Source organism: Saimiri boliviensis, chromosome 6 (assembly GCF_048565385.1).
Source record: "Saimiri boliviensis isolate mSaiBol1 chromosome 6, mSaiBol1.pri, whole genome shotgun sequence".
NCBI classification, from domain to species: Eukaryota; Metazoa; Chordata; class Mammalia; order Primates; family Cebidae; genus Saimiri; species Saimiri boliviensis.
The window spans coordinates 75116397-75188485 of NC_133454.1; the positions used below are offsets into that span (position 1 = coordinate 75116397).

General features: G+C 33.9%; 7 protein-coding genes and 1 pseudogene across 7 annotated transcripts; 2 read left to right on the plus strand and 6 right to left on the minus strand.

The window, feature by feature from the left end:
* Positions 1–1660: 1660 nt before the first annotated feature.
* On the minus strand, positions 1661–2608 carry LOC101046587 (olfactory receptor 51V1-like). The gene has a single exon (XM_003923828.2). It carries the CDS (start codon positions 2606–2608, stop codon positions 1661–1663), a length of 948 nt encoding a protein of 315 aa, XP_003923877.2.
* Positions 2609–15358: 12750 nt separating this feature from the next.
* On the plus strand, positions 15359–15903 carry LOC101046276 (palmitoyltransferase ZDHHC6 pseudogene; annotated as a pseudogene).
* Positions 15904–17165: 1262 nt separating this feature from the next.
* On the plus strand, positions 17166–18116 carry LOC101045953 (olfactory receptor 52A5-like). The gene has a single exon (XM_003923827.1). It carries the CDS (start codon positions 17166–17168, stop codon positions 18114–18116), a length of 951 nt encoding a protein of 316 aa, XP_003923876.1.
* Positions 18117–20293: 2177 nt separating this feature from the next.
* On the minus strand, positions 20294–21244 carry LOC101045647 (olfactory receptor 52P1-like). The gene has a single exon (XM_003923826.1). It carries the CDS (start codon positions 21242–21244, stop codon positions 20294–20296), a length of 951 nt encoding a protein of 316 aa, XP_003923875.1.
* Positions 21245–33201: 11957 nt separating this feature from the next.
* LOC101045323 (olfactory receptor 52A4-like) lies at positions 33202–34158 on the minus strand. The gene has a single exon (XM_003923825.2). The coding sequence runs from the start codon at positions 34156–34158 to the stop codon at positions 33202–33204; it is 957 nt and encodes a 318-aa protein (XP_003923874.1).
* Positions 34159–40514: 6356 nt separating this feature from the next.
* On the minus strand, positions 40515–48586 carry LOC101037447 (olfactory receptor 52A5). The gene is made up of 2 exons (XM_039471319.2): positions 48542–48586; positions 40515–43582 (listed from the first exon to the last, which is right to left on the minus strand). The coding sequence occupies exon 2, from the start codon at positions 43520–43522 to the stop codon at positions 42572–42574; it is 951 nt and encodes a 316-aa protein (XP_039327253.1). The 5' UTR covers positions 43523–43582; positions 48542–48586; the 3' UTR covers positions 40515–42571.
* Positions 48587–52313: 3727 nt separating this feature from the next.
* OR52A1 (olfactory receptor family 52 subfamily A member 1) lies at positions 52314–58451 on the minus strand. The gene is made up of 2 exons (XM_039471285.1): positions 58149–58451; positions 52314–56331 (listed from the first exon to the last, which is right to left on the minus strand). The coding sequence occupies exon 2, from the start codon at positions 56012–56014 to the stop codon at positions 55076–55078; it is 939 nt and encodes a 312-aa protein (XP_039327219.1). The 5' UTR covers positions 56015–56331; positions 58149–58451; the 3' UTR covers positions 52314–55075.
* Positions 58452–68013: 9562 nt separating this feature from the next.
* Positions 68014–70252, minus strand: LOC101045012 (olfactory receptor 51I2-like). The gene is given in 3 exon segments (XM_010334644.3): positions 68014–68199; positions 68201–69007; positions 70196–70252. Coding segments are annotated over 3 exon segments (1050 nt in total).
* Positions 70253–72089: the final 1837 nt, after the last annotated feature.

Here is a 72089-nt window from a genome sequence, read left to right on the forward strand (position 1 = left end):
TAATAGCTTTATTCAAATTCAAACTTCAAAACAGTAAAATGTTAATCAGTTGATGATTAAATAAACAGTTTTGTGAATATAATACAATGAAAAAGTAGTCAACAATAAAAATAAATTAACTCTGGATACAGGTAACAACACAACTAATCTCAAAGACATGGTTATAAGTGGTAGCATTCAGACAGAAAATAAGACATTGGTTAAAATTTAATTGACAACGCCCTTTTCTTAAAAAAAAAACAAAAAACTACATGACAGAAATCAGATTAGTGGTGCCAGGAGGTTGGGGTTGTGGGAGAATATTAACAAAAGCAAGGATAAAGGCATAAAGGCAATTTTCAGAGCAATTAAAATACCCTATATCTTGATTGTTGTAGTCGTTACATAACTATAAATATTTTTGAAAGCTCATTGAACAGTAAATATACATATAATAAAACTGAATAAACCTAACTTGAAAAATGAATTGAATTATATACATTTCCTTTCAAAAATAACATTTTGAGAAAATTTACAAATATCAACAAGAGTCCAAATACGTACCATTTATCATTATTCATAATTTACTTTGGTGAATTTTTCTACTTTTATTTATCATATAATCATCTTATGATGGCTGTATAATTTTGTAAAAATATTATACTAAAAAGAAGTACAGAAGGGTGATAGAAAAGAAAGCTGTCATGGAATTTGAAATTAACTCAAACAGAAAATATACCCAAATCTATCACTTATTACCTTTTAACACTTGACATATTATTTAGCCTTTCTAAGCTTAAAAAATCAATTTGTGTAATAGAAAATAATATTTTTATCAGAATCTTGATGGGGAGATTAAATTAGGAACATTTACATTACTTGGTGATAGTAAAAGTCTAGTTCTATTTTTATTATCTGGGGCAGGGAATTTAAATAAGGTAAGACAAATAAAGAATGCATATTCAAAGTAAATTTTAAAAATGATTCAAATAATTTTCAAATGGTAATTGCAATTGGCATTACTATTTGTATAAACAAACTAATCAGATGCTCTATTTTTTTCTCTGACAATTACTAGTTGTCTATATGTCCTATAAAATTATTGTTTATAGGAGAGAGATTTTTTGGTTGGTGGGAAACCTAGCATCAAGATTATATCAAGATTGTGGTTTGTTTCACTACTTTTTGACTGAGCTAAATAGTCTAGTTACTTCATGATGTTTACTCCACTTCATGGTCATTTGGAAAAACTAGTAAGAACCACAAACAATGAATAAATAAGAATGCTGTAGAATTAAACATGAACTAGAATCAGGGTTGATCTCTTAGTAATTACTTGAAGGAGGTTAGCAAAATTTACTTTTGCCATAATTGGTAGAACCAAAAATATCTGCAATCAACTGGCCATAATAAGGTATAGATTATAAATAATATCTCATCTGTCTCACCCATTGATATGATTCCGATTCCAGTGTATACACATTTTCAGATTTGTAAAATGGACCACAATATTAAACATGTCAATGTTACTAAAAGGATGATTGGGAGAAATGAAAAGAAAGGTATTTGTAACATGTAAATTATAATTAAAATAGTAGTTATTAAATTTATGTTTAAATACTTACTGACTTTGACATTTTAAAATTCCACGTGTTGACTTTTAAATACATAAACTTTTGATTTAAACATAGGCTCTTTTCAAGCAGAACAATCTCTGTAGCCTTCTTCGTATCTGTTGGGTCTTGATACTATAAATAATAGGGTTCATCATGGGAGGGAAAAGGATATAGGTATTGCCCATGAGGACGTGAACCAATGGTGAGAGGTGTTTCCCAAAGCGGTGCACCATGGTCAGACCAATGATTGGGATGTAGAAAACCAAAACAGCACAGATGTGAGATACACAGGTCTGCAAAGTCTTGAATCTCTCTTCCCGGGATGCAATGGCTAAGACTGTATGCAAAATCCTAATGTAGGAGATGAGTATGAGCACTGCATCTAACAACAGGTTGCTGATCACAAGAGCCAGACCATAGACGTTGTTGAAGCAGATGTCTGAACAGGCCATTCTAATTAAGTCTTGGTGCAGGCAAAAAGAGTGAGAAAGGATGTGAGGACGGCAATAATTTAAGAACTTCAGACGGATGATGACTGGAGGTATTAGTAAAGAACTCCTACATAACATTGCCACTCCAATTTTCACGATTTTGTCATTAGTTAGGATGGATGAGTAGCGCAATGGGTAGCAAATGGCGAGGTAGCGGTCAAAGGCCATAGCGAGGAGGACAGAGGACTCCGTGAAGGACAGACCATGGATAAAATAAGACTGGGCAATGCAGGAATCCAGGCTGATCTCTTGAATTAACCCCAGCAGGATCCCCAGCACCGTGTACACAGTGGAAAACCCCATGCACAGGTCAGTGAGGGCCAGCATGGCCAGAAAATAGAACATAGGCTGGTGTAGGCTTGACTCAGTCCGGATCACATGGAGCACCATGCAGTTTCCCAGGAACACCAGAGCATAGATGGAGGAGAAAGGAATGCAGAGCCAGGGATAGTGAACTTCTAGGCCAGGAAAACCAGTGAGAACAAATCTGGAACTATTGAAGTGTGAGTTAGAGATAGACATTAATAGAGGATTGAAAATACTTCTAGAAAAATGCAAATTACATAGGTTTGTGATTCCCTGATTTTTAGTAATGTTTTTCTGCTTTTAGGAAGAAAATAAAATATAATACAATTTCTGTAATTGTCATAAACTCAGCAAAATAGTGGCCTTATTCTTTACCTCTTAGGGCAAAACCCTGTTGTCTAGACATGGAATCTTCACTTATTCTTTACCTCTTAGGGCAAAACCCTGTTGTCTAGACATGAAATCTTCAGTGCTAGTGATTAGATGATGGAAGATTAGGGAGTTCTATGCAGAAACAGTAATATTACTGGACCCATGGGATTTAGATTCTAGATTAGACTTCTGGGAGTCTCCGTTCATTGCTAAAGGAAGAGAGTATATGATCACTGGTACTGCTGTCATAGCTGGCATCAACCTCAGGAGCATGTGAAATACTTTTGTCTCTTGGGTACTACCCTCAAAGCATCATAAGTTTTCAACAGATGTTAACTAGCTAAGGTAACCTAACTTTGCAGAATATAAAGATTATTAAAAAAAAAAACTATACAAAGTGAAATTAGAACATTTTTACACATTCCACGTTAGTCCCTCTCCAAATTATTTACTTTTTAAAATTTGACTTTTTTTTTCCTCTATTTTTGTGCACCTTTTAATCTTGTGCAAGATTTTTGTTTTTTTCTGGTGTCTCCCAATATTATCTTATGTCTTTCACATATGAGATACCATAATTTAAATATTTATTTTTTTAATTTTTCATTTTCATTTTAGCCATTTATATTTATATATTTATATTTTAATTTTAGCCATCTGGTTGTGTGCAGTGATTTCTCAGTGTGGTTTTAATTTGCACTTTCTTAATGGATAATAGTAATTGGAAAATAATGCATTCCAATGCAATGTGTCATTAAAAGTAAATTAGTAAACAATTTGATGTCATAACACTGTAGTTATTGATCTTGCCAGACATCATAAGTGTGAGCAGTAATACAGACCTTAGGAGAAAATACAGATTTTAACAGAATGTCTGATAGTTTAATAGATGCTTCTCTTGACTTACTTCATTTTTACACCTTGTAAGATCTTTCATGTATCAGAAAAAAAAAATGATATGGGAGACTGACATGCCTTTTAAACTAAATACTAAAATATTTGATAGTATCTATTTTATCTATGACTGTGTTAGCTTTTTACAGGTAACATAAAATCAGTTATTTAAGCATACCACAATTTTTGTGATAACCAAATAGTCATAAATATGTCCTATCTTGGCCAAGCCTCTTATAGCTGTATGTACTACCCAATACATTCAGCACTTCTTCCACTTGAAGTACATAAGACAACATGATGTGAGCTTCTTTGGTTAGCAGAATCTGTGAATTATTAGAGCTTACAAAATAATCCTAAGATTTCAATTATAAATAGAGCTCTATGGAAGACTAACAAAATGATTTGTATATTTGGGTAATTAAAAACTATTTTTTAACCTGGAATGATTTAATATTTTAAGAAAAGTATAATTTTTTAAAATATTTAATTTATATGTGTACCTAGGCATTGCATTGTTCTCATAATATAACTAAGCATCTGAACAGTATCCTTGGAAAAGGGGAGTTAATAAATCTAATAAGGATAAAAAATGAGCTTGAAGCATAATTACATTTAAGGTATGCTTTTTTGTTTTAAATAAGGATTCAGTCAAAGTAAACAACAGTGACTAATGTAATGAGCATTAATTTACCCATGCTAAGAGAATACAGTGGGTATATATGAACAAAAGGTTGGATAGTACAGGGTACAAGAGAAAATAAATGTGACTATTTTTTTGTAAAGATTAAGCTCTTTATTTTTAGATAATTATAGATTCATATGCAGTTGTTAGAAATGCTTCAGAGAGATCCTGTGTACCATTTACCTAGTTAGGTTATATTTGCTTTTTTATTCCAATTTGAATTTACTGAAATGGATCCCTTCACTCTTCATGCACATGATTATGTTCATGTAACATCATGCTGTACAGCTTCCAAAGAACCAGAAAATTACATGGGTGATAGCTGTCAAAGATATCCCATTCCAGACAACAAAACAGAAAGCCTTCACTTGAATTTCATGCAGTCATCACAGATCGTTACTCACCTGCCTTAATGACAAATTATACCTTTCTCTGCCTAGAGATTTTAAAAATTGTTATAAATCAGAGTAAAGGAAATATCAAATATGGAAATATATTTGTACTGTGGACTGATAGTATAGCTCAAGCTGTGTGGGTCACAGGCACATCATGCTACGTATCTCTCACAGGGAAAGGAAGTCATCTGGAGATGAAGCCTAGAGAAAAGAACAAATGGAGGCTTAACAAAGAGAAGAGATGAAAGAAGGCAGCAGGAAGTGGCCCCAAAGTTAAGGCTCTGCCACAAAAAATAACACATAGTGAAGGATGCTCTGTAAAGTGGCTGAGATGCATGGAGATGAATTAAGAATCCGAGTATGAAATGTTTATTTTTGGAACTCCTATGTAAATATGGATTAGCATGCAAGGGGCCAACCCAAGGACAAAATAGGAACTCCTGCATCTTCTCCTGTGTTCTTTTTGTCTTTGTTTCCTTAGAAACAAAACCATGAATATCGGAAATTCCCATTCGAGTGAGAACTGCTCAGAAGATGTTCAATTCCAAAGTGTTGTTTTAAAAGCAGATGCCAGCTATACTGAATGAGTTTTTTAAAACAAATGTTTAGTTTTAAATTTACTTATAATAATCATATATACTTATGGGGTAAGCAGTGAGATATATATATATAATGTATATTGTGCTTAGATCAGAGTATCGATCTTCTCAAACATTTATCTTTGTTTTGGAAACATTCAGTATTCTTCTTCTAGCCATTTGAAATGAGTAACACGTTATTATTAACTATAGTTATTCTAAATGGTGTAGAATAATAGAACTGATTCCTCCTATCCAGCTGTAATTTTGTATTTCTTAAAAAAAATCTCTGCTTGTTTCCCTCTTCCTTTATTAGTCCCAGCCTCTAGTATTCTCTGCTATACTTTTGCTTCTAAGAAATCAGTTTTTTTCAGATTCCACATATGATTGAGAACATGTCATATTTGTGAAGTCGTTCCTAACCTCCAAGAACATAGTAAATCATTTCCTGCCACGATGCTTTACTTATCCTCCTAAAAGATTAATTATGTAGGGGTACAACTATTTTTCAATGTGTGCCTCTTCACTATTTTGTAAACACCTTGTGGTTGAGAGAAATTTTGTGTTTTTATGAATCTAAATACAGTACATGATGTAAGTAGATCCTTAATATCTGTTTATTGAACACACGTATAAAGTATTCATAGTAAATTCTTTGGTCGCTTCAATAATACTGTCTTTTAAAGTCATGTTGCACATTCTGGGTTAGAAGTCTTCATTAACGTGTAAATCACTACACATCACTTCCATTTTAGAATAATTGAGAGTCTTCACATGTCACTGGAATCAAGTATGGAGGTTTCTCAAAATACTGAAAATGGAAGTACCACATGATCCAGCAATTCTACTGCTGGATTTATATCTAACATAAATGACATATAAATTTCAAAGATGTTTGCACTCTCATGTTCATTGTAGCATTATTTGCAATAGCCAAGATGTAAATAAACAGCCTAAGTGTCTACTGACAGATGAATAGATGAATAAATTATAGTATGAATTATTATTCATACTATAATTTATAGTATAATTTATAATAAATTATAGCAATGAATTATTATTCAGCCTTTAAAAAGAAAGAAATCTTTCCATTTGTGGCAATGTGAATAAAACTGCAGGACAATATGCTAAGTTAAAGTGGCCAGACAAAGAAAGACAAATGTTGTATGATATCACCTAAGTAAAATGTAAAATGTCAAACTTAGAGAAACAAAGGGTAGAACAGTAGTTTCCAGGGACTAAGGGGTGAAGGAAATGGGAGATGTTGGTCAAAGTGTAAGGCTTTCAATTATAAGATGAATACATTCTAAATATGTAAGGTACAGTGAGGAAAGTATAGTTAATAATTATACATTATATACTAGAAATTTTCAAATTGAGTAGACCTAAAAATTCTCTCTCTCTCTCTCTCACACACACACACACAGACACACAGACACACACACACACACACACACAAACTGTACTACATGGGACGAAGGATATGTTCATTAGCATAATTCTTGAAATCATTATGCACAGTAAGCTTTGACAAAATATCAATGTGTATGCCTTAAACATATAATTGTTTTAATTGCCAAGCCTCAATCAAGATTTAAAAAATGCCATAACACAGCAACACTGCTTCGCTCCAGCGTGTAGGAACACACCTGTATTTGGTTCTCAGCACTGACAGGAGGCAGGTGGGAAAGTTGCGGGAAAACCTTAGTCTTCCATCCTCCAACCCGTGGTAGAAATTCACACCATGGATTTTTAATGGATCTTTTGTTCTAGGCAGCTGGGAGTAGACATGGTACTTAGAGTTTTCCAATCTCTCTCGATTTTATATGGCTTGTGATTCATTTTCTTAACCCAAATATATATAAACGTGTGTGGTCTTAAAAAAAATGCCATAACAATTGGACATCCATATGCAAAAAAAAAATGTTAATCTAGATAGAGACCACATACTATTTCCAAAGTGTATCATAAATCTATATACAAATCTGTACGACAGAAAACAAGGGAAACAATATGCACAAGTTTCAGCTTGGGTGTTGAATTCAGTTAGGTATATTTTTCTGCAGCAACCAAAAGACTGCTATAGTATGTGTGTGTGTGTGTGTGTGTGTGTGTGTGTGTGTGTGTGTGTGTGTTATATGTGCATGTGTGTAGTTTTAGTTTCTCTGTATGGTATGTTACATTGACTGACATTTGAATGTTAAAAATAACTGGATTATATTTAATAAACTTTTTGGTATATATATGCACTAAATATATATGTGTGTATATACACTATATATTTTTGTTTCATATGTAAATATCTATATGTGTGTATACACCATATATATGTGTATATACGCTAAATATACATATTGTGTGTGTGTGTATATATAGATACATGTATGTGTATACACACATACATATATATACGCTAAAATGTTCAACAAATATAATCCAGTTATTTTTAACACTCAGATGTTGGTCAATGTAATATGTCATACAGAGAAAGCCATGCACATTCTGCACATGTGTCTCAGAACTTAAAGTCATATATATATATATATATATATACACACACATACATACATATACACACACACACGGTATTCTGTGTATATATATAATGTATATAGTATATGTATAGCATTTTGTGTGTGTGTGTGTGTGTGTGTGTGTGTGTGTGTGTGTAATACTTAAAGTTCTGAGATACATGTGCACAATGTGCAGGTTTGTTACATAAGTATACATGTCTCATGGTGATTTGCTGCACCCAACAGTCCATCATCTACATTAGGTATTTTTGCTAATGCTGTCACTTCCCCAAACCCCCAGCCCCTGACAGGCCCCAATGTATGATGTTCCCCTCCCTGTACCCATATGTTCTTGTTGTTCAACTCCCACTTATAAGTGAGAACATGCAGTGTTTGGTTTTCTGTTTCTGTGTTAGTTTGCTGAGAATGATGGTTTCCAGCTTCATCGATGTCCCTGCAAAGGATGACCTTTTGTTTAATTGATTTTTTCCATTTTCAGTGTTTCATTTAATTTATAACTGCTCTGAATTCATTCTTTTTTATGGCTGCATACTATTCCATGGTGTATATGTGCCACATTTTCTTTATCCAGTCTATCATTGATGGGCATTTGAGTTGGTTCCAAGTCTTTGCTATTGTGAATAGTGCTGCAGTAAACACATGTGTGCATCTGTCTTTATAATAGAATGATTTATAATCCTTTGGGTATAGACCCAGTATTGGGATTGCTGGGTCAAATGGTATTTTGTGGTTATGGGTCCTTGAGGAATCGCCACACTGTCTTCAACAATGATTGAACTATTTACACTCCCACCAACAGTGTAAAAGTGTTCCTGTTTCTCCACATCTTCTCCAGTATCTGTCATTTTCTAACTTTTTAATGATTGCCATTCTAACTTTCATAAGATGGTATCTCACCGTGGTTTTGATTGGCATTTATCCAATGACCAGTGATGATGAGGTTTTTGTCATATGTTTCTTGGCTGCATAAATATCTTCAATTGAAAGTGTCTTCTTGAGGAATATTTGTGTATAAATTTTATTTTAATGCATTTGTCTGGCTTTGATACTGATGGAATGAGTTGCAAAGTTTTCCATATACATTATTTTTCTGAAACAGTCTATGTAGAATTGGTATTACTTCATCCTGCAATTTTTGTCAGAATCACAAAAGAAACATCTGCACTTGGAGTGTTTTTTGTATAAAGTTCATAACTCAAAATGTGATGATTTTAATAGATTAGTTATTCTCAGACTATCTTTTTCTTCTTGAGTAAAAAAGCAGTTAGTGTCTTTCATAAAATTTATCTGTTTTAAGAGTTTTTAAAATTTATTGGTAGAAGATTGCTCAAAATATTCTATTGTTATCTTTTTAACATTAGTGCAGTCTATAATAGTGTTACCTATCTAATTTTTATTACATAAAATTTGTATATTTTACCTTTTTCCATGATCAATCTTGCAAGGCAAGATCATTTTGACATTTTCAAAATTATTACCTTTTGTTTAATTGATTTTTTCTCTTTTCTGTGTTTCATTTAATTTATAACTGCTCTGATACTTGCTATTAACTTTTCTTCTGTTTATTAAGTGTTTAGGTTACTCATTTTATCTCTCTGTGTTTCAATTTGGTTCATTTCTATTGTTATGTCTTCAGGTCGACTTATCTTTTCTTCAATATTCTAATCTGTTTTGAATCTTGTTTAGTTGTATTTCACCTAAGGCATTTCAGTTTTTATTTCTAAAAGTATAAATTAAATTTCTTAATATCTTACAGACCTTATTCAAATATTTAAGTACATAAAATATCATCATCATTACTATTTAAACTTTTTTGGTATTTCTAACATTAGTGACAATTCTTGATTGGGCTCAACTGATTGATGTTTTGTCATTAAGTATCATATTTACTGCTTCATTACATTCCTGCTCATCTTTTTATTGGATGTCAGACACTGTGAAATTTGCTTTCGTAGGTGATGGATGGTTAATTTTACATCCCTGTACACATTTTTGGGGATTGTTCTGGAAGAAAGCCATGTTACACAGACATAAATTGATCATTTCTGGTGTTGAATTCAAGGCTTTTTAGATAGGTCTGGATATTTTTTAGACCAGGGCTAATATGCCTCAAGTAATAAACCTTCGATTATTCCACCAAATGCTCTTTGAGTTTTAATGGTTTCTATTCTGACATACAGAAATATCCTCTATTCATATTCATGAGAGTATTAGCCAAAGTTATTTATGAAAGTCTAGGGTAATATTTTCCCACCCTCAAGTGGTTTTGTCACATGCACATACCAACCAGTACTATGCTGAATAGTTAAGGACTCTCTGCATGTCTTTAAAGGTCTCCTAATATGGAGCTCTCTCTTTTTTGGTATTTTTTTTTCAAAGTATAAAATACTTTGGTCTCCTCAACATGCAGCTCTTTCTCATTATTCAGCCAGTTCATGATCAATCAGTTCGCTTGTTCTTTAAATTTCATGAAATTAAATTATAAGTCTCTGAATGTAATGGAAATGCTTTCCTGGAATTGGTGATTGGTTCTGACTTCTTCCCACCATGAATGCAATCAGTTTTCTCTTTCTCTATCGTGTGTGATATGATAGGAGGGCATCCCTTGACCTGTTAGTTATTAACTCAAGCATGAAGAAAAACAGAAGACTGAAATTCCTTCTGTGAAAATTCTGTAGGATAGGAATAGGAATCACTAATATTCAGTCAGTAGAGACCAAGAAGTTTTAGATTTATTTTTATACATCTTATTTTCATACCGACATTTATTAAAAGGCAGATGGATTAAATAGTGTTCACCATAGGGAATAAAATTTATCAGTCTTTCATTCCTCAAGAGAATTGGCTCATACTCTTGCACAACTGCTGATGGTATATTTGTCTCTTCAAAATTTCATTAGTTATAACTGCATGTATTGTTACATCAGCATGAGTAGGTGCAAGCACATGAGAAGTCTGGAAAATTAAACTTGTGAGTATGCGTACTTCTCAGTGCCTCTGAGATACAGGTAGAAAAATTATTATAAAGAATCTAAGGAGAGTACGGTAACTGAATCTTCAATTCTGCTTAAAAAGTTACTCTGAGTAGAAATTTTTAAAGGAAAATAATAATCCAGTCATCAGGATTTCACCTAGGACACCGGTTTCTCTTTGCTTAGTGAACATTTTCAGTTTTTATTTCTTTTCTTGTTTATGGTGTATCTTTTCAGATTTTTTTTTTCACTAAAGCAGGTATATGTTCTGACTCTAACTCAGGAAAATATATGAACATAATGCCAAAATGGAAACAAAGAAAGCTTAAATATCAAGATACTAAGATTCTTAGCATGTTTCTTAGATTGATTCCTTACATTTTTCTAATTCCTCACAATCCCTTCTTTGTTCTGATATATTCCAGGCAATAGAATAAATGAATTTGCAACCATATTATATTTTACACAAAATAGATCCAGGAAACATAACAGGTTAAATTAATTTCTACTAGGATGTACTGAGTAGTCATCTTCTTATATTTAAGATCCAAAGGAAGAATTTTTAGCTCTGTTTAAGAATGTTAGGAATGTTTTCATAGAGGAGGTGATTCTTGAACTGAGAGTTGAATGATAAATTGTTATTGGTCAGATGACAAGGCCAAGAAAATCTAAAGAAAAAAGGATTACAGAGTAAAATCTAAAAAAATTGTACAACTTAAAAATAGTATTTAAAATTCTAAGATACAGTTTGGTTAATACTGAAAATAAGTTTGTTAGCAATGTTAATATAAAGTAAAAACAAATATGTTAATAGTACATACTAAATTGGGTCTCCTATATGCTAAGCATTTAATCACTGAGTGTAGACTGGGTTTAAATGAACAGTAGTTATCCAGTTCTATTTTAGACAAATAAGATTTTTTCCACATGCAATTACACAAAATCAAGAATCTCTTTTAGGAATCTTAAGTCTACTGAGCTATGTTGGCTACATGATTAGTGAAGCCATATTAAATCATAATACTTGAAAATCATGTCCAAATCAGCTATTTCACTACCTTCTGAAGTAGAGTGAGTTCTCCACCCAGCCATAACCATTCCAAAATGAAGTTATGTACGATGTGACAGCAGAAACAGAAAGACATACTGGTCTTGAGTGAATTGGAGAGGTAGAGATAGAGATAGAGATAGATAAAGATGGTGGGTAGAGTTAGAGATATGACAGAGAGAGCATGAAGAAGAGAGAGAGAAAGCGAGAACTTAGAGCTAGACCATCAAAAGTAATAAAGTGGCTCTCATGAAATGAACACCTTTCCCAATCTCAACAACCATATGAGTCACTATTCATCTTCACCTCATTGGAAAAATGAGTAATTAAGTGAAATTAAGAGTAGATTACCTTCCCAAATTTTTGAACGGAGGCATTTCCTACTTTATCGATCAGAAGGAATTAGGGATAAAAAGGAGAAAAGTTCTGCCAACAACGTGAAGAATGAGTTTAATTCAAAGAAACTTTAAATCTGAGATATTTATTTTTCGTTCATATTTGAACTTTCTAGCTATAAATAAAGTGTAAAACAGAATATTAGAAGGAGGAGATCACCACTTATAGTATAAAATAATGTGCATGAACATGAATATTTTGTTAGCAGAAGAAAAACAAATATATTTTAAACGCTTATATTACAAGGCTTTAGCAAAAAGATAATAAGCAAGCAAACAGAGAACATAGATAGGAAGACTAGCCTAGAAGTGGAGGAGAGATGTTCTTCCTGCTGGGATTGGGAATAGGAAGAGGAAAATTTGTATACTTGTAACTAACATTTTATAATGGAGAGAAGAATTATTACAGGCAATTTGAAGAGGGAGGTGAAGTTTAACAGTAGAATTTCTAGCCAGAGTATTCAGAGCTGCATAAATTTAAGTAGCAACTTTTCAGAATTGTAGTTTTCTCTGTATCACTGAGCTTCTTTGTTAGAAAAGCTGAATGTACTAATAAAATGTGAGATTTTCAGGCATAGAGGGAGCACAGATATTGTGTCAGGTGTCAAAGAAGTAACCAATGTGTTTTACCATGAACAAAATGTAAAAGAAGGTGAATTATTAATATGGAGTAGTGGAATAAAAGAAAGAAAAAAAATGACATGTGACAATATACTGCATACAAAAATGAAAGCTTTGTCAGGATACAAGACTATAAATAACATGGAATGTCTAATAGGTAGTTTTCCAAGGTAGGGTGCAAGTTTGTGTTGCAGTTCGGTGAAGCTAATGTGAAGCATGAATGGAAACTTTTGTTTATTTTGTTGGAGGGAGACATGGCTATTGTCCTCATATTAATGCATAAAGCAAAGTTAGTGTACTAGTGTGTCCACCAAGGAAAAAAATAAGATCCAGACACAAAAATATTTCTCTCTCTTACCTTTTTGTGCCCTAATTATAACACGCGATGTGCTTTTTTATTTCTTTACATTTTTAATTATGAAAATTTGCATGTATATGACTTTGAAACCAGGGGATCTCATTCCCCAAGTTAATTCTACACACTGCCAGAAAATAAAAATTCTGAAGGAATTTGTTGGGTGATATATCAACACAAATACAAAGGGAGCAAAATATTAAAATAAATGAATTGTATAGAAAAACAATGGTTTAGGAACTGCACTGAGCAGTGGGTTTCTCTGGGAGAAATATAAAATAGGCTGTTTTTAGGCATTTATTGGCAGAAGGTAACTTATCTGGATGTTATTATGCAAAGGAGGTTTTGTCTGATTGAATAGGCAACGATGAAAAAGTAACAGAATAACGACTTCATATTAAGGACCCTCATGAGGGTATGGAGAGTTGATCATGAGAATTAATAACAGATGGATACAGGATCAAGGAGACTGGTATATTCCTTAGTCAGCAAGAATAAGTGGTGAATTGAAAAGGCAAATCAAAACAAACAAACAAAAAATCCTTTGGGGTTATAGTCCTTAAGAGACTAAGGGAGTTAGTAGGTGGCATTTTTGGCTCACTTGTAATTCTGACTCCGTGATGTCTCTGAAAAATATTTTGTACAGCCTACTGAAGGAAAAAAAATCTGTCATCACCCAATATGAATAAAAAGTAAATCTTCACCCTGGGTAATTTAGAGTTCTACTGTCGTTCTAGAAAAATAGTCCTTTAATAGAATTATCTATAAAATACTTTGTATAAATATAAATTGGATCCACAGATGTTTACCTCTTGGTGGAATTAGTAGCACACATAGTAGCTAAGAGATTAAATTGAAGTTTCTTATAACGAAACATATAAAGTGTTTCTAGTGTTTGAGTCTTTTCCATGTAAGGATTCTTTGATATTAGGATGGAAGAAATACCCATCAAATTTGACATCAGCTTTCTCCTAGTTATTAAACAATCTTCAGAGAAAAGCTCCTTCATGTGGTTCTGAATTTTGTACAATGTGGTCACAAGTCACATTGTGGCTCCACCACAGCTAATAGAAAATATCACAGAAAGTGATCAGGAAGTATTAAAAACTGGAGATGATGCAAATGGCAGTTTCCTTGGAGAGTAAAACTTTTTCATCTCACATCTCACACTGGAGAGAGAAAAGTATCTATACATACCTATACATATTGTCCTACCTTTAATTAAAATGGATCTGATGGGGAATATGACATGTGTTTTCTCTCTTTCTCTCTCTCTCTCTCTCTCTCTCTCTCTCTCTCTCTGTGTGTGTGTGTGTGTGTGTGTGTGTGTGTGTGTATATGTGTATGTGTGTGTATGAAAAAGAGAGAGAGAGAGAGAGAATGCTAATGGGATAGTTGTATTAAGGGAGGTAAGATTATGTAGAAAGAACTTAAAGAGCCAGGCAAAGAATAATTAGATCAGCCCAGAAAGTCCACAAGTGGCTTCCAGTCATGCACTCAGGAAATATCTGAGAGCTAAACCGATGGGAAGGCTGTTTACCAATATTACAGATTCATCTAAGTCCTAGATTATCCAGCAATCAACTAAACACATGCTTAAGGCATCAGAAGAGGCAGGGTTTTAATTAACTGAGTCTTTTTCTAACCCAGAGATATTATTGGTGGAAACCATGTAATGTGCATATATGCCTAACTCAGGTATTTTCGAAAGGGAGTCAATAAAGAACAACTCCAGGAAAAAAAAAATAAATTTTCTATTCAAATTTTGTAACCAGTTCAGAGCAACTTTACTTTCTTCTTCTGCAAGGTTAGACACCCATCTTGACCTAAAGACATTTTATCCTACCCATTCAGCCAAAGAACGATTAGACTTTACATAAGATATACAAATATTCCAATGAGAAATAAATATCCATACTGCTTTCATTTTTGTGATGACTATGTACATAAAGCTTTATAATCAGCTCTCCTCTGGATGGAACACAGTGAAGATTGACATGAGTGAAGCCAGGAGAGGTCCTCTTCCAATTGTTCCATTTGGATTAACTGTAAACCACCTTGCTTGCCTTGAAATTAGCTTTAGAAACAACCACAGCTTTTGGGATTTTTTTTTTATCCAGATGAAATTAATTCTCAGAAACAAAACTTCTACTGAATTATGGATTGAAGAGAAGACTAAAGCTCTAATTCAATATTATCAACTAAATGAAGTCTATGTTTTTCCTTATAATATGGTAAGTAAATGGCAGAACTTTAAACAGGTATTTACATTGGTCAGGGATCCTTGAAGAAGGTGGACTTGAGTGTCCAGTAAGAGAAGGCTGTGACCAGTCAGCTTAGCAATAGAACAGTTGAAACAAAAAGCAGATAAGAGAGTCAGAAGTAATAGAGATTGTAGTGGTACCTGCTGTCCATTGAATAAAAGAATCAAAACCATCTTCACAAACCCTGCACAGAAGACCCCCAAATACAGCTACAAAAAGGGGAATTCATTTTAGCCACTAAAGGTTTACAATACTGGTTGTATGGAGACAATATTCTTGATGATTCCTTTATAGAAGATATTTCAAGAATGAGGGGATGGTTCCCTAGAAAATGTGTGGAAAAGTATCTCTGTGATGCTGAAACAGATCAAGCCTCAGAGGACCAGAAGAAAAATAGATAGCTGCTGTTAAAACAAAATTATCCTTTAAGTCTGCTTAATTACTTGAAAATTGTACATATTAGTAAAGCAGTATGCAATGAGCCTACTCTGGTTAAAATATTATTTTCCTCAAATGTGCCCTAATGCGATGATTTAAATATTTTTATTACCATTTTGAAATGGAGAAGCCATTCTGCATTTACCTTTGAACCCCTGCCCTTCTTTACCACCTCCTCTTCCACCTCAAAAGAAAAACATTTCACGCAGGTAAGTTAACGGTATTTTCTCTAGGATTGCTTTTATGCACAGTACATTCTGGACCTCACCTGCAGATACAGTAAATATCTGTATTGCCAGGAGCATCTGCATGTGGTACTTCTCTTTTCCCTCAGTTGATACTTCTTATATGATATTCAAGATACTATAGAACTCAATTTATCAGATTCAGTATAAGCTCAAATTTTGTTATCTGTCTTTTAATAATGCAAATTTTGTCAAATAAAATAAAGATCAATGGATGTTCTGTATATAAAAAATAAATATATAAAAATTGATTATTCTTGTTAACAAATAACATCACAATTAAATTCCATTGAACAAATACATTTATCTTTTCAATGTTTTCTAGATCATTTGAAATACTTGTTTATTTGTTTGATGCTTTCAGATTTATTTTACTGAAGTTTTGTAATTGCCTTATATGTTTTTAAAAGATACTACTTATTGATATGATATTAGCATGAGAAAATGTTTTAAGATAAATAAAATATGTTATGATTTAGGCTAGTATTCTTTTAGACTATTATTTTATCAAGTACAATTTTGTCATTACAACATTTTCAGATCTAAAATTTGATAAGTTTTTTTTGTTTATCAAGTTTTAGGTATTTCCATCTGGCTTGTTTACCATTTAACATATAATCAATTTTATTCTGTATTGTTTATTTCTAAGCCTATTGGAAAACCAAACTGATATTCTTCAACTGATAAATACATGGAAATACATTGTGAGAGGTCTTCTTTGTATATTGAATCATGTGCGGTATTCTATGCTTTTGTGTTGAAATAGAGACAATATGAGAGAAAAAGTAAGGGAGAGAGGCTTTAGGAGGTATTCCTGGATCTATTTAACCAGTACACGAGTGTGCTCAACAAAACACCCTTAAAGCCATATTTAATTTCTGATTATATAAATTTCTATAAATCCAGGTGAGAACCGATAGCACAAGAAAGAAAACAAACTTACTAAACCGGAAGGCTTTCTAAAGCAGCTGTAAGCCAACATGCTCAAGCTCAATGGCTCAGTGTTTATGCCTTCAGTGCTGACACTGATTGGGATCCCTGGCTTGGAGACTGTGCAGTTTTGGATTGGGATTCCTTTCTCTGCCATGTACATCATTGCTGTGTTTGGGAATTCCCTGCTCTTGATCATCATCAAAGCTGAGCGCAGCCTCCATGAGCCCATGTATATCTTCCTGGCAATGCTTGGGGCAACAGACATTGCTCTCAGTACCTGCATCCTACCCAAAATGCTAGGAATATTCTGGTTTCACCTGCCACAAATATATTTTGATGCTTGTCTCTTGCAGATGTGGCTCATCCACTCATTGCAGTGTATTGAGTCAGGTATTTTGCTGGCCATGGCCCTGGACCGTTATGTGGCAATCTGTGATCCTCTGAGACATACAGTCATTTTTACCCACCAGTTTCTCACTCAGATTGGGGTTGGGGTGACACTCAGAGCAGCCCTGTTTGTAGCTCCATGTGTCATTCTCCTCAAATGCTGGCTGAAATTCTACAGGACCACTGTGGTCTTACATTCATATTGTGAGCACATGGCCATCGTGAAGTTGGCAGCAGGTGATGTTCAAATTAGTAAGATCTATGGTCTGTTTGTGGCTTTCAGTATACTTGGACTTGATGTAATCTTCATCACACTTTCCTACATTCGAATATTTATAACTGTTTTCAATCTGCCTCAAAAAGAAGCAAGATTCAAGGCCTTTAACACCTGCATTGCCCACATTTGTGTCTTCCTTGAGTTTTATCTCCTGGGTTTCTTTTCCTTCTTTACACACAGGTTTGGGTTCTATATTCCATCCTATATTCATATTCTTCTGTCCAACCTTTACCTACTTGTCCCTCCTTTGCTCAACCCTATTGTTTATGGGGTAAAGACCAAACAAATTCGAAATGGAGTGTTCAAGATCTTCTACTCTAAAAATCCTTCCTAATTTCTCATTTATCTCATTTTAAATAACAAAAAGTCACTTTGAAGCGGTCTCGTTCTTAATGAGAACCTGTGTTTTCTCAAGTTTTTTGTGAGCTGAAATAGCTTTACTTTTGCATTCAAAACAGTAAGATTTTGACTCCTACTTAAACAATTTCACGTGTTTTGGTTACAAAACTGATTCAAGAACACAGAGTTAATGACTTTTAATTAATAGATGGCATAAATGCACAAATTATAAAGTTTGCCCAGCTCTTAATAATGGATATTTTTAAAAAACAACACTAAACACTTAATATTTTAATCTATTTTTAAAATTTGTTACATTGTCATCACTGCATAAAAAATTCAGTCTAATGTATTATAATTCTAATAAATATGAACAAAATCATTTGTACTGTTTTTATGGTCACACTAATCTATACTAATCACTATATTAATGTGCTGATATATAAAGTTGCAGTTTTGCATTTAAGACAGTAAGGTTCGGATTTTTAGTTAAATAGATTCAGTAGATAGGAATACAGAATCTGTCAATAGATGTCATAAAATAACAGAAATCATGAAGATTATTTGTAGTCCAATTAACTCAAGATATTTCTTCAATTGTTCAGTGTAAAATTGTCTTAAAAATATCTCAATAAATCTTAAATCAAAAAAACCCTTAAATTGCAGTGTTATTCTCTGGTTAAAAATGTTAAGTGCATGAAGTTATTTAACACCAGAATAAATGGAGTGTTAAAGCTGATAATTCCAATGACAATGAACCAATTCTTCTCCTCAAATTTTGTCATCATCATTATTACCACTCAAGTCTTAAGTTATTTTGTGTCTTATGACAATCTGCACACTAGAAAGTATCAAATATTTAGTTATGCATTGGAATGCATTATTACTGAATTTATTCTCAGGGCTGATTGTTATTTCCAGAAATCTGAGTACATACATAGTATAAATTATTCCCACTTATTCTACACCTAGTTTGTTCTATTGTTAGCATTGTACATTACATTGGCATACCTTTTGCAATTAATAAATGAATACTCATATGTTATAATTAACTAAAATCTATAGTGTTTTTCACATTTTCTTATTTTTTGACTAATTTCCCTTTTTTCCCAAGGTTTCCTTCAGGATGCCACACTACATTTAGTTGTCATGTCTGCTCAGGCTCCTTTTGGCTGTGAAAATTTTTGAAACTTTTCTTGATTCTGATGGCCTTGATATTATTCAGGTATTATGCCCTCCTGCTGGAATTTATCTGATGTCATTCTTAGAACTAAGTTTGCTTCTAGTTCTAAGAACTAGATTTTGGAAGTAAGAACAGAGTTAAAGTGACATTTTGATCATAATATATCAAGGGAATCTATTGTCAACATAATTTATCACTGTGTATGTTGACCTTGATGACTTGGTTGAGATAATGTTTCCAGGTTTCTCCATTTTAAGCTTCTTTTTTGAAAAACATTCCCATACTGTACTCTTTAAAGTAACCATCTGCAATATGCATTTAAGGGGTACAGATATAAACTGCCCTTTTATAAAGATCCTGGGACTCTTGTACACAAGTGATCCTCCTACTTCAGCCTCTAGAGTAGCTGGAAATACAGATGTGAACCACAACATCAAATTCATTTTGTATTATTGTTGTATAAATGAGGTCTAATTATGGTGCTCAGGATGGTCTCAAACTTCTCTCCTCAAGCAGTTTTCCTGCCTCAGCTTCCCAAAGTGTTGAGATTACAGACATAAGCAACCATGCCCAGCTGGTAACTTCATTTTTCAAGAAGAAATCTGACCAAACCAACTGAAATTCTTCAATTTTTACAATACTTATATAGTTATTTCACATTAGTGGATGAAATATAAATTAATAAAAGTATCAATATAAAACCATATATAAAATAAAAATAATTATTAAAATATATTAAATGTCTCCCATGTGGCAAGCTTTGATAATTTCTGATTTGTTTTCATTTCAAACAGATATAGACTGAAAACATAAAACATTGACAAAAGGTAATATTAAGTGAAGTGAATGTACAACGTCAGTTATTTCACCTGCAAGGCATGCAAGAAGCAAGAAAGAACAGTTTGGAGACCTGATTTGAGTTATTCAGCAGGGTAACCATGTCTTTAAGAGTCACAATACCAATTAGAGTTGGCATTTACATGTTTTAGTTAGTAGCAATCTTTTTTCTTTGAGCAAAGCAGACCCACCACTTGGTCTCTAATCTGCTTGGTCTTGACACCATATACCAGGGGATTTACTGTGGGGGGAACTAGAAGGTACAGACTTGCAAAAATTATGTAGATACTTGGAGGTACCTTCTTGCCAATGCGGTGAGTTAGGAAGCTAAATAGTGCTGGTGTGTAGGAGACAAGAATAGTGCAGACATGAGCAGCACAGGTGCCCAGTGCTTTGGAGCGGGCATTCTGGGAAGAGAGACGAAAGACTGCCTGAAGGATTTTGATATAGGATGTGGCTATGAGCCCTAGATCCAATATCATGACTGAAAGGGCCACAGAGATTCCATATACTCTGTTAATGAAGGTGTTGGCACTGGCCAACTTCACCACAGCCATGTGCTCGCAATAGGCATGATCGATGACACATTTAGTATAATATGGTAGTCTCTTAATAAGAAGAGGACAGGGCAAAACCATTAGGATAGCTCGAATTACACCAACTGCACCCATTTTAACAACCACTGGTGTTGTCAGGATGGTTGTATAACGTAGTGGGATGCAAATAGCTACATAGCGGTCAAAGGCCATGGCAACAAGGAGGGCTGACTCAATAATGCAAAACGTGTGAATGAAATACATTTGTGCCAGGCAGATGTTAAAGACAACCCTGTGAGCATTAAACCAGAAGATGCCAAGCATTTTGGGTGCTGTGGAAGAGGCAAGTGCCATGTCATTCGCTGCCAGCATGCAAAGGAAAAAATACATAGGCTGATGGAGGCTTGGTTCTAGCTTGACAGTAGCAGTGATTACACTGTTCCCCAGCAGGGTCAGGATGAACAGGATGAAGACAGGGATGCCAATCCAGCAGTGAAAATCTTGCAAACCAGGTATACCAATCAGGAAGAAGGATGAGATGTGGTGATGTGTAGCGTTGTCTCCCATGTTAAAACTTGAGAGGTTGTATGGTTAGTTCAAAGTACCCAGGCAAAGCAAGATTTCAGGACGATTTTTCCATGATTCTGCATGTGGGAGAATCCAGACATACTGTGTAACAGCCTACCTGAGGAAATGACTTTATTCCTCAGTATCTATACATTTCCTGGTAAACCATGTCACCATTCTGAGCTCCAGCATCTTCTTCTGTAAATGAGAAGATTTAGTGTATTTATTTTTTATTTTTTCTGAGTTTTACAAGTTTGTTTAATTCTATGACATAATTTTTATTTCCTCTAAGAAAAGCAGTTAGTAACAATGTAACTTCATCCTTGTGCCAAAGCAAGTGTTGAATTCTGTGACACAGTCTTAAAATGTGTTTTCTAGGAAATTGACATAATATATGAAACAAAGACACACACATGCACACACTCTCATGCACAAAATAATTAATGGATGTTTCAACATGGAACTACTTTTAAATAATACTGTCATCCTTAGGAAGTACAGCTTAATCAGGATTTCAGAATAAGATTTCTTAATTCTAAAGTATAAGAAAAAAATCAAAATTAAAGACAATAAATGCTTTATTATCCATCAAAAGTAAATTTATGCATATTTTAGGCTAACTCCTTAAGAAGATTGAAAGATGAACAGAGTAACACAGCGATGTAAAAAAATGAGATATTTTATTTCCTAATTCTAGCAAATCATTTCAAATTGCAATAAATAAAAACATCAGTAAGTCCAGTCCATTTTCTGTAAATTCATAGATTTCATCTATTGACTCAGCTCTGGCTCTGGCTTTTGGATCCATCTGCATAATGACAGTGACGAGCATAGCATCTGTAAATCATCCTTTTAAAACAGATACACAGCAAGAACAGCTTCTTATGACTCTTGCTCTGACCATATCCTTTAATTTTGATAACAGCTCTCTATCCTTCTTCCTAGAATCCAACATCTACCTCCCACCAAGAATGTAGAATATTTGCTCCACACGTACTTATATTTTCTCGAATTATGGCAATTTCTGTTCCTGAACCTTTTTGATGTAAAAGCTTAAGATATATTGATAAATATGTCCTTATCATATATTTTTATAAATATTAATAGATACTTCTAATGACAATGCTTCCTTGCCTGGATGTCCAAATAATACCTGCATGGGAGAATGTTTTCCTGTTTATGGTATCTGCATTTTACCATTTAAGATACTCTACACTGGCCCTATGTGAGTGAATGTTTGAGGTGTTTCATAGTAAAGAATTTAAAAAAGTTGATGTGTCATAAAATACGTTAGAAACAGTAAGAGCTTAAACTCCTATTAGAATATAGAGACATAGAACAGATGAAGCCTGTAACCCCACAGATAGGAACTTAAGAAAAAATCAACAAGTATTTAACTTTCAAAGCATGAAAGATTTAAAAGTATTTATTAAACTTGTCCTCTATGCAGCTCCTTAAATGACTGTTTTTCATTTGTAAATGTGGTTACCAAGTTCCATTCATATATCTGCTTCTGGGAGAATCAGACACACAAAAGATCAGTAGAAAATAATAGTATATAATGTTAAGCATAGAGATGTACTTATAAGAAACAACTTAACCCACCTAGAAATATATGGATTTAAGTGAAGAAACATTGCTTAAGATTACAAACAAGCATAATTGTGCTTGGCAAATACATATAAACATTTTAAAACCATTATCATTTAGTTTCTAATAAATTTACTTATAAGATGGCAACATTTCTAATCTACATCAAGAGAAAAGAAGTAAAACGACTTCCTACTAACCCAGAGAAGCTTTCTGTTAAGGCACCAGAAGTGAGACACCAAGAAATTTATGGAGAATACCCCCAAAGTATGATCTGATTATGCAGTCACCCCTCCCTCCTAGAAAGCCTTCTCTGTTTTCTCTCAAGCTTAATTTGAATGAAACTCTGGAGACATCCATTTATTTCAGTAAGTCCATTCTTGACCTTATCTTCAACAGACAATCTGCGAAGGTAATAGGAATACCTGCCCAAACCTCTGTAACTACATGTTAGCACCATTATTCTGTCTGTTTCTGAAACAAATAAATACCTGATTTTTTCTGAGAGCCTGGGTTTTAACGTTTTGCTTGTTTCTGGATCAGTCCAGAAAGTCCCTTGCTGGAAATTGCTATTTCAGAGTAGATGGCTTTATTTGAATATCAGGGTATTTTCTATGCAGTCTTTTTTGAAGGCACCACATATTATATCTATCTATCTATCTATCTATCTATCTATCTATCTATCTATCTAAATATATATATATATACACACATATACATATACATATATATGTGTATATATATATATATATATATATATAGTCAATACTTTTTAGCAACATCACATAAATATAACCCAACTAAATTCAGTAAGTTCTTTCATTCTTCTCTACCTGATTGTATTTTATTGGTGGGAACAACAGCCACCCAGCCATTATCTCACTTATTTAACTTTAATACTTCAGTCAAGTAGTCATTAAGTGTCTCATAGAACTCTTACCATATTCTTTGCATTTGTTTATTTTTATGTCAGCCTCCTTCATCAGGCTGTGAGCACCAAAAAGAAGGTACAGAATTCCAGCAAACTCCCAATAAATTTCCAGTGGAGATCAGATGTTCCTGTATATCTTCTCCAGTCTTTTAATAATTTCACAGAAGTTTAATCTTATTACTGAAGCTTCTAACTTTAGAGATGGTCAGCCTATTTACAGTTTTTTCCTGCCTTGCATTCACTTCAACTGCCTTCTTAGACTATCTTCCTTTAAAATAGTTTTGACCATGCGTTACATAGCCAGAAACCTTGATTTAAAATTTTCGATGTTTTTCCTTTAAAAAGTAGCATATTGAATATAGGTATTTGAGTGCGTCTATGTGTGTGTTTTTGTGTTTTGTGTGTGTGCATGTATGTGTGTGTCCTCTAGGATTATTTACTCTTCTCTACTAGAAATTCACATTAATTCAAATGTCCATGTCTTTTAGAAATGTATAACATTATTTACATGTTAACAAATCTTCCTTTCTCATTTACTTTCACCTGCTTTATCTTGAAAACCACATTACAGTATATAATATGTTGCAGATTAGAATTAAATAACTGTTGTAACTTATCCTCTGCAAATCCACAAATGATCATTTTTCACTGCAGCATCTAGAAAAAATGCATATGTGGTAATGGTTAAAAACTATGACAGCATTTATCATTGAAGCAGAAAGTCTCTCTGTCAAGTTGGTAGTTATAGTTGCTTTGTAACCGGCTACATAAATACTCGGGAGGCCCTTCAAGTCTGGAAGAAATGACTATTATGTCCCTTAGGAGACAGAAAATCAAAAGGAAAAGGAAAACAAACGTACAGCAAAGTCCCTCTGGCACAGACATGTTAACATTGCTTGCTCTCGGAGCTTATATGTGCTTAGTGTTCGTGTGTTTCTCCTATGAAGAATGGAGTCTCCAGAGACTGTCTCATGGTGGCGAGTCAAATGAGAGGCCTGAGGTGCCAATCAAATGTATAATTAACTGGAGAAATCTAAAAGAAAACAAAGAATGATGGTTTCCAGGTTCATCCATGTCCCTACAAAGGACGTGAACTCATCGTTTTTGATGGCTACGTAATATTCCATGGTGTATATGTACCACATTTTCCCTATCCAGTCTATCATCGTTGGGCATTTGGGTTGGTTCCAGGTCTTTGCTATTGTAAACAGTGCTGCAATGAACATTTGTGTGCACGTGTCCTTGTAGTAGAATGATTTATAATCCTTTGGATATATACCCAGTAATGGGATTGCTGGGTCAAATGGGATTTCTATTTTTAGGTCCTTGAGGAATCGCCACACTGTCTTCCACAATGGTTGAATTAATTTACATTCCCACCAACAGTGTAAAAGTGTTCCTATTTCTCCACATCCTCTCCAGCATCTGTTGTTTCCCGATTTTTTAATGATCACCATTCTAATTGGTGTGAGATGGTATCTCAATGTGGTTTTGATTTGCATTTCTCTGATGACCAGTGATGATGAGCATTTTTTCATATGTTTGTTGGCCTCCTGTATGTCTTCTTTTGTAAAGTATCTGTTCATATCCTTCGCCCATTTTTGAATAGGCTTGTTTGTTTTTTTCTTGTAGATCTGCTTTAGTTCATCAAACACCGTATATTCTCACTCATAGGTGGGTGTTGAACAATGAGAACACATGGACACAGGGAGGGGAGCACTAAACACTGGGGTCCGTTGGGGGGAAATGGGGGAGGGGCAGGGGGTGGGGAGGTGGGAAGAGATAGCATGGGGAGAAATGACAGATACAGGTGAGGGGACGGAAGGCAGCAAACCACACTGCCAAGTGTGTACCTATGCAACAATCTTGCATGTTCATCACATGTACCCCAAAACCTAAAAAGCAATAAAATAAATAAATAAATAAATAAATAAATAAATAAATAAAAGAAAACAAAGAAGAGCAAATAAACTTAGTGCAGGCAAGCTACCTGAAAATTAAGAAAAACACATTGCAAATTTTTTTTTAGTTTTTGTTTTGTTTTGTTTTGTTTCGTTTTTTGAGATGGGGTCTTGCTCTGTCACTCAAGCTGGAGTGCTGTGGTGCGATCTTGGCTCACTGCAACCTCCACCTCCCAGGTTCAAGCAATTCTCCTGCCTCAGCCTCCAGAGTAGCTGGGAGAGTAGGCACCCACCATCATGCCTGGCTAATTTTTGTATTTTCAGTAGAGACAGGGTTTCACCGTCTTGGCCTGTCGTGATCCACCTGCCTCCACCTTCCAAAATGCTGAGATTACAGGGCAAATTCTTTCTTAAGGCAATTTTTCTTTATTCTTTCTTTCCGTCCCTCCCAGAGGATAATTTCATTTGACTTATGTTGATATTTATTACTTCTTACTTCTGCTAGCTCAGATCTGCTGTTGAGTCCGATGTAGTCATTTTTAACTTTATTTTTTTATAAGTTTAGATTTTGTTTTTAATAATTTAATTCTTTCTTGAATTATTGTTGCCATACTTTTAAAAAGATTCCTTAGTTATCATTTCCCTTATTCCTTTATGTTTGAAATGATTAAGATGAATTTTTTTCCTTCCTTAGTCAAACATCTGGTACCCCCGGGGAATGTTTCTATTGACATTTTCACCCTCGGTATGTGAATTATACTATCTTATGTTCCTGTGTGTCTTCTATGTTTCTGAATATTGAAAACTTTTATGTAACATAGTGCAAAGTTGTAAAAATTGACTTTGTGTCTCTCTGAAGTAATATTTTAGTTGTTGTTGTTTTCTTTTGCTACTTTTTGTTGTTGTTGCTATTAGTGACCTTCTTAGATTAATTCTGTGAGTCATATAAAGTATTTATTCCTTGTATTGTGTGTCCTCACAGTCCATGCTTTGATACTTTAGTGATCCATTAGTGATTATTCTGAGATCTCCTTAAATACCTTGAACCAGTGATTTTTCTACTCTTTGCCAAGGGAATCTCTCTATGTGGTATGGCACTCCTTTACCATTTTGGCAGCTTACAACTCTATCTTAGACTTCATGTCCCCATGTGCAGGTCCTCAATATGACCCAGACATGAGAGGTGGAAATAATTGCAGGTCCTTGGCTATCTGCACAGTCCTGAACATATCCATTGCCTTGTACATTACAAGAAATATGTCAGAGCTTTTCAGAATTTTCTATGGAGATCTCATTTCTAAAGCCTTCCTTTTATGTTTTTAATGAGGCTCTTGTTTGCCACAAATAGTATTATAACATCAGCAAATGTGATGTTAAACAATCAGGCAACTGTGACATTCAGCAACAGCCTCTGATCATTTTCAATAAATGCACTGGGAATAGGCTCTCCTGCACATAGTGAGCTGAGAGTCAAGTCAAAGGACAATGCATTATGATTGTTTTTTCATTTGTTTATGGAGCTAAGAGAGGCCAAGTAGTAATAATGCTTGAGATGAGGAGCCCCTTTGTGGAGTAACTACACTGCTCTGTCCCTTTTGGTGACCACATGCCTACAAGGTTTCTCAGCTACAATGGTTCTGAAAGTGATAGTTTTCAAGAGAATTGCAGTGCTTGCTAGAGGGAATTGAAGTAAGCAAAATTAAAATGATTCAAATACTTCAATTTTTATAAAAATTTGGCAGTTTTCTTTTGAATAAATGGTCCTCAAATTTTTGCTGGTTTTTGGTTAATTCCCAGGATTCTGAAAATGTTGGTTTTGGAATTATTAGTTATTTTTAAATTTTATTTTATGATTAGTGGATTTACTGATATATAACTGCTTTTCCAGAAGTCCCTTTTCTCTCACCTTAATTTGTGAGGATTTTTCTTTTAAAAATATAAAATTATAAGCTGAATTTTCATACAAAATCTAAAAGCATGTAACTAATATTTATTGGTTTAAAATGTCTCTAATGAAAAATAATCAGTAATCCTTATTACTAACCCATGATTATAATTTGCCTTTTTTTCCCTCAGTACATTGAGTGTATTTAGCAATTACTTATTTCATTGTTTTGTTATATTCAGTGATTTCTGATTTCATTTTCATATATGGAAGTGTTGTATTTTTTGTTTGTTTATCCTTGTTTTCATTTATTGAGTTTCTTGAACATATGGTCATTATTTATCTAAAATATCAGAAACATAATCATCCTCAAAATAATATTCTACTCAATCTTATTCTTCTTTTACTGGTTGTCCAATTATTTTGTTGACAGGTTATTATTGTCCCAGAGATTCCTGAGGCTTCATTAATTTAAACAATCTTTTATTACATTTTAATTTGGTAGAAAAATTTCTAATTTTTAATCTTCATATCATGATCACATCATCAGCAAACAGTGACAGTTTGATTTCCTCTTTGCTGATTTGGATGCTATTTATTACTTTCTCTTGTCTGATTGCTCTGGCTAGGACTTTCGGTCCTGAAGTATGTTTTCCTTTTCTCTTTCTCTCTCTCTCTCTCTTTTTTTTTTTTTTTTTTTTTTTTTTTTTTTTTGCATTATACTTTAAGTCCTGGAGTACATGTGCAGATCTTGCAGGAGTGTTGCATAGGTACACGCATGCAATGGTGGTTTGCTGCCTCCATCCCCCCATCACCTGCATCAGTCATTTCTCCCAGTGTTATCCCTCAGCTTGGTTCCATTTTCTCCGTCTCTTCAAAGGGTTTGTTCATTCCTTTTCCTTCAATTTTTTCTAATCTTGTTTGCCTGTCTTATTTCAGCAAGATAGTCTTCAGGCTCTGAAATTCTTCCCTCTGCTTGGTCTATTCTGTTATTGGTCCCTGTGATTGCATTGCAAAGTTGTTGTGTTGTGTTTTTCAGCTCCATTAGGTCATTTATTTTTCCTCTCTATACTGGTTATTCTAGTTAGTCACTCATGTAGTGTTTTATCATGGTTCTTAGCTTCTTTGCATTGGGTTAGAACATGCTGCTTTAGCTCAGCAAAGTTTGTTATTACCAACCTTTTGAGGCCTACTTCTGTCAGTTCAGCCATCTCAGCCTCTGCCCAGTTCTGTGCCCTTGCAAAAGAGATGTTGCAATCATTTGGAGAAGAGGCACTCTGGTTTTTGAGTTTTCAGCATTTTTTTTCATTGATTCATCTAGCTTCAATTGTTAAGGCTGCTGACATTTGGATGGAGTCTTTTTGTGGTTGTTCGTATTGGTGCTCTTGTTGTTGTTTCTGTTTGTTTGTTTTTCTTTTAACAGTCCGACCCATCTTCCATAGGGCTGCTGCACTTTGCTGGGAGTCCACTCCAGACATTATTCATCTGAGTGGTCTTTTAATACTTAGTAAAAGGTTATTGAGTCTAGACAGTATATCCAATCATCTGTATATCTTCATCAGAACTTATTACAGATCCCACAGCATTATAGTTATTTTTCATTATTTATTGAAAATTTGCTGGTGCAAAAATGTTACTATTAATGAATGAGAACAATATAAATAATAAATTCAACTAGCTCATGAAACATTGTCTATGATGGTAGGGCATAAATTGTGCCAGCATAATATACAGATCTCTCCTTACTTTTGTTCTTGGAATCTCTACTTTGGTACATTAAATGAATAAATTAACAAAATAAGAAATTTCCTGTGGACCCCAGAATTTTAAGAATGCAAAGAGACAGGAAAAAAGGACTGACAAAAACATAACATTTATTACCAACCTCTGCTAAATGCTTCATTTCCCATTCATTTGATTTAATTGCCTCAAATGTCCACTGCAGAAATAGAGATTCATGGAAATTAGTAACTTTCACAGCATCAAACTAGTCTATGAAAGTGCTGACAGTCAAACCTGGCTGTGCTTGACTTCAAAGCTGGTTTGCTTTCCACTGCAATGTGTCCTTTTAGCCAAATATTCTACATGGACGTAGAAACCTCTTTGTTTCTACATCAATATATATTCTCTTACTCATCCTGAGTTCTAAACTTTGTTGCTTTTCATTGAACAACAGGAATCCTTTTTTTCTTATTCTTGGATGCCTTTGCTTGAGTTATTTCAGAAATGTCCTTTAGAGAAATATCTTCACTTAAACACACACACACACACACAATCTATTTTCCAAAAATGTCTCAAATACTTTATCATTAACCACGTTTCCCCAAAAACCTTGATCTTAGCATTGAATATGACCTTTCTCTCCTTTTAAACTTCTTTGTATTTTGTACATATGGTTCTGATAACATCTATCAAAGTCATACTTACACTCTTGTTATTTTGATGTGTGGTACATTTTCAAAAGTACCAACATTCCTTTGTAATGAATAGTATGTATTGCTCTTTTTATATTTTATATCAAATAAATATAAAGTCTCTTGCACACTGCAATGCGCAAAAGACTTTAACAATTCCCCAGTATAAATTTTGTCTGTCCCAGTAACAGAGTCCTCTCAACCTCCAGCAGCCTATAGCTTAAGCTCATCTCACAGCCACTCATCTAGAAACTGCATGTTTCTTTCACTCCCATCCCTGGTTATAACTGTGTGGTTGGGTTTAGGCCAAAAGAATGTGAGAAATTATATATATGACTTCTTTGACATAAATAAAAGCATTTGAATTAAATTCACAATGTGATGCTACTGTACACATGCAAGAAAATAAAAGATTGATAATACAAAATACTAGCAAGGATATGAAGCAACTAGAACACTTAAAAATTGCTGTTCTATCAATTTTTAATTGAAGTTAGTTGTATGTCATTCTCATTACCCAACCTTTCTTTATCTTGGCACCTTAAGTTCTTATGTTCAGTATCACAGTAGGTTGACAATAGTTAATATATTGCACACTTAATGGAATATGTTGCATACTTAAAAAACAGCCAGAAGGTAATATTTGAAATCTTCTCAACATAAAGAAATGATAAATGTTTTAGGTTGTGAATATCCCAAATACCCTTATTTGATTATTACATGTTGCATCTATGCACCAAGATATCTCTACCACATAAATATCTACAAAGATAATTATCAATAACAATGCAAAAAAATCCACTTATAATCTTACAAATTGATACAATCGCTTTTTTGCAAAGTCAGTATTCAGAAAAAAGTTTATTGATATCTTCATATCAAGCTTAGGAACATGATATGATCTGGCAATTCTTATTCTATATGCATACTTCTACAAATACAGCCATATATTATCAATACAATGTAAAGTAATGCTCACAGCAACACTACTTTTGAAGCAAGTTGTTGGATATTACCTGCCCCCCCCCATAAAAAAGCATATAGTGTGTAAAGAAATTATAGTGTATTCATAAAATTGAATATCATAACACAATGAGAAGAAATAGCACATTTTTATGTGCAACCATATAGATAAATCTTACAAACATAAAGTTGAGCCAAACAAATGAGTATTTTCTGCAATATTTCATTTATGTACATTTCTAAAGAAGTCAAAGTTCTCTTGGTATTAGAAATCAGGATAGTGGTTATCCAAGGTGGGTAGAAACAAGAAAACAAGTGAAGAAGAATTTCTGCTCTGCTGGTCATGTTATGAAAGTTTCTTGGTCTAGATGCTTTTTTGCCTCGGTCTGCCCATTATATGAAAATTCATGGCCAGGTGCAGTGGTTCACGCCTGTAATACAAGCAGTTTGCAAGGTGGAGGCAGGAGGGTGGCTTCAGCCCAGAAACTCTATACAAGCCTGAGCAACATAGAGGGAACTCCTCTACACAAATAATAAAAAGAAAATTAGGTGGGCATAGTGGCATGCATCTGTAGTTCCAGCTACACCAGAGGCTGAGGTGGGAAAATTGCTTGAGCTTGGACAGTTCAGGTTTCTGTGAGCCATGACTGCACCACTACACTCTAGCCTGGGCAATACAGAGAGATCTGAGCTCAACAAAAAGAAAAAGAAAAGAAAGAAAAGAAAAAAGAAAAATGTGCTCTTAGGATTGGTGCACTTTTCTAATTGTATAATATACTTCAATGAAAAGCTTAAAAATAATAATTTGAAATAAGTTGAAAATGAAAGAAAAGGGGATAAAAGAGATACAGAGAAATTAGAAGTCAGTAATTACATGGAAGATTTAAATATTGACATATTATAAAACACTACTTCGTTTGGTATGCAATACTTATTTGTTTTATTATTATAGACCCTAAGCATTCAAACGGAAGCTGGTTTGATTGAATAACGGGTTTAGATAGGAGACATCTTTGAATCATAGTTTGTAGGTTGTAATGTGCTTTCACTTAACCTCTTTTGCCAGCATCCCCTACACTATTGTAGGTGGCTGTGTCTAATGGTGGATGTTTGTGGAAGGCAAGCAGAAAGAAAAGGTGCAATTTCTATTTTAAGAAAAGAAATGAAAGACTCAAAATAAATTATTAATTTCTGATAGGTAAATGATAATGACAGCCTAAATTTACATCTTTTATTCCAATTGAGTGATTTTTGTGTGTTGTGCTGCTGGATAACTTTGAACTGAGTAAAACAAAGTCACATCATGATGGTGTAAGGGCGTCATTAAAGAAAAGTTTAAAAAGGAGGATAGGTTTTCCTTAACAGAAGCTTGTTGCAGGAAATTTCACTAAAGTTGTCTGATATGGTTTAAAGTGAGTACTTAAGTGTCCCATACATTTGTTTATAAACATTACAAGAGCTTAAGAAACATCTCAGGGAGTACTAATTCCTGAGTTTTTCTTCAGAGAAAATTCCAGAAAAATAAGCTATTGGTAAACAAACAATTAGTTTGGCTCCAGAATTAATATCTGAAATCAAAAATGTCAGAAAGATGTGTAACACTTGTTCTTTAGGAGGTCAAATTATTCTATGACTCTTTAATAATCAAACTAGTAAATCATGGTGGTATAAGAATAGACAGAAAATAGGGACAGGAATAAATACACAAAGCTATGGCAATATACTAAATGCAAAATAAACAGGATAATATGGAAAGATAATAAATTGCTTAATCAAACTCTAGCAAAATAAAACTTTCTCTATTAAGTTTCCTCCATTAAGCTGTGTGATTCACTTTTTGCACAAAAACGAAATCCAGTATGAATTAAAAATAAAATAAAAGCATGTGACTTTAAGTAATTAAACTGAGGACTCATGTATTTTTTATACTTTTGGGTTAAATTTTAATAATGTAACATGGGGAAACACATACTTGAATTTTGCTTATGGAAGTTTAAGCTACTGAAATTTTCTAAAATGAAATGACAATACTTACCAAAAAATTAATATAACAAACTTTTTACACTGCAATTTAATCTCTATAAATGTATCCAGAAAATGTATGTGTGTGTATATGTGTGTGTGTGTGTATGTGTGTGTGTGTGTGTGTGTGTGTGTGTGTACAGACACTTAATTTATTCATCAATCATGATACCACAAACCATTGACTGGAACTCATAGGTCTAATAATAGATGAACCATTATATTTATGAAGAAATAATTTCAATCATATTTCAAGTCTTGTCTTTGGAGCAGAACATTTTTACCACCTTATCCCTAATGTGCTTGGTTTTTACCCCATAGATAAAGGGATTGAGGAATGGTGGGACCAGTAGGTAAAGACTGGACAAGGTGATGTGTACATATGATGGGATATAAGATCCAAATCTGTGACTAAAAAATGAAAAAAAGGCAAGAAGATAGAATTGGAAGAAGACACATATGTGGGGAATACATGTATTAAATGCCTTATGTCGTGCCTCTTTCAGGGGCAAGTGAAAGACAGTGATAAATATTTGAATATAGGAGAGGGTGATGAAAATGAAGTCAAGCCCACCAATAATAAAAGCTCCGAGGATACCATAGAACTTATTAATGTAAATGTCTTCAGTGGCAAGCTTCACAAGGGCCATGTGTTCACAGTAAGTGTGGGATATTAACTTGGTTTGGTAAAGTTTCAGACGACATTTTATAAGCAGTAGGCATGGAATTACCAGAATGGCAGGCCGCAATGTCACTCCAACTACAATATATGTGACTATTTGTTGAGTGAATACTATAGCATGCCTCAGAGGATAACAGATTGCTACATAGCGGTCCACAGCCATGGCCAGCAGGACTCCTGATTCAATACCTTGAAATGTGTGGATGAGCCACATCTGAAAGAGGCAAGCATCAAAATATATCTCTGGCAAATGGAACCAAAAAATACCAAGCATCTTGGGCACAATGCTGGTGCTAAGTGAAATGTCTGTGGCTCCTAACATGGCCAGGAAGATATACATGGGCTCACGGAGGCTTGGCTCAGAATTGATGATGATCAAAAGTAGAGAATTTCCAATCAAAGCAATGATGTACATAGCACAGAGTGGAATCCCAATCCAGCACTGTACAGATTCCAAACCAGGGATCCCAATAAATGTCAGTATAGAGGGCATGAACAAGGTACCATTTGTAATAGGCAGGGCCATTCAGGGGTCTTCTTAGAAAGGGAAGAAAGTTTGCCAAGCTGTGATTCTCTGTACTTTTATACATTTTATGCTTATCTAATCACAAAGTCATTGAATAGCAGAACTTAGGAGAGTCAACTCCATCAGCTTATTTATCTTTTTTAAAAGAATGAAAAAATGCCAATATAGAGACCCACAGAAAGGTTCACCAGTGTGCACTTTAGCAAATCATCCACCCACACTCAGCGTGAAGACTTTTGGACGTCAGATCTGTGAAGAGACCAATATTATCAACCTGCTTAGTGCTGCTTTCCTTCTTCCCCAACTCCATTTTCTCTTTCATTTTCCAACCTGTTCATGGAAAGCAGAAATATAAATATGTATAGTTGGAATTATATTTTAGATAGAGAAATACAAACATTTATTCTAGCTTTAGCCACAAGTTCAGACTCCATTCAGTAGACAGTGGCAGTCACATAATTTTGGTGTATTATCATACCAATTCTGGTACAGGAGACAAGTCATATACACAAATTCTTGAGTTCATATAAGCACCCTAAACCTCTCACACAAGAATCTTTTTCACACAGTGGAGGGTAAAGACAGATTTAAACTATTTATATGTATATATAAATTTAAAATTAAGGAGATTTAAGAGTACTGGTTTAGGAGAAGAGGGACCTGAGGTTGTGTCACCAGGAGAACCATAAAGATGTTGAAGTAGTTAGAAGTCAGGTTAAGTAAGTGAGTTTGGAAGCCTGGATCTCCATATGAAGGCAGTATTAACAGATATATCCCTTATATAGAAATCAGGATACTTACTGCTGAAGGAAAATAGAAAGCTGTATTTTTTTTTAATCTTCTGGGAACGTTGACACAAGAAAAATATAATTGGATGAGACTATTTGAGAATTCTCCGTGAAATTCCATGGGAAATAATTGGAAAACAAGTTGAGGTGGAAATGCCTTGGGAAGCAGCAGAAATAGAGAAGCATCCAAAACAAAATTCTGATTGCAATACAAAGGCTGTGGCTGGGACACTTAACAATTTCTAGTAACCATATACCAGCAAATAACTGTGGTTTGATTGCAGGGCTGATAATACAATATTATGCATCAATTTTTTTCTTTTATGTGAATGCAGAGAGGTTATGCAAATGATTATCGTCTAGGTCTTAATGAAGGTGATCTATAAGTTTTATAAGTGGTGTGCTAAGCATTTCTAATATTTCTCCATAACGCAAGTCATCACATCCAAATACTATTCTATGTTCTTTCCTGGCTCCCAGTCACCATAATAATCACAGATTTTAACTCTGGAATGTTTTGGAGATCATTATATTCTTAGAGCCCAGAAAACCAATATCCCTGAATATAGCACTTTAACACTGTGAACTAAAGAAGCAACCTCAGGGTTTCTCTGATATCCCCCAAACTTTCCTATCTTTCACTTATTTGTCTTTCCCAAAGCATGGGATGAGTTTATTCTCTTAAGTTACCTTATTTGCCTAGAAACTAGACCCCTAAAGAGGAACATAATTGCCTTCAATCCTTTCCCTGAAATTCATTAACCAGCAAAGATTAAAACTCACATTACAGAGGTAGACATTGAAAATTAAACACCACACTTGGAGCCCAGATGAACTTCATCTCAATCTATTATCTCTTCTCAGGTTCTATTCAATGTCTCCTCTCCTCTGTAAAGATGGATATATAAGCATCTGTACTTAATTGAGTTGTTAGGTAATCATTCTTCTTAGATTTCTCCATGCTTATGCATGTTGATAAAAATTCGATGTCTTTTTCCTATTGATTTGTCTTCTGTCAATTCATTTTAACAGACATAGACTTGAACCTTCAGAGGGATAGTTTGAACTTCCCTACACACTCATGATCCTTCTCTTTTTCAAGTAAAACATCTGTGGATCTAAATTAATTCTCCAGTAGTGGGATCCTAACTGCCCTTAACATTTCAGTCTTCCAAAGCAGATTCTTCAATTTATCATTATTATTCTTTAATTGTACTTCATAGAATTTCAAAGTCAGATTCTAACAAAAATATACTTATACTCTTCATGTTTATGATTTGGATTTTTTTCTGAAGTCTACATTCATTAACTGTACTTGTACTTCAAGATGTACTATTTACCTCCACTTGAACTGTACACATTCCTAACTATAACTTACTCAATTTCCAGAAGCAGCTGTAAGAAGTGACTGGCACAGAGGAAGGTTGCTCTTTGCTGGTTCCAGCTATGGAATATTTGTGGCGTGTAACATAATTTTTCCTGATTACCAAAGTTTCATTAACCTCTCTCTAATCCTGAGAGATATTGTCATTTCCCTGGGGCAAAGATGGAAGTTTAAATCCAGAGGAATAGATGCCATTTCTAAGGGTTATCTTCTTGCTCAATCCCCTGGGGGCCTGGCATATGGCCAGGAGAGGGCAGCATTGAAGCATCTTCTGGTAGTAAAAGGTGTTCCTGTCTCTCAGAGCAGCAGAGATGGGGTTTATATTGTTCTCACCTATATGACAGAGAAAAGGGACACTTAAAATAAGGCAATGCATTGATTGGGATTCCATTTCATCTCTGAACAAATTGAACAGCCTTATTGTGTGCTTCCTAAGGAAAGGGAGTTGAAAACAAAACAAACACTGTACCTTAGATTTACTCTTGGCAATCAAAGGACTTCCAGAAGGCATTTCAGTGATCCAAGGAAGAAGGTGTGTGTTTGGAAGTGGTAGGCAGAACAGGGTTTAGAGTACAGTAATCCCTGTAAGGAGTAAGACTTGCTAAGAGAAAGAGAAGAAAATCAATTATGCACAGATGATTTTTGTCCAATTTTAAAAGACAGAAAATTAGGAAGACAGTTCTTCCTAGAAAAATATATCATAGACTTTAACAATCTCGATCCCAAGAAGTTCCCTACTTTTAAGTATCTTTAATACAGAGTTTAATTTAAAATACATATATTTTTTCACTTAAAGTTTTTTTCTTATGTAAAATAAATTGATGCAGAAAAACACAAACTAGTGAACCTAAATGAAATGAATTAATTCCTGGAAACATACAAGCTCTCAGTATTAATCCAGGAAGAAATTAAATTCTAAGCAGACCAATAACAAGTTCCAAAACTGAATCACTAATAAAAAACCTACTGACCAGTAAAAGCCCTAGGAGATAGATTAACAGCCAAACTCTACAAAGAAGAATTAAAAGCTAATACCCATCCTACTAAAATGATTCCAAAAAATTGAGGAGGAGGGATGAATCACTAATTCATTCTATGAAGTTAGATTTATTCTGATACAAAACCTGGGAGAGACACAAGGAAAAAGGAAACCTTCAGGCCTATATCTTTAACAAACATCGAGGCAAAAGTCTTCAACAAGATACTAGCAAACCAAATACAGCAGCACATCAAAAAGCTAATCCACCAAGATCAAGTATGTTTCATTCCTGAGATGCAAGGTTGGTTCAACATACACATAACAATAAATGTAATTTATCACATAGTCAGAACTATAAGAAAAACACATGGTTATCTCTATAGGTACAGAAAAGTCTTTTCATAAATTCAAAATCTCCTCATGTTAAAATTCTTCAACAAACTAGGCCTTAAAGGAACATACCTCAAAATAATAAAAGCTGTCTATTAAAAACCTACACCCACCATCATATAAACAGGCAAAAGCTGGAAGCATTACCTTTGAGAACTGGAATAAGACAAGGATGCCCACTCTCACTACTCCTATTCAACAAAGCACTGGAAGTCCTAGCCAGAGCAATCCAGCAATAAAAAGAAACAAGAAACAAAAGAGATCCAAATAAGAAGAGAGGAAGTCAAACTATCTCTCTTCACCCACAATAGGATTCTATACCTAGAAAACCCCATAGTCTCTGCTCACAAGCTCCTAGAACTGCAACAACCTAAATAAAATTTCAGAATACAAAATCAGTGTATACAAAAAATGAGTAGAATTTCTACACATCAACAACATCCAAGGTGAGAGCCCAATAAAGAATGCAATTCCATTCAAATTGCCACAATAAGAATAAAATACCTAGAAATACAGCTAACAAGGGAGATGAAAGATATCTACAATTAGAATTAAGAAATATCCTGCTCAAAGACATCGCAGATGACACAAACAAATAAAACATTTCATGATCATGGATAGAAAGAGTCAATATTGTGAAATTGCCATATTTCCCAAAGCAGTTTATAGATTCAATGTTATTCCTATCAAATTACCAATGACATTTTTCAAATAATTAGAAACAAATTCTAAAATTCGTATGGAACTCAAAAAGAGACTGCATAGCCAAAACAATCTCAAGCAAAAGAACAAAGTCGTGGAGTCACACCACGTGACTTCAAACTATCCTGGAAGTTTACAGAAACCTAATACTGGTACAGAATTAGAATCATAGACCAATGGAACAGGTTAGAGAATTCAGAAATAAAGCTGCATGCCTACAATGGTCTGATCTTTGATAAAGTTGACAATATGAATAACTGGTAAAGGATGTTCTATTCAATAAATGGTGCTGGGATAACTGACTAGCTGTATGCAATCCTCTGCATCTGTTACAGAAGATTGCATATGGCTAGTCAGTTATCCCAGCATTATTTATTGAATAAGATATCCTTTATCATATATAAAAATCAACTCAAGATGAATTAAAGTCTTAAATGTAAGACCCCAAATCTAGGAAATACTATCTGGACCTAGACCCTGGCAAAGATTTTATGATGAAGACTCCAAAGGCAATTGCAGAAAAAACAAAAATAGACATAACTACATTAAAAAGCTTCTGCACCACAAGAAAAGCCATCAGCAGAGTAAGTAGAGAAGCTACAGAATAGGAGAAAACATTTGCAAAATATGCATCCAAGACAGGTATAATAATATCCAGAATCTATAAGGAACTTAAACAAATTGACAAGCAAAAAACAACTCAATTAAAATACAGGCAAAAAACATGAACAGATATTTCTCAAAAAAAGACGTACGTGGGGCCATCAAGCATATGAAAAAATGCTCATCACTAATCATTAGGGAAATACTAATCAAAACCACAATGAAGTACTATCTCACAGCAGTCTGAATGGTTACTATTAAAAGGTCAAAAAGTAACAGATGCTGGTGAGGTTGTAGAGAAAAAAAGGTTGCTTATACACTGCCAGGGAGAATGTAAATTAGTTTAGCCAATGTAGAAAGCAGTTTGGAGATTTCTCAAAGAACTTGAAACGCAACTACCATTCAACCCAGCAGGCCCATCACTGGATATATACCTAAAGGAATATAAATTATTCTACCAAAAAGACGCATATACTTGTATGTACATCACAATGATATTCACAGTAGTGATGATATGAAATCAATCTAGATGCCCATAAATAGTGGACTCCACTAAAAAAGAACTGTAGTGCATGTACACCGTGCAATACTATGCAGGCATCAACAAAGAAAGGGACCATATTCTTTGCAGCAATGTAGTTGGAGCTGGAGGCCATAATTCTAAGTGAATTAACGCAGGAACAGAAAACAAAATAACACATGTTCTCACTTATAAGTGGAAGATAAACTTTGAGTACACATGGCCACAAAGAAGGAAACAATAGACATCAGTGTCTACTTGTGGTCAGATGATGGGGAAAGGGTGAGAGTTGAAAAACTACTTATTGGATATTACATTCACTATCTGGGTGATGAAATCATTTGTACATCAAATCCCAGTGATATGCAATTTTCTGTGTAAAAACCTACACACATACCATCTGAACCAAAAATAAAGTTTAAAAAAGGGAAAAAAAAGAAAGAAAATATTGATCAATTCCCAAAGTAAAAAAGAAAAATCTACAGGGTAGGGAAATTTAACATAGCTCTCTTTGTAGCTGAAAAAAACAAGACAATAATGAAGTTTTAAAAATTCGACAAAGATCATATTTACACATAGAATATACACTTGAATGTAAGAAATGGAGCTGTACCTTTATGGTCATTGCCTTCATGAACATTGCCTTATCCTAAATTCTAATCATAGTTCTTAAAGAATGAAATAATAAATATTTGCTAAAGAGACTAAAATACATTAGGAGATATTTTTACTATGAATATAAAAAACCTGCTTATCTTCTGTTAAACTGAGTAGTTTGCCAAGTACTACATCAAGAATATAGTCACTTATTATTTTTTGCCAAATATATTATACAATTAAAAAATACATATATGGCATAATAACTAAAAAAATCCATGTAACCCATCACACTGTTTCTTGAAGGAAAGTTCAGTACAATTGAATCACGCTTCTTCTGCACTTCCACAATATTTCCCGCCCTCCTTCCAGAGATAACCAATATCCTATACCTGGTGCAGATTCTCAGAAACTATGTGCACAACTTTGTTTTAAGGCCAAGTCTCTTTTATACCTTAAAAAAGGTAATATGAACCCAGATCTTCAGCATGGAACAAATTTGACCTGGAAAGAAGACCAAAGGTAACTAAGAAGCCACAGAGATCTGCGTGCTGACTGGGACCTATCTGAAATCAGCGGACCAGGTGCTGTACTCCATGTGGAGAACACTTCAGCAGACTGGCTGGGGTTTCTTAAGCAGATAACACTGGACAGGGTCAACATTGTTATAAAAACTAGTAATATTATTATGAGCTGTAATAATTGTCCTTTTTATTAATTACAGGTTTAAATGGCTTGAAATGCCAATCCAGTCTAATTATGACATAAATTCATTTAATTTTTTCCTTTATGTGATGTGCATTTTAAAGACCGTTACTGTTGGCTTTTCCTCATACTCCGGAGAATGAATAAAACCATGTATTCATTAGGACATACAATGCGTTTTTTTTCTGATAGACCTATGTTGAATTTTTCTTTTCAGTTGATTTTTTCCAATATAGGTGTTTTGTCTCTTTTCATTTAAATAATTTGGTGCATTTTTATACCAGATACTTTGAAATGCATTTTTTTCATTCACTATGATTAATCTATAGTTATCATCATATTCTGTTTGTTTTGGTTTCCGATTTAGGAATATCACATACTATCTTCATTCTTTATCCTTCATGTATACTAATTTTTCTTAAAGAATTCATAAATTTGTGAATTTTTTTTCTTTTGGGAGAATGACTCCTCATTCATTATACATTCTGCATTATTGATGCCACAACTAATGAAATACTTAATGCTCTAATGTGGAATTAAAATGATTAATTATTAATCTTTGCTTATCTAATTCAACAATTTTTAATATTTCTGCCTATCAGCTAACATGTTGTTTTACCTTTTGTCATTGTATTTTTTATTTTTTCTAAGTATTGTTAATGTTTACATAAACTTTATTTAAAAAACAAACATTATCACTCAGTTATTTCTACATTATTGAAAAGATTTTCCTCAAAATTATATGCATCTGTTTGCCTCTTGAATGATACGATTTTTTACATCAGAATGTTTTACTGTATTTTCTTTCTTTGACCATGCATCTTTTCAAACTTAGTGATTCAGATGACTCTGTCAACTTGAGTCTTAAAAAAAATAAAAATCATTTGTTTGGTTCTCAGTCTTTATTAAAGCCTTATTCAGGAGGCAGTTTCTTATGTGCCAGTTCTGTGTTTAGTTAATACATTATTTCAAGTTTGCATAATGATTATTTCAAGTCTTCACCTTTATTTTACCCTGATAATATTGGAATAAAATCTCTAGCATGCAGGTTTTCTATAGGGTAAGATTGAATATTACCTTACATCCTCCAAATGTGTTGCTTTTGAATACCATTAATTGACACAAATAAAATGTTTATTTTGTTCATTATTCAATGTCATTTTTACTTATATTTTAAGAAATATCAAGGATTGTCCTCTGTATTGCTGATAAAGGGTAATAAGATACAGTTTTTGTACTCAAGATGCTTTCAGTGGGTAACAGAATGTGTCTGTATGTTCAATTACAAAACAAACTTACAAATTTGAGTAAAACTCAAATTAGGTAAAAATCTTTAAAATTGTGTGGTTCCAGAAGGACATTTGATATGTAAGTCCAGATCACTGATTTTATTTTCCTAAAAGTAATATTTGTGAATATTCCTAATATTTTTCAATTTTTTTGCATTTTCTCCTGTGTAAGTTGCTCAGTGTTTATGGTCATTGGTTGCATTACATAAGTTTTATGTTGCAGTTATTGGTATTAGTGATTTTATATTTTTTATATTGATAAGCACTCCAGAAAAAGTAGATAAATGATTCCAAATTTATCAAAATATAGATTCAAAGCAAATATTAAAAAGTGAGGCATAGCTAGAATTACAGGTATGTGTTGAGCTAGTGGTTTGAGAATCTTATCTGTGACTTTCACTACATTTAGGTTTTTACTTAGAACGACTCCTGAATCTCTGTAAGAGTCACTAATGATCAAGTTACTTTTTTGAAGAAAAACACCCTCAGAACATGGTCACGAATTTGCTTGGTCTTCACTCCATAAACAATAGGGTTGAGAAAAGGTGGGACTAACAGGTAAAGATTTGACAAGAGGATATGAACATATGGTGGTATGTGTGAACCAAACCTGTGTGTAAAGAAAGAGAAGAAGGCAAGAAGGTAGAACTGTAGGAAGACACAAATGTGGGCAATGCATGTACTGAAGGCTTTGAATCGTGCCTCCTTCTGGGGCAGTTGAAAGACAGTGATAAAAATTTGGACATAGGACAAGGTGATAAAGATTATGTCAAACCCTAGGATTGCAAAAGCAACAAATAGACCATATATCTTGTTGACTCGGATGTCTTCAGCAGCCAGCTTCACAATGGCCATGTGCTCACAATAAGAGTGAGAGATGACTGTAGTTCGGTAGTATTTAAGACAGCATTTGATGAGCCCTATGGAAGGTATTATAAGAATGGCAGCCCTGAGTGTCACCCCAAGTCCAATATGAGTTAAGAACTGCTGGGAAAAGATGGTGGCATGTCTCAAGGGGTTACAAATGGCCACATAGCGATCTAGGGCCATTGCCAGAAGGATACCTGATTCAATTGCCTGGAATGAGTGAATGAGCCACATTTGCAGAAGACAGGCATCAAAAGATATCTCTGGCAAATGAAACCAGAAGATGCCTAACATTTTGGGAAGAATACATGTGCTAAGTGCAATGTCTGTTGCTGCCAACATGGCCAAAAAAATGTACATAGGTATATGGAGACTGCTTTCATATTTGATTATAACTAAAATTAGAGAATTTCCAAGCACACCAATGAGGTACATGGCAGAGAAGGGAATCCCAATCCAACACTGCACTGACTCCAGACCAGGAATCCCAATTAGTGCAAATGCAGAGGGCATGAAGACTGAGCCATTGAATGTCAGCATGATTTGTTCAGCAGAATCAAGTAGTAGATTTGCTGTTTCATCTTCTATTCTCTGTTGAGCCTTGATGAATTAAAAATAAAAAACATGTTAATTTATTTTAGGAAAATATATTTTAGTTATATTAGGAGTGTATCATGTTATATCTTCTATTCTAATTAATCCTCCCTAATTTTCTGTCTCCTTTTCAAAGTCACTGAAAGATAAACACCAGGTTCTGTTTCTCCATGCCTTAATCATTTTCAATGGGTAAATTTAAATGTATTAAATGGCTTCTTTCTGGTTCATGACTACTAGATCAACAGTATTTTATATTTGCTACTCATCATATGTGCTTTCTCTGTGACCTAACAATTGAAATTATAAAAAAAAAAATATTTAATGCAGAGCAAAGAACTTTACAACTAGACTTCATCTGTATTAGCCATAAAGAAAAGATCCACAGTGCTGGTAGACCATTCTGATCATAATCAAAAGACAAGTTTGACTGAAATGACTTTTAGTTTTGCAATTCACTGGCTGTTTTTTTTTCAGGTTAGTTTTTTCATAGTCTGATTCTTCTCACATAGACGGTCAAAATTCTTTCAACCTAATTTTTCAAACTTTCAATGTCTTCTCAAAACCCAATCATATATCTTATACCTTGTCTTGTGTATTCACTAACAAAATTAATTCCTTATTTTTGATTTGTGGATCTTTACTTCAGCAATTCCTATCAAAGCTTGTTCTCTTCTACCATGCTCTGCCATGTACACATCTCTTGTATTTAATATCAAGTGCCAACATATGCCCTCTAATTTTTCATTACCTGGAAATAGGCATTGTTATCTCTATAAGCCTGAGCAATCATCTCTTCTTAACAACTTGAAATCACATGAAACTCTCTAAGAAATGTTATTTCTTTTTCTTTACATAAAGCTTTATACATCTATACATCTTCTATCCACTCAAATACAATGATTTCTGTAGAGGTGAAGAATTTCTTTGCCACATTATTTTGCATAGGACTATTTCTACCCTCTTTTCTGTCTCTGTCCTTCACTGGTAATGCCAACATGTAACACTCTAGGCTTCCAGAGCCTCTATCTCTGTTATTACCAAGTTTCAATGTAGAGTGGCTTTGCCTTTTCATCATCCAAACTTACAGGGCTTTTTATTGTCTGAATTACTCTCTGCTTCAAGAAAATATTTCCACCACCAAAAAATGGAGAATATTGAATGATTTACATATTACCTGTATTTTCTTTTAGTAATTGCAAAACTCACTTTCTGAAATCATCTAAGTATACTGTGAAATAGATAAAGATAGTAGAGGGGGCAACAACAACAAAAAACATCTCACCATCCTACTGGCCTCATCACCTTTCAATTGTCTATTTGTTTAATTTTTTTTCTTTTTCCCCTGACATATTTAGATTGTTTCTGGGACACTAAAGACAATGTATAACTTATCTCCAGTAATTGCAGAAATATCTTTTTCTTTCAATAAACTTATCCAAGAAACAAATTAGATGTTTATTATTTAATGATTTTTAATAACAAAGATTTATTAAGTATCCACTATGATCCAAATATTGTTTGAAGCAATTGAGAAGCAAAAATAAATTTATTTATTTCATATTTATTAGTTATCTACATTTTGCTGAATGTTTGGACTTCAAAAAGTAGCATGTACCATTTATTAAATATGTGTTAAATATCATTTACTCATTTAAGATCTTTTAATATTTTACATTGTTTTACCATTCTTAACTTATGAAATTAACATTATAAGTTGATTATATTAATGAAAGCCTAAAACTTCTTGTTATAAGTAAATATACTTGGATCAAATTTTCATGCAGTATTTACCCAGAAATAACAAAATAAGCAAATCTGTATCCGCTAAGGTTTTATAAATATAATTCAATAAATAAGGATTATGAGAAATATATATCAGAGTGTAATTACATCAGCCTAGGTGATATAAAAATATACAAAATATTTTCATCAGTGAACTTGTTAAGATTCTGGTAGGCATTACTCCCCTATCACTTTAATTTACTACATAGGTGTAGGACACACATTATAGAACACATTTGTTATATGCTACCTGTTTGATGTATGTCCACTTTTTGAACAACGTACCATCCAAATGAAAATCAAAAATAGAAGTTTACATCCCTTCAACAATTTAAATGGAATTTTCCCTGATCCAGGGCACTCTAAAATTTGATCTAAAAGCCTGGTTGAGGCCATGAAGAAGAGTGGGGGTCAGGCATGCCTCATTATATCTCTCCAGCACTGACATCAGCACAGACCTTAAGTCTAGTAAGAAACTTTTACAATCTGTTCTCTCTCAAGCCTGCTTGCTACCCAGAGGCTTCATCTGCACGATAAAACTTTGATCTTTATAACCTCTTACTACAACCCAGACATTCCTTTCTAATAACCAACTCAAAAAATTTCAAATATACCTATAACCTGGAACCAGCCCCCATTTCTGGACCTAACCTATGTATTTCTTAAATGTATTTTATTGAAGTCTCATGTATCCCTAAAATGTTTAGAACCAAACTGCACCCAGACTATGTTGGGCATATGTTCTCAGGACCTCCTGAGTACTGTATCCCAGGCCATGGTCACTCATATTTGACTGAGAATAAATCTCTTCAAATATTTTACAGAGTTTGACTCTTTTTGTTGACACATATTCTGGGCAACAATCTCTGATTTGGCTCAAAAATATATATTACTGCCTTTATTAGAAATATTGCTTTAATTTAACAGGGCCATATAAGTAATAGTTGAGCTGGAGACTCCTTGAAAGGTAGCATACAAAGTCAAGCTCTGACAAAGTATATACTGAGTAGTCAGAGAAAAGGCAGCAGAAAGAGTTGAAGAAGCAAGTGAACAAAATAGCAATTAAATAAAATAGAAAATCATGCCTTCAGTCAAAAAGCCCACAGATCATGTTGAGAAAATAATGACCTTTCTTCTGGATAGTTTTTCATTTCCATTTCTATTTCCACCTCCACTTCCACCTTCTAGTAGCCCTAATTCATTTTTCTAGGGCAGGTTTTCTCAATCCCAGGGCTGACATTTTAAGCCAAATAAATTATTTGTTGTGGAAGACATCATCTGTATTGTAAAAGGTTTAGCAGCATTTCTGGCTCCTATCCATTGAATGCCAGTAGCACTTCCTTGTAGCAACAATAAAAAATGCCTTCAGGCATTGCCAAATGTCCCTTGGATGCATGGAGAGGGACATATCTCTGGTTGCTAGTGGTTATAATCTGAGATTTCACATTAGAAGAGAAAATGAGCCCTTAATTAAATGAAGATTGATGAATTTATGTATCTTTAATAAAACTGGGCAGAATAAAACTGGCTATTGAAGGAAATAATTCTTCAGTAGATATTGGCCAGATAAAGGAGATAGAGAAGGACATTCCTTAAAGACAAAATAGTTTGTATAAAATCACAGAAGTATGAAACATATGCTGGGAATACATATCAATAATTATTTTACTAGTAAATGAGTTCATAAGCAGAAATAATAGGCAAATGTAAAAGGAAATAATCAAATGTAAAGTTATTATTTTAAGCCAAGTAATTTAAAGTTTGTAGGTCGTAGGGCAGACCTTTGGCCCTTTAAAACTTGTATCTGCTGGCAGGCAAGCAAATGATGTTAAGGGAATGAAAGCTAGGGCATAGTCAGATCTTGTTTGAAAGGTATCTGTGATAGTCTGGATGGGATATTATAAAGTAATGTGACAATAGTGAAGGAGTTACAACAAAGCAAAATCTGTGAGCACTCACTGCCATGATGTAAGGGTAAAATTGAGAGATGAGGCAAAAAATGTTCTTGGATTGAGAATTACTACACTGGATAAGAAAAGGCAGCCTGGGGAACAACTTTGTTTGCACAAATACGCATATGTTTAAAGGAAGAAGAAAGCTTTCTGAAGGCCTTGAAATTCCTGGCCCAAAGTAAACAATCTAGAAACTTACATTTTGGCTGTGTGAATAAACCCTGAATAACTACCACTCCAGTTCTGATACAAGCTAATTCCCAAGATCTAAAAATACTAAAGGATTTAGGAATATAAATGTATACTCCTTGCTAGAGTTAATCCACACTACCTATAATATCAAAAATCTCATCACTATATCATCTTTAAAGCTCACCAGTTGAACTCTGCCTGAAATCCACCCATGACAGAAAACTTTCTCTCTCTCTCTCTCTCTCTCTTTTTCTGAGATAGTATGCCACATGGCAGGACTGCTTCCAGCGTCAACTAGGTCTTCTTTATATAAAAAGATCCAAACTGCCTCCCCCTTAATTTCTCATAAAGGTCTGAAATCTACATTTTAATAATAGACACCAGTCATAGATAATGGCAGTGAATTCTACAGAACCTGAAGCTGGTCAAGAGAGGTCAACTCCTAGACCTGCTATTGCTTGGCTTTATATGCCCTTGAGCCAGTTGTGATATTCTAAGTACCTCAGTTTCCTCATTGGTAAAGTAGAAAGAGACACATTGCAGAGTTATTATAAAAATTAAATGACATAATCCATTTCAAGTATTTAGAAATAAACAAAAATGTGTTGATGGTGTCAGCTATTATGCTATAAGACTTCATCCTTCTCATCCCATGAAATAACTTCACATATTTGATGACAACGGTGAGCAGTTCTGCTAAATCTTCCCCAGTCTAGGCATGTAAAATTTTCTTGGCTTTTAGCAAGTAGGCTTTCCATTTGTTTATCAACCCAGATAATCATTCTCTAGATGTCCTCCCATTAGTAAATCTCACTTTAAAATTTGTTGCCCAGCATTTCATCAACTGATCCATAAATATTCTGAAAAGCATGAGATATCTGAGACATCATTTTAGAGTTTGAATACTCAACTATTTTAAGATTCTGCTGCATTTGTATCATCCTGGCATATTGAATCACAGGAGATATATGTTCTCTTTAGGCTGAATTCCCCATTTTCCCAAATGAAATGCAGAATCTCAAGGTCAAAGACTTACCAGTGATATCGATGGACATATAAGTAGAAGCCATAGAGTATAACTTTTTTTTAATTGATGTTTCAGGCAGTGAACCCTGAGCATTTTGTACTACAAAAGGCCCCTTTGGGATTGGGCCTCACAAATCTCTGGCAAGCCTTGAGGACCATTTGGGACAAGAGTGAAACAAGAGGCAGAATATGGTTAAGAACTCAGAAGATTCATTATCTAATTGGGCTCCGTATCTAAAAATCCAAAACAGAAACAGAAAGACTCAATTTCTTCAAGACTTGAAACCAAAATAAACTCCCTTTTACAAATTCTTCAGAGATGTCAGTGTCCCGTGATGACAATGTCATCACAGCACTTATTTAGAAAAATAATTACTCAATAAAGGGAAATGAAAACATCCTGAAATATTCAAACTAGTGACTGTAGAGGAATGCTGACAGATACTTACATAAATATTTTTGTAATTTAATTGCAATATGGTAAGTAATGATATCTCATTAGGTTCATGAAAGAGGCTGACTTTGAAAAGTGTACCTAGGGCCCCAATTGCAGTCACTCTCTGAGCCTCTCATGTATGAACTTTGTTGACACAAATCTTTCTTATATCCAAACCAACCCTCCTCAGGTTGACCCAGTCATGTCAGAATTCTGACACAATGATATGCATTTTTAAAAAAAATTTTAGTGCAGTCATAATGAGAAGGAAAAATAAAGATTAGAATAGAATAGAAATTAATTTAGAATAAATAATAAGCTTTAAGACTAGGCCCCAAAAAATAAAGGGCAAAGGGGCAAGAAACCTACCCCTTCAGCCTAAATTGCCTGCAGTTAGCTAAAGCAGACCCAGCATAGCCTCCTCCTTCCAAGGTAAGGCACCGAAGCATACCTTTGTACCCACAGCCCACAGGCATATTTCTGCAAAACCTGTTTTCTTTCCCAGTTGCAAGTCATAGGAACAAGATAACCATGGAGAAAGTGTATGTTTTCTGAAGGTGGTAAAATTTGTCTCAAGTCAATGATTTACTGTCTTTGTTCAAATTTTTTTTTCCTGCCTTGTCTTCCTGTGCCAAAAATTACATAAGCAATGTATTTTCTATTGTGGGGGGCTGGTGGCCATTACAGGCAGTAAGGCTATGGTCAGTGGGAGATGCAATAAAGTGATTCTCTCGTGTCTCCTGGTCTCGGCTCGAATTTCCCTAACAATAATATCTATATCAATTTTGTGTTGGGAACTAGAATTTGTAATTTTTATTTCCTTAGTTGTGATGAAAAATAATTTTCATCTGAATTAAGGTTAGAAAAGTTTAATTGAGCAATTTGCAAATCTGGCATCTCCCCTCCCACCATCCCCCATCTAATCCCCCACCCCTACTGACCCAGGGTAGGCTCTGAGACTCCAGCGCACTCACCTGGTGGAACATTTCTGGACAGAAAAAGGAAACTGAGGTAACAGAAAAGAGGAGTGAGGTACCGAAACAACCGAATTGCTTACAGGTTGGCGTTTGCCTTATTTGAACATGGTTCAAGCAGTTGTGTATGTTTGATTGGCCAAAACTCAGTGATTGGCACAAGTTTAGGCTACAGTCTGTTTATACCTCCAGTTGTTATAGTTCACAATATACAGAGAAACCCTTAGGCCAAAATTAAAATATGTAAACAGGCAGCTTTAAGCTAAACTTGATTTAACACTTGAAAAAATAGTTTGTGTCTTACAAAATGAACTTTGCAAGTTGAACTCATAAATACAAATAGTAAAGTGATGGTTACCAGACTTTTGGGAGATGTGGGGATTGGGGAAATGTTGGTAAAATGACAGGAAATTTCAGTTAGATGGAGAAAATCAGCTCAAGAGATATATTGTACATCATGGTGACTGTAATTAATCAACATATCTCATTATATATACTTGAAAATTGCTAAGAGAGGCGGTTGCTAAGTGTTCTCGCAACCACAAAAAAGATAAATATATGAGATACACGTGTCACTAGTAAATAGCTCTATTTAATCACTCCACAATGTACACATTTATCAAAACATCATGTTTTACACCATAGATTTATATAATGTCCACTCATCAATTAAAAATGAAAGGAAAGGGCTTGACAGCTTTGACCTAAAGAAAAGGGAGGGAAAATATTCCCATTCACTATATAGTACAAGAAGAAGTCTAAAAGACTGGATTTCTTGCATTTACCTGAGAGATATGCTCCTACCAGGAGTCACATAGCTTTTCTCCTGTGTTATTGGATCTGGATTTATTCAGCAGACCTGTTCTTTTTACATGTAAAGAGCCAATGACTCCATCTCGTCAGTAACCTCCCATAAAATTATATCCAGCCTAGAAAAACCAGTGGTATAGAATTGAGAGCAGTTATGTACTAGAACTAGCTCATACCATGCCTATAAGAGCTGGTTTCAAGCATCTCTTACCAGATTTGCTTTCACTGACTTCATGTTGGTAGCCTGAAATCAGCTATAGCCAGAGTACTGACATCAGGAAAATGAACGAACAATGCAAATAAGGATTCCAGTCCCCGAAACAAATAACAACACATGAACCCCAAATTAAATGAGATATTTTTAGGAAAAGTATGATAAATACTTTTCAGATAGATATGAAGTAGGGTCAGGTAAAATCTGAACACTTCTGAAATCTTACTTATAGAGTAACTAACAAATATAGACCTATTGAATGACTCCCAATATATTTTTGGAAACATGCAAAAAAATGTGTGAACCTCAAGGAATGCTTGAAACAAAAATATTACTAGATACCATTTAGTTAAAACCCATTGGAACAATGGGAAAAATATCTGTTTTAGATGCAATGTGATTCACTACTTTGGTGACTGATATGGATCCCTAGTACTCATGCTAATAAATAAAAATAATTGTTCACATAAGCATTTTAATGGAAATGCATACCTCTAAAATATGTACCAGAAATGTTTGTTTTTAATACAACAGAATAATATATCCTTTTTCTGTTCACCATATCATTAATCATATGATGCTGATATGTTCTAACGTTAATGTGGTTAGTTTCAGTCACTTGGTTAATGGGATGTCACTCTGGATTTATGGTAAGTTGCTATTTTTCTCTTTGTAATTCATAGAAATCTGTGAAAAGATAAATTTATTGAGACTATTTAAATGATCCTCTCCTCATAACACTTTCACTCATGAGTTTTATTATTCTGTTTATGAATTTTTCTATTCATTTATTTATTGGCATTACACTATATGTAAGAGCATTCCACTTTCCCAAATTTGTATTGCTTTATTTCTATCTGTACAGATTCACAGAATCTGATTTTATTCAATGGGCTATAATCCTCTGCAATAATTATTTATTCTGATGCTCAAAATTTTCTAAATTTTGCCATAAGGCGCTCCTTCCAACTAGATCTTGGTTCCTTCCCACGTGTTCCAATCATGATTTGAGTACTTCCTTACTTTCTATCTCTGCATTATGATTTCAAATTACTTCATACTTTTTCAGCTCAAGCCACAGAAACAGATATTTTTCCAAAAAGCTCTGGTCTCTTTCTGTGAACAAAGTTATTAAGAAAATCAAGATCTTGACACAAGATTTGTTTATTCATTGCCACTGTTTGTTTATTGCTTTTGGTTCCTATAGGTGAACAGAGGAAATATATGCACACACGCAATTATATAATTATGTTTGTATGTATGTTTGTATCTCTCCTTATTAAAAATGATGAATCCAAACCTTCAAGATTCATTCTCGTCTCAATACTTTCCATGTAAGTAATTATTTTCTTGTAAAGTCTTGAGCAATAAAGCCCTTAGAAATAATTCAATATTTAGTCATCAAATTTTAAACTCAAGAAGAAAACAAATGGGCACAAATTAGAAAAATGTACAAAGGAAACAATGAAAAACTTCACATAAAGAATTTACAAATGGAAAAGAAGATAGCAGCACAAATATTTGTTAAATGCTAGTCATAAAGAGAATCATATTTTACCTACCAAACTGTCAAAGGTTAAAAATGTCAGTAATAACTAGTGTTTTGAGAATTTAGGAAAACATTATTTTAGTCATTGCTGAAATTGATATAATCTCTTGGAAGTTGTGATTTCTATAAATCTTTCTTGGAAATTATCCTTACAATAATAATATTCTCTTTCAAGCAATTTTATGTTTAAGATTTTTTTCAATAATTGTCCTGGTCCAAGTGTGTGAAAAGGTTATACTCTTTTGCTTGTAGTTGCTCATTTATTTTTTCTGTTTTCTATTAGTAAGTCTCAGCTTGGAACTGATCCTGAAATTTGAAGACTACAATAATTAAACAATATGAACTCTGGGCTACATAGTTTATGAGATATTAAAATAAGAAGATGGTGCAAATATGTTGCAGTTTCACATTATGTCTCTATGTTGGTCCTATATTACCACATAATTTTTGTGGTGCTGGTAAAACTGGTAATTGTTTAACATCCCAAACCTGGTCTGCGCTCTGTTTCTCTATAGTCTGCTAGTTAAGAATGATTTTTACAGATGAAAATTTGCAATCAATTTGGTAACAGGAAAACTCTAACTTTCAGCTACATTTGTCACTATGAAGAAAAAAACGAATTCTATTATTTTAATTAGTAGACCTGCTTTAATTAAAGACAAACAATGTAATTATTATTATTGTTAATATAGTTTGAATTTCATTAAAATTATTTGTGGACATACATTTTTCTCTCTTGTTATATTAATGCCTATGTGATATTCTTGATTTTGCCTCTTTTTCCATAAAGCCTAAGCTATATATTACTTGGCCATTTATGTAAAAGTTTGCTGAATTCTGGCTAAAATATTAAGAAAGAACTTCAGGGGCCTATTTTATTTTTTAAGAAAATAATCTTACTTGAGAAAAACAATCCCTATTATAATCCAATAAAATTAGCTCTAGTAAATATTGAAACTTGAAACAGTCTCAAAAGATCCCTTAAGAAAGCCTCTATAATCATTCACAATAGCCATGGATATCTGCTAAGTCCTAATCCCTGAAACCAGAGGATCCACCAGGTATATGACAAGCAATCCAATATTTCCTATATTTGTGGTGGTTTTAATCTGGTAAATCAAAGTATGGACATCTGCACATATATGAATATTTTTCATAACTTTGAAAAAATGGATCTATGACCTGAGGTTTTTCAAGAACAACTTACCAGCCATAAATTCTTACGCCGCTAATTTCAGACAACATATTCCACCTCTTCGCTAACACAGTAGCCTTGACTTATTTATATTTGCTGTGTGGTATGCTGTCATCTGCCCAAGCAGGCACCCATGTGCATGCACGAGTGTGTACACACATGCACACACACGCACGTGTCTTTCTTGTAGAAAGCAAGCAAACAAATGAACACTCTCCAATGGCATACTATAGCTTTTGGAATAAAGTGCAGCAACTCTGCACAGCATTAATAGTCATTTTTGATATTCATGTTTTCCTTGTTTCCCCAAGTTCTACCTTATACTCATACCATGTTGAAAAACTATAGTTACCTTAAACTACATTATCTAGTTTAAATCTGTTCTATTATCTACCTGGCATGATGTGTTCTTACTTCCTTGGCCACTCATCCTTCATTCCTCAAGAATTGAAGGTAACTACCTAACCGAAAAACAAAATAAAGTAAATGCAACTCCTCTGCTTTAGATTCCAATGCTTCATTCTCTCTGAACCCCACATCCCATGTGTACACTTGTTATTTCTCTCTTCTTTCCCCTGCCCACCCATCCCCCACCTCTCTTCCTTTCAGTCTCTCTTTTCCAGAATTACATGGGTACAAACACATGAGAATTATTCACTGTGCCAAATTTACTATTATGTCACTATTCTCCAGTATAATATTTGTAATATTGTAGGTTTTTGATAAAAGTTGGTAAATTAATAAAGAAGTAAATTTTGGGGTTAGCAAAAATAAAACAAAAAAAAATTAATGTGTAAAATGTAATACCTGGTTCTTATTTTTGTGCCTGTAATTCCCTGTATACCTCTGAAAATGTATTTAAATTTTTAGACTTTGTTGTCTCTTGATATTCATAAGATTTTCTTTAACAAAAACACAGTTAACATGTACTTCCTTTGTTTTGTTTTGTTTTTATGTTGAGTATGATTGAGAAAATGAGTCAACGACTTGTTTTCATTGAGTACTTGGACATTTCAGAACTACGAGCCTTAGATGCATTTAAATTCAGTGACAAACACATAATTTATAAATCCTCCTGGAGAAATATTCTTAGAGGAATAACTCAACCCAGGGGCTACAGAATTAAAGAGAAAAAAATAAACGATATATGTTTACTACTTAAACTTTTTTCACACTTCTCACTTTGTTTAGTCAAATAGAATTCACAACGACTGATAACTTTCATGAGCTATGATGATCTAAAACCAGCTATTATGCCAGAAGATTTCACAAACCAAGCATCTCAAGTAATATTCATTTTTGTTTTGTTTCGACGTGGTTACTATTACAAAAGAAGGAAGCATGTAGACATTAATTAAAGTAGATTTTATGAACAGAACATTTTTACCACATGAATGCGAATCTGTGTGGTCTTTGCACCATAAACAAGTGGATTGAGAAATGGGGGGACCAGCAAGTAAATGCTTGAAAAGAGAATATGGATATAAGTGGGGATGTGAGACCCAAACCTATGTGTGAAGAAGGAGAAGAAGGAGAGGAGGTAGAGTTGGAGGAAGACACAGATGTGAGCAATGCAGGTATTAAATGCTTTAAACCTAGCCTCTTTTTGGGGCAAACGAAAAACCGTAATAAATATCTGGATGTAGGACAATGTGATGAATGTGAGGTCAAACCCTGCAACAGTGAAGGCCACAAACAAACCATAAATTTTGTTGACTTGAACATTTGCTGCAGCTAATTTCACAATGGCCATATGCTCACAGTAGGAGTGGGAGATGACTGTTGTGTGGTAAAATTGAAACCGGCACTTTATCAGTACTAGGCATGGGGCTACAAGAATAGCAGCCCTGAGTACGACCATAGTTCCTATCTGAATGACAAGCCGGTGGGTGAAGATGGTGGCATGTCTTAGTGGATAACAGATGGCCACATAACGGTCCAGGGCCATCGCCATCAGGATTCCTGACTCTATACACTGAAATGTGTGGATGAACCACATTTGAAGTAAGCAGGAATCAAAAGAGATTTCAGGCACATTAAACCAGAATATTCCAAGCATCTTGGGCATAATGGTACTAGCAAGTGCAATATCTGTGGCTCCTAGCATGCCTAAGAAAATGTACATAGGCTCATGGAGACTACGCTCAGATTTGATGATGATCAGAAGCAAGGAATTTCCAATCATAGCAATGAGGTAAACGGCACAGAATGGAATCCCAATCCAGCACTGCACAGATTCTAGGCCTGGAATCCCTATTAGTGTCAACACAGAGGGCATGTAGACCGTGATGTTGGAAACGGACATAGTGTCCTTGGGCCTCCTGATGCAAACAAAAGAAATTTCTCAGTCAGTGTTACTGTTCCTCTTCTGCTTTCTGATTTTATCCAAAGTCATTATATTCAGTCTGTCTGATTTTGCTAGAACTCTATAATCATCCATCTTATTCACAATTTTGAAAGGAAAAGATGGATTGATGGAGATATATCACTGTTTTCAGATACGGCATTCACAGGCAGTGTGCCATAATGGGACATTATGTACATGGCAATCCAAAGCAATTAGAACCAGCAAGATCTCCTGGACAAGGAATTAGACCTCTGGCCTGTCAGTTCTTTCCAGACCTGCAGACAAAAACAAAAACAAAAACAAAAACAAAACAAAAAAAAAAAACCAAAAAACAAACAAACAAAAAAACCAGAAGTTTGTTTTTAGTGGATATTGCATTTTAATCAGAGTTTAATAAATCTCTCCATATTCCACATTTGAGCTATTCCTCTAGTATTTAATTATTTCTAATTTTCTTTAAGTTAGAAACATTTTAGACCAGCAAAGCATCAGACTCTGATCAGTATATTGGTGTAAAAGATTCCCAGTGAAAGAGAATAGAGGTAGAAATAACTGATACCCAAGAACATAATGTATTTCTTTTTATATTCAGAAGAATGTAAAGAAAGTACTTTAGAAAAAAAAATTGAAATTCTTATAATTTTGATTAATCTGGGGCAAAGCTCCTTGTTGCTTTTTAAATTTCTTTAAAATTAAAGGAAATTATATTTTTCTATATATTTTAACAGCTGAAATTCTTGAAATGTTAATGTGTTTAAAAATTCTGTAATGCATTTTATAGAATAGCTAGAGAGAAGCAACTGCTAAGCAACAAGATGAGCAGCAGCAATGTATACAACAAGAGGACTTGCTCTTGATATACCACAGATACTGAATAACAGGCAAATGAATCATTTAGCCAGAATAGAGTCTGGTTTCCTGGTTTTAAACTGTTCAGAGCTATAATTAGCATAATATAGGCCAAAAAAGGCTCATTAGTTCTAAATGAAATATAGGTAATTAAGATGCTGATATAACTTTATGAACTCTGACATAAGAAATTAGTAAAAATAAAAGAGTTAAATACCGAATTTCTTAGAAGAAGTCAAATGTAGAACTAGACAGGGAAGACAGGATGAACCTGGGGATACCAAAAATGAGAAAAGGGCTATAAATAACTAAAGAAAATTTCATCACTTTTTAATTTCACTGATGATGAATTGTCTGAAGATGTGGGCTCTTATGCTTTATATGAAAGTTCTCTGATTAAAATAATCATTTTCTAAAAACTATATATTTGAATCAGTACGTTTTAAGCTATACATTAGAGAAATGTTTGTGATTCAGTAAAAAGTTAAGTTATTTCATCCCTTCCTAGACATTTCAATAAAGTTGCTTTATGTCAGCAAGCTTATGAATCAGCTAATGGTATACTCAATGTCAACAATATGCTGAAAATTTAGGAAGCAGCTGTGTTTTGAAAGAAAAAGAAGGAAGGAAAGTAACAAGGAAGAAAGAGAGAAAAAAAGGAAATGGAATCAAATTTACTCAAATATTCAACAACAAATGTTCAACTGCTGCTAAACTTCAAATAAAGAAACCAAATCAGCAAAGGACATTTCATGACAGGGAAGCTGTGTCAGCTAAAATATATTTATATAAAAATATAAAATATCTCTAATGTCAGCATAAACTAAACAAATTAATCAATTAAATACTGTGATTTCCATAGGTTTGATCCCCAATGCTTAGTTTTTGACACTCCCATCCATAGGTCACTGACTTTTTCTAACAGACAAAATTTTTTTCTTCTCCAAAGATAATAACAATTAGAATAGGAATCCTTTAAGGACAATCACAATGTCTGACTTATAGCTGACAAGTGAGTACTACCTGACAGGCACAGATAGCAGGGTGGCAAATGGTGGTGTATGTAAGTTCCTGGTTAGTCAGATAGAGTGCTTGTTATTGGAGAAACTGATAATTAAATTATGGGGGGAAACTTGGGATTCATGAGACTTACTCCCCAATTATTATTGAAAGCTGGTTTTGCTCGTACTAGATATCTGAAGAATATTGTCCATTTTTCATAAAACTTTCATTCATCACTCACCAATTTTTCTTCTCCAAGGATTCCAGCATCATACCCTTAAGTTGTGGGTTCTGCAATGGCTTTACTTTCAGTCTGCACATTGTGTAACATCAACCAGCTAATGTCATACATTTTACTCTGTTTGGTGCCGGGATATGTGCCAGTATGATATACAGTGGACATTTTGTAGATAACTTTTTACACTCTTCATCTATCTCTAGTACGGACACTCTTCTGGAAGTCTGTCTGAGACCATCTTCGTGTGCTCATCCTCCAATAAAGCTCATAGCGAGGTCTGTAGCATTCTGAAACACAGGATAAATTTATTGAGATCAAACTGGAGAAAAAAACATGGCTAGCCACAAATTTTAATGTTCCTTTATGAATGTGCAGAGAAGTAGGAGGAGTTATGAACATGAAATGAGAGATTTCTTAGTGGGTAGCCAAAACCATGAGGGACCCAGCAAGTGTTAAGTCAGCCCTCTTGGGTTCATTGGCACCTAATATCCCTGTAATTATTTCTACACTTGCAGAAATCTCTTTCTCTCTTTTTCTCTTTCCCAACAGGCTAAATGCAGAGTAACTGATATGTAATTTTTTTTTTACAAGATAGGTTCCTATAGTGCCATTTCTATTTGCAAAAATCTAAACCCCTTTTAAATGCAAACATGTTTCTATGCCAGTTCCATTCTACTTAAATATGTATGTCGGTGACACTTTCTTTCACTAAGGCAAAGTTTTTCTCTTTTTTTCGAAAAAGAAAAATCTGTATTCATAACTACTCTTTATCACACATTTACCTCCTAGTCTTCTTCAGTCTTGTTCTTTCCATTTTATTTTATTGAAGTTTTTTTAAATCTTTTTGTAAATTAAGCAACATTCTTACGGTGACAAATTAGAATGAACATTTCTAAGTCCTACAAATGTAAAGCTGGAAGCAAGTTGTTGAACATTTGAGTAAATTTGTATTCATTTCCTCTTTTCTCTCTTCCTTGTTACTTTCCCTTCCTTCTTTTTCTTTCAAAAAACACTAATTATATTTCTACTCTTTATGAGGGAGATAATGTTATATCCTCCAAATGAAATTAAAAAAAAACTATAAATGGTCTTATCTTTAAATTATTAGTAAAATGGGATTATGCATTAAAACTTTATTTATCACATGAGTATCTGGTAAACTCTAAGCAAGACTTTGCACATGACATTATTCTCCTTGACATTTTTCACCTGGTTTCTAGACTTTCTTGAATGTAGCTAGCTAAAAGACAATTGATACAATGTTTAGACATTGGCAAATTTAGGAAGCATACTAATAGTGGAGAATGTTTACAATGGATTTCCTGTAGCATTAGGAATACAAATGAAAAGGCAAGGAACCCTGTGTGCTCTTTCCAGAATTTCCTCTGTGAAGGAGTATAAAACAATGGTACTGCTGCATGTCAAATGGAATTGATTTAGAGATCATACAAGCAGCTAAGCTAATATTCAGTTTATTCTTTTGTCACTAAGCAACAATTGAGAGTAGTATACCATTTGGTTTCTTTCTCTTCTCCTATACTGATCTTATTTAAATTTTGGGGCTGTCCAAAGTTCTATCCTGGGTCATCTCATTCTTTTTTTTTTTTTTTTTTTTTTTTTTTTGAGACAGAGTTTCGCTCTTGTTACCCAGGCTGGAGTGCAATGGTGCGATCTCGGCTCACCGCAACCTCAGCCTCCTGGGTTCAGGCAATTCTCCTGCCTCAGCCTCCTGAGTAGCTGGGATTACAGGCACGTGCCACCATGCCCAGCTAATTTTTTGTATTTTTAGTAGAGATGGGGTTTCACCATGTTGACCAGGATGGTCTCGATCTCTTGACCTCGTAATCCACCCGCCTCGGCCTCCCAAAGTGCTGGGATTACAGGCTTGAGCCACCGCGCCCGGCCATCTCATTCTTAAACTGTGCATATGTGCTAGTAACTCCATCTACTCCAAATAACTTAGTTGTCAACTTCATGTGCTAACACCTATAACAGTATTTCCAGCCCACATTTTCTCCCTCTATTCCAGGTACATAGGACCAGCATGGATTGTCCAAATTTTAGTTCATCCCTTTCATCCTTCGAAACATTGTCAGTGGGTTATACATTTAACTCAAGGGTTTTTTTTTTCATTTTACTTGTAAATATTGGAAAACGTTTATATATGAATCAATACCTAACCCTCTAGATATTTTTAGCTAGTCTACTGAATATTTTTAAATTTATTTTTATTAAGGTAAAATATACCTATATAATTTACCATCTATACCATTTTTAAACAGTTCAGTGGTAATACATATATACATATATATGCAAACATATATGTACAGTTATACATACATACACAAATATGCATATATATGTACAGGTAATACATATATGCATACACATATATGTACAGTTCAGTGTAATACATATATGCAAATTTATATATACATACCTACATATACACACACACACACAGACACACATACACACACACACAGATTTTTTTTTCTTTGTTTGTCCTTTCTCTCTTCCCTCCAGTCTCTGGTAACTACCAATCTACTCTCTGTCTTCATAAGACCCACATTTTTAGCTTTCACATATAATTAGAACATGTGATATTTGTCTGTCTGTGCTTGGCTTATTTCACTTAGCACAATTGCTTTCAGTCCCATTTACGTTACTGTAATGATAAGATTAATATTCTATTGTGTGTGTGTGTGTGTGTGTGTATATATATATATATATACATATATATACATATATATATTTCTTTATCCATTTGTCTGTTGAAATACATAGGTTGAATTCAAATCTTGGCATTTGCGAATAGTGGTATAATAATGGGAGTACTGATATATCTTTGATGTACTAATTTCCTGTCTTTTGAGCGTATACCTAGGAGTGAGATTGCTGGATTATATGGTAGTCCTACTTCAAGTTTGTGATAAATCTCCATACTGTCCTTCATAATTGCTGTACTAATTTATATTCCCAGCAACAGTGTAAGAGGGTTTCCCTCTGTCCACATCCACACAAGCATGTGTTATTGCCTGTTGTTTTGTTGTAAGTGATTTTAATTAGGGTGAGATGATATCACATTGTGGTTTTGATTTGCATTTATCCAGTGATTAGTGATACTGAACATTTTTCCAATATCTGTGGGCCATTTATCTGGCTTCTTTTGAGAAATATCTATTCAGGTCTTTTGGTCATTTTTTATTTATTAATTTTTTTTTCTGTTAAGGTGCTTGAGCTTTCTGCATATTCTAGTTATTAATCCTTTGTAAAATAGATAGTTTGCAAGTATTTTTTCCCATTCTGTGGGTTGTCTTTTCACTTTGTTGATTATTTTCTTTGCTGTGCAGAGCTGGATAGAATCCCTGTTGTCTATTTTTGTTTTGGTTACTTGTGCTTTTGAAGTCTCATAGAGACTGTATTTGCCGAGATCAATAAATGTTCTGGGGAGTTTTCCCACTGTTTTCTTCCAGTAGTTTCATAATTTCAGGTCTTAGATTCAAGTCTTTAATCCATCTTGATTTTTCTGCATGGTGAGCAATAGGGGTTCTGTTTTACTCTACTGCATGTAGATATCCAGTTTTCCTAGCACAGTTTCTTGAAAAGGGTGTTTCTTCCTTTTTTTTTTTTTTTTTTTTTTTTTGAGATGGAGTCTCCGTCGCCCAAGCTGGAGTGCAGTGGCACCATCTCGGCTCACTGCAACTGCGGTTTCCTTGGTTCAAGTGATTCTCCTGCCTCAGCCACCTGAGTATCTGGTATTACAGGCACATGCCACCCTGCCCAGCTAATTTTTGTATTTTTAATAGAGATGGGTTTTCACCGTGTTAGTCAGGCTGGTCTTGAACTCTTGACCTCATGATCCGCCTGCCTCAGCCTCCCAAAATGCTGGGATTACAGGCGTGAGCCACCTGACCAGTCCCTTTTTTCCATTTTTGTGTTCTTGACCCCTTTGTCAAGCACGAGTTAGTTGCTAAGTGCCTGGATTTGTATCTGGGTTCTCTATGCCGTTCCACTGGGCTGTGTGTCTGTCTTTATGCAGTATTATGCTGTTTTGGTTACTGTGGCTTTGTAGTAGGTTTTGAAGTCTATAGTTTGATAGCTTTGGTTTTGTTCCTTTTGCTCAGGATTGCTTTAGCTATTTGGGATCTTTTATGGTTCCATATAAATATTAGAATTGTTTTTCTATTTCTGTGAATGCCACTGGTATTTTGATAGAAATTGCATTGAATCTGTAAATTGCTTTGGGTAGTATTGTCATTTTAATATTTATTCTTCTAGTTCATGAGCAGGGAGTATCTTTCCATTTTGTTTGTGTCCTCTTCTGTTGCTTTCACCAGAGTTTTATAATTTTTCTTGTAGAGATCTTTCACTTCTTTAGTTAGATTGACTCATAGGTATTTTATATTTTTATTGCTATTATAAATGAGATAGTTTTATTGATTTTTTCAGAATGTTTAATTTCTAGATATAAAAATTTTACTGATTTTGTATTTTTATTTAATATTCTGTAACTTCATTGATTTTTTAAATCAGTTCTGATAGTATTTAGTGGAGTCCAGATTTTTTCTAAGTATAAGATCATGTAATCTACAAAATAGGCTAATTTAACTTCTTCCTTTCCAATTTGGATACCCCTTATTTCTTTCTCTTGCTGAATTTCTCTGTTCAAGACTTCCAATATTATGTTAAATAGTGGTAATGAAAGTGAGCATTCTCGACTTATTTCAGTCTTTGGAGGAAAGGCCTTCAGTGTTTCTCTATTTAGTATGATGTTAGCCATTGGTTTTTCTTATATGGTTTTATTATTTTGAGGTACGTTCCTTCTGTACCTCCTTTGAGCTGCTTTTGTTGCTGTTGTGTCCTGGTCTGGTTTGGGTATTAATGCTGGCCTCAGAGGATGAGTTTGGAAGTAGGCCCTCCTTGTCGGTTTTTCGTTTGTTTGTTTTGAGGAATTGGGGTAGGATAAGCATTTGTTCTACTTTCAATGTTTGGTAGCCTATCAAGTCCTGGGTTTTCTTTAATAGGAAACTTTATATTCAACTTTAATCTTGTTATTCATTATTCTGTTGAAGTTTTCTATTTCTTCATGCTTCCATCTTGCTAGGCTGTATGTGTACAGAAATTTATTCCTTTCTTCTAGATTTTCCCATTTTCTGAAATATAGTTCTTCATATTAATCTCTAATGAGTCTTTGTATTTCTGAGGTGTCAATTGTTATATCCTCTTTTTCATTGCTAATTTTATTTATTTGAGTCTTTTTTGTTAAAGTTTTGTTGATTTTGTTTACCTTTCCAAGAAAATAGCTGTTTTATTGATTTTCTGTATTTTTTTTTTGTTTCTGATCTTTATTATTTCTTCCTTTCTACTACTTTTGCATTCGCTTTGTTCTTGCTTCCATATTTCCTCGAAATGCATTGTTTGGTTGCTTATTTGAAGTCTTTCTACTTTTTTGGATATAGATGTTTATTGCTATAAACTTCCTCTAAGTTCCACTTTTGCCATATCTTATAGATTTTGGTATGTTGTATTTCCATTTTCACTTGTTTCAAGAATTTTTAAAATTTCCTTCTTCTTTATTGACTCATTGGTTATTCAGGAGCATACTGTTTAATTTCCATGTTTCTGTATTTTCTGATGATCCTCTTGTTACTGATTTCTAGTTTTATTCCACTGTGGTCAGAAAACATTGATAACATTTCTACTTTTAAAATTTGTACAAGCTGACTTTGTAGCCCAGCATATGGACTTATTTGGGAAAATATTGTACATGCTGCTTTAAAAAAAATGTATCTTCTGCAGCAGTTGGGTGGCATGTTTTGTCAGTTAGGTCTATTAGATATAGTGTTACATTAACTCTGTTGTTTATTTATTGATTTTTGTCTGGCTGATCTGTTCATTAGTGAGAGTGAGGTGTTTAAAAACCCTGCTATTATTGTACTGCAGTCTATCTCTCCTTTTAGGTCCATTAATGTTTGCCTGATATATCTGAGAGCTTTGATGTTGGATACATAAGCATTTATAATTATATCCTCTTCCTGAATTGACCCCTTTGTTATTATACAGTGACTCTCTTTGTCTTTTCTTACAGTTTTCAAATTTGCAGTCTATTTCATCTGATTTAAGTAAAACTTCTACTGCTCTTTTTGGTTTCCAGTTACATGGAATTTTTTTCCAACCCTTCACTTTTATTTATGTATACCTTTATAGGTGAAGTGTGTTTTTAGAAGACAGCATATAGTTGGATATTATTTCTTTATCCATTTGCCATTCTATGAACTTTAATTGGAGAATTGAAACTATTTACACTCAGTGTTATTATTAAGGATTTCCTTTTTTTTTTTTTTTTGCTTATTTTTGGCGGCTGAGAGACTCCTCTCTTCCTTTCATCCTTTGTGGTTATGTGATTATCTCTGGTAGTATATTTTAATTTGTTGCTTTCTATTTTTAGTAAATACATTATAGGTTTTTGTGCTGTGCTTACCACAGGACTTACAAAAAACATCTTATAAACATAGCAAGTTATTTTAACAACATGATAAATCATCTTAGATCACAAACAAACGAATATAAGCAAGGGCAAAAACAGGCAAAAAAAAAAAAAAAAAAGTCTATACTTTAATTCCACTCCACCCTCACATTTTCAGTTTGTTTTCTCAGTTTACATATTTTATATTACTTGCATCTTAAAAGGTTGCTCTAACTATCACTGTTCTTGAAAGGTTTAATTTTTGGTTTCATACTAGAGTTATGCATTGATTGCACACCACAAATATGGTAATGGAGTATTCTATGTTTGTCTATGTACTTAACTTTACCAATGGATTTCATACTTTGAAAAGTTTTCTTTTGCATGTTAGTGTCTTTTTTTCTTTCAGATTTGATAACTCCCTTTAGCATTTTTTGCAAGATGGGTCTGATGTTGGTGAATTTTTTCAACTTTTGTTTGTCTGTGCAAGACTTTATATATTGTTTATATTTGAATGACATTTTTCTGTGTACAATATTCTTGAATGTCAGTTTTTTGTTTTTTGTTTGTTTGTTTGTTTGTTTTTATCCCGGAGTGCTTTGAAAATTTCATTCTACTATCTCTTGAACTGCATGATTTCTGTTGAGAAGTTTGTTGTCACAGGATTTAGACCTCCTTTATATGCTATTTATTTCTCATCTCTTCGGCTTTTAGGGTCGTCTGTTTGCCCTTGACCCGATGTCTTAGGGTAGTACCATACTATATCTAGGACTACACTTAGAATGAATGATAGGTAATAAAATGTAATAAGTGAGGTTAAGTTGCTGGCTTTAAAAAAAATATTTCTTTATTGTACGCATAAGAAAATTTGACGAATGTGATCTTAGATAATATTTCTAAAGGTGTGAGTTGAGGAAGTAGAAGAGAATCGGTACCTAAGCAGTTAAACTAATGTGGGTGGAGGCCTATTTTATAAAGATCCTCTTGAGAAAACATTGATACATTATCAATAAATAACCATAATTAGAAGAAACAGATATGAGTGAATTTTGTCCTCTTGAATCTCAAAGGTGAAAATGGTTTACGTAATTGCTAGGTGTTTTTCAAATTCCAATTTTAAAGTTGAATTTGAATCTTAAGTTATGGGACCACTGATAGTATGGTGGGCTAAAGAATTAGGTTTTTAGCTGGACTGTCTGGGTTTGAATTGTGATTCTGCCACTTACTAACTCTTTGACTTGGGGCATGATAACTTGACTCCTCTATGTTTCTGTTTCTACAACTGTAACACGGAGACAAACTGATAATTTCTTTATATATTTGCTCTGTGGGTTAAATGAGCTAATCTATATAAATCACTTAGTATAGTATAGTACACTATAGTTAATGTCGGAAAAATTTGTGACTTTAATATTTATGTAATTGAGCTTAAAACTGGAATCTAGAAAGACTGTCAGGCATTGTGAAATTTGGCTGTGTATTCACATATTTTAGTCAGATTTGGTGAAAAAGTAATTACTTAATAAAATATAATTACCTATTGAGCAAATTTTACTAGGAACTATGCTAATTGCTTTATATGCATCATTTCATTTGATTTTCAAGACCATAAAAGCTGGATGGTATTTTGTTATCCATTTATAAATGAAGAAACTAAATTCAAACAGGTCATACTACTAGCAAGATCCCACAATTATTAATAGCATGATAGCTAGGATTCAAACCTAGGTACATCTGGTTCAAGTGTATAACATCATACTGAGGACTTGGTTCTTGGGGGTACAACTTTTCCATTGTGTGAGCTGGATAAAGGTACATAAATTCTCTTTTTCATGTGTACCATAAAAATAACAATACTGTCTAATTTACAGGACTGTATTAGGTGTTACAAATAATTATTGTTAAGGAAGGGCTTCTAAATTACTATGAAATTTTGAGAATTTTTTTAAATATCCCATCTCGCTTTTATTATTTTACCACATTGAACATTTTCAAAGGTGTTTTATACATTAAAATGTTTTTTAAGTCCATGAATTTAGTAAATTAGGTGAAAACAGAAAAAAATATACATATATAAATGATGCACTCATTACCTTATACATATTTTTATTTGACCAAATCTTTTATTGGTTACTTGATTGACTGGTAATCACACAAGACTGTTTGGTTTATTAAGGTATTCATTGTGGTTCATGGAAATTCAAAATTATCTGAAAAAAAATAAATTGTTGGACTCTGCAATCCCTGTCTGAGAGATTTTCTGGAATTCTTTTTGTCCTCCCTACCCTTCTGTTTGTCAGAAGCATATCTACTACCGAGTGATTCATGTCAATGAAGACTATTGCAGATTGCAGGAGTAGGCCTTACTTTTTCTTTCTTTCTTTCTTTCTTTCTTTTTGTTATTTTCTTCTAGAACAGTATTTTCAAATAGTTGTGTTTCTTTCTTTCTAGTGTTTAACACATTAAACATAAAATAGCTTTCTAAACCCAAATTAAAAGTTATCTCTGCTTCACGGTACATGTTCAACTGAGATTTAACATCAGCATATTGAGTATAACTTTTTAAGAATCTTCTTATTACAGAAATTGCAAACTGAACAAAGTAAACTGAATATTATAATGAATTTTCAGGTACCCATGACACAGTTTGAACAATTATCAACATTACAACAATCTTGTATTCTCTATGCTTCTATTCACTGTGCAATTTAATCATCTGTATTGTTATTATTATTATTTTCCTTTTCCTTATTATTATCATTCAGAATCTTTGAGGTAAAATTTATGTAACTTGAAATGTGAAAATCTTATCTGTACCATTTGGATAAATTGACAAACCACATCATCTACGTCCCTAACACAACAAAGTATTTCCATCTCCCCAGAAATTGCCTCATGTCTCTCTCCGTTCTTCCATTTTTACACCCATCAAAGGTAAGCAGTGCTCTCATTTTTTGACATTAAATTAGATGTACATGTTCTAAAACTATATAAATAGAATAATACAATATGCACTCTTTTGTGTCCTGATTATTTTCCTTCACAAATATGTATTGCTAATTTTAACATATTCAGAAACATAAACCTCCCCAAGACTCTTTCTACATATTCGCAGAAGTATATGTCACTGAAATGAATATTCAAGGATTCACCACTCAGTGTGTCCTCACCAGGACAAAGCCCAGGTCCTATGCCTCCTTCCATTTCATGTCAGAGTAATGCCATTGTTTTTTTAGTTCTCATGGAAATATGTAAAATTGTTTTTTTCTTCATCTACAAAATGTTAAAGCTATTAATAAGCGATAATAAGCCATGGAATTTTTCATATTTGCAAAGCTAATATTCAGGTAATAGGACCTGATCCAAGCTCCTGTGCTGTCAGAGTATCATCTGTCTCCATTAGAACTCACCCCTCTTCCTGGATAGTGTGTGGACAATGCTGTTGCTAACTTCTTTGGTTTTGATGCTATAGACAATGGGGTTGACCACAGGGGGAAAGAAGAGGTAAGCATTGGCCGTGACAGTCTGGAGAAGCAGAGGTAAATGTTGTCCAAAGCGATGCATCAGGGAGAGGCTGATCATGGTACACATAGTACACAAGCACATCACAAATGTGTGACATGCATGTGTTGAGTGCCCGCCACTGCCCTGCTCCAGAAGCTGTTTTCAGTACTGTATGAAGAATCAGCACATAAGAAACCACAATGAGCAACGAGTCTAGTCCAAATGTGAAGGTAATGACAAATAGACCCAGGATGCTATTGGGGCGTGTGTCTCCACAGGGCAATTTGATCAGATCCGAGTGGAGACAATAAGAGTGTGTGAGGGTATTGTGGCCACAGAAAGGCAGAAGCTTCAGGAGAAAGAGCAGGGGGAGCATGAGCATTATACTTCGCAAGGCAATGGCAGCACCCATTCCAGTAATGCGGGCAATTGTCAGAATGGTTGTGTAGCGCAGTGGGCTGTAGATGGCTACAAAACGGTCCACTGACATTGCCAGAAGGACAACTGACTCCATGAGAGTGAAAGAGTGCGTAGAAAACATCTGAAGCAGACAATCACTAAAACTGATATCATTAATGCCAAAGCGGAAGATGCTTAGTACAGTGGGCATAGTGGAAGCAGAGACACCAAATTCCACAAAGGCTAGCATGGCCAGAAAGTAGTACCTGTGTTGGTGCAAGGAAGAGTCCATTCGGATGATGTGAAAAATGAGGCCATTTCCCGGAAAGATGATGGTGTATATCAGACAGAAGGGGATGGATATCCATATATGTTCTGCCTCCAGCCCCGGGATGCCAACAAGAGTGAATGTTGAAGGTGTGAATTTTATGGAACCATTGAAAATGTCGTGGTGAAACTTTCTCTGAAGATATCGGGAAGCACATGGAGACTGAAATATACACGTTTCTATTCAGTTATTGCACATCAAAATCTAAGCTTCTAGCAGTCATATCTAAGACATTTCCTCAGACAAGTGGATGAAAATTTGATTTCTGAGAAAAGGGTACAGGTAAGCCACGGTGAGTGGACGACAAACCTAATTGGTCATACAGAAAAGTATTCCAACATAGACTATATGCCAAATACAGAAGGCATTAATAGAAATCTCAAGTTGGGTCATCTACGGCAGTGAAAAACAGTTAAAGAAGCGTGGTGATGACACATTCATGTGAAAATTATGACTGAAGAAACTGATAACTTGTAGTGTTTATAAAGGGAGTAAATGAATAGTCAAAGTAATAGAACACTAATAAGGAATATCCATAGTTTGAACTTTTAATTGACATGTAATCTTGGAATTATATTAAAATTGATTTATATTACAAGTTATCTGAGACCCAGATATTTGCTATAAACACAATAATAGTAATTTAAAATAATATTTATATATTTTTATCATATGTGGAATATATTAAATATTAAATGTATAGAATAAAAAGAACAACTTAATATATTAGAAGACAGGGATAGTTTCTCCTAGAATAAAGTATTTTCCATTTTTTCTTTAACTTACCAGTTCACTATTTCTCCTGCTGTCCATAGGTTAGGAAAGCTCCTCTGTATTTTGCAGAAGGGTCAGAGTCTTCTGCTGGAATCTGGAGTCAGAGAGGTGTCAGTGTAAGTCACATGCAATGGTGGGGCCAAGGTGCAGGCTTAGAGATATTTATCTGGGAAAAAGATTATTAACACTAAATTTCCACTTGTATGTAGCAGAGCCTTAGGTATTAAGGTTGGAGGCCAGAAATGGAATTCAGGTTGGGGCTCAGGGATAAGAATGTGACTAAGGCTGAACTCTTTTTCCCGTGTTGGGCCAGGGCTCTTGGTTAGGCATAATTCATGAGATACTAATAAATATTTCCAAATAAAAATACCCTGATTTTTACCATATCAATTTCTGTGTTTTAATTACTCCTATCATGGTCAATTTCAGACTACCAATGAGATGCTATTAAATGCAGAGCTGAAATGTGCATGATCAGCTTTCCTAAACTGGTGCAAGCCAGGACATTATGCCATTAGGCATAACTATAGTTGGTTCTAGACCCCAGAGACTTACCTAGGTTGAACTGAGAGCTACCACATCAATCCGCGCATACTGTGTGTTACTGTTTACTTTCAACTTGGCTGTGGGCATAGTTGCTACCTCTCCATATATGTGCCTAGTTGACTGGAGGACACAGAAACAGAATGAGTCAGAATCCCTCAAGAAGCAATTAACCAAGAATAATTATTTCCAGAACCTTTGGGTTTATTAGAGAGAAAAGGAGGGAATAATTCCCACTGAGAGTCATGCCAGAGACTATACATAAAAACATGCCAATATCAATGCAAAACTCAAATAAATATAAAATAGTTATATGATATCATTAATTATAATTTAAATATAAGACATTGGTTTATATTTCTTATATATTTTCCCTTCATCTTTTAACTTTGTTAATTTTTTCATATACAATCATTTATAAAACTTGTCTGTAGTCAGGTTAACATACTTTTTATTTATATTGTATACTTTTCATTCTTAAGAAGCTATTCCATACACAAAGTAAAAACTAGAGAGATTTAGAGTTGGATCTAGAGCTAGAGACAGAACTGCAGCTAGGGGTAGTGGTGTAGATAGAGATAAAGAGCGACAGAGACAGTAATGGTGCTAGACAGGTAATAATGGTGTTAGAGAGAGAGAATTTAGTTCATCTGAAATTTGTTTTGGGGACTTGACTAATTAGGGATTTTACTTAATTATTCTCAAATGTAAACAATTTTTTTAATACCATGATCTATTTTTGGTCTCCAAGCATTTTGAGGGATTACATACATTTTATTTTAAATTTTCATATAAATATAGATCCATTTCTTGACTATTATCTGTTCTTTGATCTGTTTCTTTTTTGTTGTTCTGTTATTCTCAATTGAGTTCATATTCAATTGGTCACCCTAGATTTTTAAGTTGTAATGCTAATTTTTTGTATCTGTTATTTCGAATAAGAATTAAAAGCCAGCATGTATAAAAATAGAGCAATGACCAGCATGCAGCTAAAGCCATAACACTCTCAGAAGTGAACACTGGTAAATCTTCATGAACTTTGATTTTACAATAGATTCTTAGATATGACACTAAAAGGATGAGTAACAAAAAATAAATACATAAATTGGATTTCATTAAAATAAAAAAGTTTGTGCAACAAAGGACTTTTTTAAGAAAGTAAAAAGACAGCCTATAGGATAACATTTTTGCAAGTGATATATTTGATAAGTATAATATCCAGAATGTATGAAGAAAGTCCTACAACTAAAAAACAAAAAAATCAACAACTCAGTTAAAAATATGCAAATGACTTGAATGAGTAATTTTTCCAAAGAATATATACAAATGAGCATAAATACACATAAAATACAAACCGAAACCACAATAAGATACCACTTCAAACTTACTAGAATGTCTATAATTTAAGAAAAGCAAACAAAATAAAAAGTAACAAATGTTGACAAAGATATAAGAAAAATTGGAATCCTCATATGTAGCATCTAAAAATGTGAAGTGGTGCAACTTCTGTAGAAATATTTTGATGGTTCTTCAAAAATTTAGACATCGAATTATTATATAACCCCAAAATTCCTCTCCTGTGTGTATATTATAAATATACATAAAGATTTAAGCAAGTGCTCATACTGAAATGTTCACAACAGCCAAAATGTGGAAACAACCAGAATGTACATAAACAGATGAATAAATAAACAAATGTGATATATACACACAGTGGAATATTATGTAGCAATAAAAAAGAATGAAGTACAGATGCAGTAAGTCCTCACTTAATGTTATGAATACGTTTTTGGAAATTACAACTTTAAGTGAAATGACATACAACAGATCCTCAAATAGCGCAGTTTTATCCAACATTGTTTTGTTAGATGAGAAAAAAATTGATATCATTGTATGTCATTTGGCTTAGAGTTTCAATTTCCAAGAA

What these genes read in the sequence shown, in the direction of transcription:
- LOC101046587 (XM_003923828.2), bottom strand. Translation starts at nt 2,608, where the DNA reads ATGTCTATCTCTAACTCACACTTCAATAGTTCCAGATTTGTTCTCACT.
- LOC101045953 (XM_003923827.1), top strand. Translation starts at nt 17,166, where the DNA reads ATGCTCAAGCTCAATGGCTCAGTGTTTATGCCTTCAGTGCTGACACTG.
- LOC101045647 (XM_003923826.1), bottom strand. Translation starts at nt 21,244, where the DNA reads ATGGGAGACAACGCTACACATCACCACATCTCATCCTTCTTCCTGATT.
- LOC101045323 (XM_003923825.2), bottom strand. Translation starts at nt 34,158, where the DNA reads ATGGCCCTGCCTATTACAAATGGTACCTTGTTCATGCCCTCTATACTG.
- LOC101037447 (XM_039471319.2), bottom strand. Translation starts at nt 43,522, where the DNA reads ATGCTGACATTCAATGGCTCAGTCTTCATGCCCTCTGCATTTGCACTA.
- OR52A1 (XM_039471285.1), bottom strand. Translation starts at nt 56,014, where the DNA reads ATGTCCGTTTCCAACATCACGGTCTACATGCCCTCTGTGTTGACACTA.